A 72089-nucleotide genomic window follows, 5' to 3' on the forward strand; every position below is an offset into this window, starting at 1 on the left:
TGACAGATAGATGAGGCTAATTCAGGCAATGCAGTACATTCAGAAGAGTAGGTGAAAATCCTCTTTCTCCTTAGTTTCCTGCCTCGGAAAACAATAATTCATTGGAAAAGTGAGAAGAATAAAAGCTTTTCTAGAATGGAAACCTGAGAGAAAAGCCATGCAGGAGAGGCAAATTTCAATCATTGGTTTAAAGTAATAATGTTGACTGTATTACCCTTTGATCAAGGTGTTTGGGAATCCATACTAAATAATCCTAAGTGGGGGAGATGTTGTATACTAATCATCATAGCATTAGACAGGGAAAAAATTCAAAAGCAAACAAGAAAGAAAACTGTTCAAAAGTAGGAGATATTTTTAAATAATTTATGGTGTATATCTCTTTGACTATTATATAACTAAAAATATCATGTTTATAAAACCTCTAGAATTCTTTGGGAAAATCCTTATACTGTTAAATAACAACAGCAGAAATATGTTAAATGTAATATGTAAAATGTTAAATGAAGAGTGTGATTATAAAAGAAAAAGAAAAATACAAAGCATAGAAAAAAGGTTGGGTTTTGGTGTTGAGACAAAAAGTAATTTCTTTTTATTCTTTTAGTTTTTCTGTATTTTCAAATTACTATTAAGCAAACTGTTTTATTTTAAAACATAAGTGATGATGTCATGATCTGGAAGTTTAAGAATTGGAATTTCTACCAATATCCACCACATTTTAAAAATCAGTCAATACGGGTTTCCACTAAGTATACCATTATTGGCTAACCCTGTGGTATTTTTAAATCATCTTTTAATCAAACTTTCCTGATTTTACATAACTTAAAGTACATTAAAGTGTGGACAGTTTATGAATTTTGACAAGCAGACACACCCATCTAACCACATCATCATCAAAATACAGAACATGTCCATTATTCCAAAAAGTTTTATGTCCTTTGCCAGTCAAATCCTTCCATACTTCTAAAAATAGGCAACCGCGATCTGTTTCCTATCACTATAGATTAGTTTTTCCTGTTCCAGAATTTCACATAAGTGGAATCATACATTTTGTACTCTTTTGTATGTCTTCTTTCATTCAGCATAATGTTTAAGATTAATCCATATTATTGTCTGTATCAGTAGTTTGTTCGCTTTTTATTGCTATTGTATATATAGAATACACACACACACACACACACACACACACACACACACATATCACATTTTTATCCATTCACCTGATGGTGGTCATTTGAGTTGTTTCCATTTGGGGATATTATGAATAAAGATGTTATAAACATTTGTGTTCAAATATTTCTATGAACACATGTTTTCATTTTTCTTGGGTAAATACCAACTAATGGAATTCCTGGGTATGGAAAGTGTATATTTAACTTTATAAAAGTTAAACCACCTTCCACGTGGTTTTCCAAAGTGGTTTTAACCATAAAGCTTCTAGGAGAAAATATTTTCAATCTTAGACTAAGCAAAAAATTCTTAGATAGGACACAAAAAGCATAGACCATAAAAGAAAAAAAATTATATATAGGACTCCCTCAAAGTTAAAACTTTCTGTTCTTCTAAAGGCAGCACTAAGGAAATGAAAAGGCAAGCAACAGACTGGAAGAAAATATTTACAATACATGTATGGGGAAAAGAACTTGCATCAGAATATATAACTTTTATAACTCGATGATAAGAATTCAAACACCCAATAAAAACATGGGCAAAAGATTTGAACAGACATTTCTACAAAGAAGATAAACAGATGGCAAAAAAAGCACATGAATAAATGTTCAGTATCATTAGTCATCAGGGAAATGCAAATTAAAACCCTGATGAAATGCCATTACACTTCTACCAGAGTGTCTAAAATTAGGAAGATTGACAATACCAAATGTTGGTGGGGATGTGGAGCAACCAGAACTCTCAAATACTGTGTTGCTATTCTTTGTTTGTTTGTTTGTTTAGTGGAATGATTCATCGTACATTGATATATTAAATAAGTAAAGGATTATTCATTTGAGGCAGGCCTGAGATTTAATTAATGTTCATACTTTGTCTCATTATGACCTGGGACTTTGCTAATTTCCATGGCTGGCTTATAGTATATAGCATAATTAAATATAAAATACTCACTACATCAGGACAAAAACAATTATTATTGGTCTAATAAGTTATTTTAGGACATGACCTCTAATATACTATCACTTCTTACATTCAATATCTCATTGCAACTTCTATTTCAATAGTCATAAATTATTTTAGAGTCCATACTATGTCTCCTTTATACAATGTAAATCTTATAATATCTTTGGCCAAAAGTAATAAAATTCAGATCCGAAACAAAAGTAGCAAATTCTTGGGTTATCTTTCAGTTTATATGTCAATTTCAAAAGCTAAATTTCCCTTTGACTCAAGTCAAGCTTTATGGAATCAATTTGAATGTTAACTGTGCTAGGTTGTAGAGTTTGAACTATGAGGATGGGAAATTCAAACAGAGTTTCATTTACTCTAGACTTTTAATTTTCCATAATGGTCTCACAATCTATGATAAGACATTTTTATTGGTCTCTCTAAAGTGAAAACAGGATCACTCCTGAATTTTACTAATTGCACTTCCATACAAGCCTTATTTACTCTATTTTTGTATTATTCTGACTTTCCAAACCCCAAACCAGATATTTATGGGCAGCCAAGAGGAAAACAATCTGAGATATGTTATTTCTATGCCAGAAGAATGAAATTTCTACAATATTTTGATGATTTATGGAAACAATGGAACAGATATTTTAAATACAATTTTTCCTAGATCATCAGATCATACATTTAGTGAAACTATAGCAATATCCAACATTCCCATCACACCATAGCAGAAATATGTTTTGATGATGTAACATTGAGACTTCCAAGTTTAGATTTCAGATGTATTTCATGGTTTTCTAAATTTTCTATAGATTCTGTCCCCTCTTCAGTATCAGTATTGATGGGTTTCACTTCATTATTCATTTCTTCCTAAATTTGTTTAAAATGCAGACACGTACAGATTATATCACATGGCAGAATTGTTCATGGTACAACCTGTGCCTTCTGGGACAAACATATTTAATTAATTAAGAAAAAATAATATCATTCTGCAAGAATAGCAAAAATGCATGATCAAAACTCCAGCTACACCCTTTAAGCTATTGCGAGTGACCTCTAAACCACAAACAATGCTAAATTTCTTGGGAAAACTTTAACTGGCACTCACAATACATATAAATTCAGAAGCAGAACTCTGCCAAAAATTTACACCAATCACTCTTTGTTAATGTGAAAAGAAAATTAACTCATGAGCAAGAGGAAAATCATTTTTGGTGTCAACCTTTCTGTGAACTTCTCCTCAGCGACTACAGTTTTCTTTGCTGCTTTTTGCAGAGGTGTGATGGACAGAGGGAAAGGTATACCTGTAGTGAATAGTGCACCTGCTTGTTGTTGCAGGCTGCAACCATTTCAGGTACAAATGTGTTCATTGTCTGTGATTTCTAATTTACAGAGCCCCTTAAAATCACTGCAAAAGAAGCAAGTTTTGCAGAGATCCCCAATTCTGGCTGCACATTGGACTCATTAGAGTTTTTTTGGGGAAAAAAAAAACCTCTCCAATGCCTGATTTCTTCTCCAAGTTTACTGAATAAGAATCTCTGGGCATGGGGCATGGGCATCAGCATTCCCTAATAACCCCTGGAGATTCTGATGCAAAGTTAGGTCTGAAAACTGTTTTAAAACAAACGTTAGAAGTTGTGTCCAACCCAGACTTCTAAGATGGTAGTGGAGGTAGGGACGGGATTGAAGGTTATAGACCTATTTCCAATTTATCAAAAAGTCCAAGAGAAACCATACATGCAACCTACAATATCCAAGCTTTTGATTTGTTTGTTTGTTGTTTTTTGTTTTCTTTTCTTTTGTTTTGACTGTAATTATATTGGCTCAGTATATTGTCATGAAAGAAAGATTAATTTACTTGAGGAATAGGAAATGAAAAATGAATTATTACATAGGAAAGCATTTTTTAGTAGACAAATATATTCAACTATGGGCTTCCTTTGGGAAAAACAAAAAAGAGGATCACTAGTAGATTGGTGTGGCTTTTGCCTATAAAGCGTTCATTCTCTTTCTTTTGGGTATAATGCTGTAATTTTGTACTGGGGAAAGATCCCTCCCCCAGTGTGAATCTGAGTTTTATTGAGCCCACCACCTGGTTCTGGGATGAGCATGTGACTCAGACCTAGATAATGCCAATATCATATCCCCTCATCCAGAATGATTGGTTCAGATCCTTGAAGATGACCTTAGTCGGGCTATTAGAGTGATCAAGTGTCAGCCCAAGTCTGGGCCTTTTCTAGAGGGATAAGAAGGAAACCTGAGCCCCCAGGACCACCATGAGAGAAAGTCTGTGTTAACAGGAAGGCATTGCAGAGGAAAGCAGAGACTAGCAAAGAAAACAGAACCAGTTAACATCATTAGACACCCTGGATACAGATGTGCGTCAAATCAGCAAGATCTTGGACTTGTCAGGTATGTGACTGGATAAATTTAATTTTATTAAATTCATTTATTCAGTCATCCATTTTGTGAAAGCCAATTTGAATAAAGGTTCTGTTACTAAAAGCCAAGTAAGTCTGATGAATGGGAGATTCTTGTTAGCAAAAGTATCAGAACCATTAAGAAATCTAGAGCTGCTTCACTATTCTACAGTTTTTTGTTTGTTTGCTGTTTGTTTGTTTGTTTGTTTTGTTAGGTAAACTAAAGCTTTAATTTCCCAGAATCAGAACCTCAAGGAAATTTCTGATCAATCACCCAATCCATCAACAAGTATTAAATCAGGTCCCTTTCTGGGCCTATTAATCTACTAGGCATGACAGGAAAATCAAAGTATGTAGAAGTAGTGGCTTCAATAAGCTTACAACCCACTCAGAGAGATGAGGCAAATGTATTAGAAATAACTTGGGAGAACAAAGCACATCAATTTCAGTGGAAACATGTGTTAATTGGCATACCTTCAACACTTTCTGTGTTGTAGAGGACCTAAGAAATAAATAGTACAACCACTGCCCTCAAGGAGCATATAGTCAAGAACATAAAACACAGATTCCAGAGATTATTTCTGTGCATTACAAAGCAGCATGCATAATTTAATAACAAAAATGATACGTTAGTACTAAGGCCTTACTAAGTAGTATGGTAATTACTTTATTAACGTATTCTAAAAGCTTAGAGACTTTTTTTCCTATGGCTCCCAAAAGTCACCAACCTCCATCTCAGAGCCTAATCTCACCTAACCATTGGATCTCTAGAGTTCGGGGTCTTCTCCAAACTGAACCACAGATCCCATGGTCTGTGCTGAAATATGCCGGTCCCTGAAAAATAAAACAAAAGCCCCCTCTGCTCCCCAATCCTCCATCATTCTCCAACTTTTCATTATTCTGCAACTTCTTGTCACCCTTCAACTCCCAATCATTCTCTAATTCTCCACCACTTCTCCAACTCTCCAAACTATTTACAGCTCAGTTTCCAGAGTTGTCCAAATGTAGCATCATCTAGTTCTCATGGTAAAGATAGAGGAGGAGGAGATGGAAGGATGGACACAAGAGAGCAAACATGGGATCCATGTTGATACAAATCTATTTTTTTTCTTTTCTTCTGGTTTTCTTCTTCCTTTTAACCTCTAAATACTCCTTTGGAAACAAAACTTCTATTAAGTAAAGAGTTGCTCCTGTACTCCAAAAGAGGAGTTTGTTCATCCAAATAACTGCAGTATATGTGTGTCTGTCTGTTTGTCTCTCTCTCTCTCTCTCTCTCTCTCTCTCTCTCTCTCTCTCTCTCTGTGTTGAATGTTTCAGAGCTTTGGAAGAAGGGGAGGCCAGGGGAGGGTTGAGAATGAAGTTTGCCAAATAAAGATCCTTATTTATTTGATGCACTCTTTTATCATTTCTTCAGCCGGTGTGGGGATAGATTAGATTAGTACTGCAAATATTCACATACCAAGAACACAAAGAATACCTCAGTAACAGAATGAGAGAAAAATCCAAGAATTAGAGGTTCTCTAGTAACTATTCTGCTACTTTACTACCTTAATTTTCCCTTTGAATTCTTACCAACCTTTCTGTTAATGCATGGAGAATATGAGGCATTGAAATGGAAATTACACAATTTGAGGACCACTTAGAACTCCTATTTTTAAATAAAAAATTGACATTTAATTGAGTTATGAAATATCAATCTTAGAATATTAGCCAGCATGATCCCAACCACGCACCCCTAGTGGTCTCTTAGCACATGTTTGGCTTTCCACTGTTCAGTCAGCTAAACTGTTCCCATCTAATTGTTTCAGAGAAGGAATGTGACAGCAGAAATCAAAGAAAAGAGTAGTTGTTTCTTGACTTTTGGATTCAAAATACTAAACAATGTGGTATAGGAGTAGAAAGGAATCATATTCTAGCAAAAGATACAGGATAAAATATCATGGCAAAGCACACAGTTTCCCTAGGTCCCCATGGTCAATTTAGAAGACATTCCCTGAATCTTGATAGAAGTAGGAGCAAAGGAAATGCAATGCAAACACAGGCTTCAGTGTCTTCCCAATGGAGGGTCACTGCCTGTGCTCCTCAGCTAAGCCCAAGTCAGGGGACAAAACCCCCTAAGAAGTTGATGGAATCTAGGTTTAATCAAAGAAGACAAAACGAGGTGAAGCCTTACACAATATCAGAATTTCAGGCAGGTAGAGCCTTACACAATATCAGAATTTCCCGGTCTGCAGTGTGGCAGAGGAGAAGGAAGATGATTGACTTTGGTCAAGTGTGCTTCAGAGGTAGCAGGAGAACCAACAGACCTGAAGTGAACAGTGATCAAGCATACTGGAAGAAAGCATATCTCCGTGGTGACCTGAGTGGCCTAACAGCTAGGATCCAGATGAGACAATGAATGTCACCACCATTGTGGACAGAGACCATTGAGCATCAGATAAGGCAATGGATGTCTTCAAAAGTGCCTGTGTAAGTAAAGGACATTGAGTACCAGACTTTGCCTACACCTGTTGCCTGTTCATGCATAGTCACCCATAATGCAAGATCTTTAACATTAAACAACGCAATATCTGTTAAGCTCTATAAAAATCTGACAGTTAAGTAATAAAAACCCATTAACGAACTGAATGATAACATTCAAGTAACTGCTCTTAATTCAAAAACGTATTTTTCATATTAATGATCACAAAATTCTGTAAGTGCTCTCTTACTAAAATGAAGCTGATCAAAATTTTACAACTGACAAATATGATCAACAGTTCTCACATAACCTTAGAGTACCAAAAGCTGAAACAGTCACACTTAAACCTCCTGAGAACAAACACACAACTGAAATATTTGCGAGCCAACAGGCACCAAAGGCACCGGTTCAAACAATGCTTCATAATAGTGCCATTTTCTGGTTCCCAGAGCAATGAGTGGGTGGCTTAGGACCAGAGCAGAGGAATCCTCTGAGCTTTTATGCTGGGGGTAAATTAAAATGTATTATAATGTCACTCATTTGATGCCTCCACAATCATGTATCATTTACATCATATTGTGATATGCTGCCTTTAAATGCCTTGGGCATTTCCAGGGTTTATGCTTTGTGCCATCAACAAAAGCTCTCTGAGGAAGGGCATTATGTCAAATCCAATGGACACCTCTTAATTTTGTTAGACCTTTCTCCTGTATTTGACATTGCTGCCCATTTATTCTTCCTAAAGCTCTCTTTCCATTTTTCTCCTTGACTTAAAACATTTGATCATTCAATAAATATTAATAGTTATTGACCATTTGCTATGTGGCAAGTACTATCCCAGGTCCTAGGAATACTTATATAAGCAAGAAAGGTTTTCATTGAGTCAATATTCCAGTGCAGAAAAAAGGGGCAATAAAAATAGAAATATACGAATTAAATGACTTCAGATTTGGATAGGTGCTAGAAAGAAAATAAAGCAGAATACCACGATAGGATAATATGGAAAGGGTATTTTTATTGGAGGTTATCAGGAAAGACTTCTCTGAAGAGGTGACTTATGAGCTGAGACTTGAATGACTGAAATGAATTAGGCTTGCAAAGATCTAGGAGGCAAAGGGAATAACAAGTGCAAAGGCTCAGAGACAGGATCCATCAGGCCTCTTGGCAAGAAGACTGTGTGTCAAGCTGAGCCATCCGGAAGGAGTGATAAGGTCTGGAAAGGCCGGCTGGGCCCAGCTCTTGTTGGGCCTGTGGGCCATGTCACCACCCTCCACGATTTCCCTCTTCTCTTTCTGATCATTTTATCTTAATCTCTGTCATTGGCTCTTCCTACTTTGCCAGATGCTCACATGGAGGAGTTCCCCAGATTTCAATGTTGCCTTCATCCTTCCTTCCCCTTCTAAGCTTTTCCTAGGTTATCACCACTACCAACCATTTGATGGAAACTCCAGAATCATTATATCCAGTTGTAGAATGTATTAATTATGACTTTTAAGCCCCAGTGATACCACATAATCATATCAGTGCCAACATTGGAGAGTTGTCTAGAGTTGTGTGTCTATGTAACATATAGCCAAATGAGTGGGGTAGCAGAGTCAACATATATGGGAATTATATTAGGGTGGTGCAAAAGTAATTGAGGTAAAAAAAGGTTACAAACAATTGCAAAAAACCACAATTACTTTTGCACCAACCTAATATATAGCATCAACTTGTAAGAGTTGTATATAGTACAATATAACAAGCCTAGAAATAATATCACCTATGGGGAAACCAGTCATGAGATAAGAAATTTCCTAATATGGAGCTGTTACACCTCTGTGGCACTTCTCCTATGGCAGGGTTTATACTGTCTTATCTCTTTCCTAACTTGCTTGAAGGTCAAGCTTCCAGGGAACGAGAGAACATCCATCCCTATACAATGTCTAATGGTCTATTGTAGGCACTCACGCAGTGGTTAAGGTAACAAGTCTCTATACCCACACCCCAAGGGAACATGAACATTTAGTCTAGATAGAATAATTTTATACTGGAATATTTTTGTAGTGTTGAGTAGTCTTACAACAATTATAAGTAGTTTAGAAAGGCTAATACTGGTCATTTCCACTTTCCACATAGAAGAAGCCAAAAGAGCAAATCTTACACTGCTGGCTATAAGTCTTAGACCTCCATTGCTGTGATGTCAGCCCTGAAATTTCCTCTGAGTTTCAAGTTCATATATTCAACTTCCTAGGTCTATCCACTTTGATATGATTAAGAAATGCAGACTCAGTAGATTCAAAACTGAACTGATCGCTCTCCTCCACAGACTTAGTTCTATACTCCTCCTGTATTTCTGACTTATTTAATGCCAGAATCTAGGAGTCAATTTGGACCCTTCTATCTCCCTCATCCCTTATATCCAATTAACTAGCAGATACTTTGTATTTTATACCTCTTAAATATTTACCCAATTTTATTCCTTTTTCACAGTTTCATAACCTCTGTTCAAGTTCGGTCACATCACCTTTCACTAGACCAATATGATGGCCTTCTAACTAGCTTCTTTACATCTAGTTTAGTTTTATTGTTCCTGAGTCCCATCTACACACTGTCAGAAAGATTCATTGAAAACCACCATCTGCATATACCATTCTTTTCAATGAGTCCCCATTTCCAACGAAATGTCCAAGCCTCCTATTCTGCAAACAAAGCTCTCAGTGACTGGCCTCTATTCATTTTTCTAGCATAATTCCAGTATAACTCTGCCTCACCCTTTGCTAACAACACATTTTTTTCCTTCATTCCCTCACACCACATACTGTTTTTTATCTCTTTGGAATTAGCTTTGACACTTCTCTTCAATTCATACCACCATATCCAATTCATCAGGAAGTCATATCAGCTCTTGCTTTGGAATTTATCTGGGGTCTTTTCACTTTACACCCCCTTCAATGAAATCATTCTATTTCAAAACTTTGTCGTCTCTCACCTGGATTATTGTGATGGCCTTCTAATTGTGTCCATGCTCCCGCCTTGGTCCCTGCAGTCTAGTTTCCCCCCAAGAAGCCAGAGTAACACTTTTTAAATGTCAGTCATATCATATCTTTTATTTAATGTTTTCCCATTTTGCTTAAGTATAATCCAGATTCTTTATAATGGTTCATAATGTCTTATATGATGTTAACCTGAACTCATTGCTTCTCAGATCTCCTCTCCTCTCACTCTTCCCTTTGTACATTCCTTTCCAGCCACACTAGCCTCCCTACTCTTCCTTGAACATGTAAAGCACGCACTTGCTCATGGCTTTTTTGCGTGCTGTTCCATCTGCCTTGGAGGTTCTTCCTCTCAATAGCCACATGGCTTATTCTCTATCTTCCTTCAGAGACATGGCAAAAGAGTCCTTCTATGAAAACCCTTCATAAACTAAAAGACCAACCTCCTCCATCACTTCCTATGGCCCATACTCTGCTTTATTCTTCCTTTATTACCTTTATTTCTCCCTTATCAGCACTGTTTCTCTATTTAAGTAGGGTTTTTTTTTACATTATCTGTCTCCCCCACTAGAATATAAGCTCTGTGAAGACAGAGTGTTTTCTGTCTCACTCATCTTCAGTCCTTTGCCTCTATAACAGCGCCTAGCACATAATAGCTGTGCAGTAAATATTCCTTAAATGAAGGAGTGAATCTCCTTGCCCCTGCATAGGCTGGTTTTTCTGCTTGGCGTATTTTACCTTTTCTCTTCTGTTTTGTTTATATTCATTTTTCTCAGCACGGACATCATCCCCTCCATAAAGCCTTTCCAGAAACTCCAGTTTGTGCTAATTGCTCCTCTTCACTACATCCATAGCACTGAATGTGTTATTATCTAGCAATTATTTGTCTATTAAAATGACATGAATCTATGCCTTCCTCTTGCACTAGATTTCAATATCCATCATGAGAGAGAATATGTCTTCATTCGACACATTCAATAAGCATGTGTTAAGCATATAGTGGTAGGCACTAGGAATACAACATTGAACAGACAGGCAAACCCTCATTTTCATAATGCTTGTAGTCAAATGTCTTACTCTTTGATGTACTCCCAACACTTAACATGACTTGGCACATCTTGGCACATTAATCAACTTGGATGATTAATGAGTGTCTTTATTTGGACCTATTATCTTATATATTACATTTTAAAGAGGGTTTTGTCTCATATTACCTCTGTCTTTCATCAGAATAAAGGGTCCAAAATTGAAGATATTAACTTAGGTTTTCCTTTGTAGTTTTGCAATGTTGCTCCCATTCCAAAAGTTAAAGGCATTCATGCATTTTCCAAAGAGAATCAAAGAAAATAAGGAAATAAATTGAGCCTCTAATTTGTTTACTTTTAAATTAACTATGTTGTACAATTGACGTGCACTAAAATGTATCCATTTTAAGTTATATTTTGATGAGTTTGGGCTAATTTATTAACCCTTGCAACCACCATCAGAATAAAGATGTAGAACATTTTCATCACCCCCAAAAAGTTCCCAGGACTCCTTGCCAGCCAACCCTACCAATACTCCTAGCCCAAGGCAACCATTGGTCTGACTTCTGTCCATTTAAAGTTTATTTGTGTTTTCTAGTTTCACGTAAATGAAATCATTCTGTATGTAATTTTTTGGATCTGACTACTTTTGCACAACTTAGCGTTTTTAAGATTTATTTATACTGTTGTTTGTATAAATATTTCATTCCTTTTTATTGCTGAGTAGTATTCCATTGTATAGATATGCCACAATTTTGATCCATTCATCAGTGGATGGACATTTGAGTTATTTCCAATTTGCAGCAATTATGAATAAAGCTTCCATGAACACTTGCATACAAGTCTTTGGCAGATAACTATCTATTTCTCTTAGACAAATACTTATAAGTGGAAATGTTGAGTCATATGGTAAGTGTATATTTAATTTAATGAGACACTGCCAAACTCTTTTCCAATGTGACTGAACTATTTTACATTCCAACCAGCAACGTATTAGAATTCCAGTTTCTTTGCATCCTTACCAGCACTTGTCATTCTTTTTTATGTCAACCTATTTATGTCAATCTATTTCTTACACATTTCTAAGCAGAGTAGTGTCTTGATATCTAGCGCAGAGCTGGGGAATAATTAAGCCTTGTAGAATAACAAGAACTGATCTGCCTATGTGTTCTTATAGGCAACTTGATGAAGCTCTATATATCTGAGGCTGGTACCAAGAAAGTAGTCAAGATTTTCTGAGTCCCAGGAGCTGAAAGGGGCAACAACACTGAAAGAACTTTAGGGTTCAGAAGATAAGGATGCAGAGGATACGAAGACAGAGATCATAGTTGGATCACAAGTTTTAGTAGAGGAAAAAGAGGGTTAGATACCTGCAAGTCTCTGGTCGCATTTTCATCAATCAATACATAACCGTGTTTTATGTCTGTTTCTGTTTAAAGACATCTTAGTTAATATATATTGTTGATTCATAACATTGAACTTACAGCCAACAGCATTATAACTCATGCCTGAATGAAGTTATTTAACGCACATAATTTTCTTCGTAAGGCCCATCACAGCCTTCGTGTTCTTAGGAACACTAGCCATCACTTCAGTGCTTCAGCACTGTGTTTGGGCACCATTTCAAACAGCAAACTCACCAAAAGCACAAAATTGAAAAAAATCTGGCACTAACTAGACCACAAAAGGACACTTGTTTACCCTCTGAGAGTGAAACAAGAAGGCAGAGTGTTGCCTCGTTTAACCTGACCTGGGAATGTGCACATCTGGTGACAAGACATTTCATGTCCACGAATGACTGTGAAAGTGCCATGAGTACTGATATGGGAATTACAGAAAACTTTTAGCAAGTAGGCAAATTTGCAAACATAGAATCTGCAAATAGTGAATTTCAACTGTGTGTGTGTGTTTGTGTGTGTTTGCGTGCGTGCTAAGTGGATAGTATACAGCATTGAAAATATAAATATTGCTGATATTGCTGATACACCTCTAAAGGAAAATGAACACTCTGTGGATACTCAACACATATTGAATAATCAGTAATTCTTGATGCAACATTAGTCAATTAAAGGAATTTAACTAAGGCTCTGTTTCTCTCCAGAGGTGTTAATAAATTATAATCACTTAACCTTAGACATTCCCTAGACTAACTAAAATGCTTTGCATAGGTGATGCTTAACTTTGTGAAATAACAATTTTATCCAAAATGCTAACATCCCAAAGTTCAGAAACCAGTCATCTCGTTGCTGGAAATCCAGTATGCCAGGCTTAGAAACTTTATTGTTTGGAGTTGGGTCTTTGTGGCCCAACCTGAGAATTTAGGTCTTTGTGCAATCATAGTTACTTAGCACCCACACTTTCCCCTTTCATTTCTAACCCCTCACCAACCCTTTCTAGAAGGAGCCAATACAATACCCGCCATATTTTAAACAAACTGATGTCACCCCATACCAAATGTAGATTGCTCTTTCTATCGTTTTAATATTTTTTGTTATTGACTCAGGGAAGATGTATAATAATCAGCTATTCATTCACTTATTTTTAAAAAGCATTTAAGAAATGATGATCGAGTGAGTATTATATCCTAGATCACCATCCTGCTCTGTGTAAGGAATCCATCATCTACTTGAATGTCATCCAGCCAGTTCTCAGCTAGGTCTAATAATCTTGATTCATAATTCCCAAACTTTCAATCATCTTCATTTTTTGCTTCTATTATCATTTTTCTTGTTCTGAAGGTCTTCCTTTGGTTCAAAAGCCCAGAACTGAATCAAATAAATATCTGACCTAGTGCAAGTAAAACCAACAAACATCAACAAAAAGAATCTCTGGATTTGAGACAGAGGAAGCTTAAATTTTTGTAATTATAAAACTAATGGTCTCTATAGTCCCAAAACATTTGAAATAATTAGTAAACTTACATGAAAGACAATAATGTAAAATAATAAAAATCATCTCTAATCCCAGCACCTCTTTACAATTTGTTGTATTTCTCGTCTATGTATATTGTTTTAAATAGTTCAAATGGACAATTTATACATTTTCTTGCCTCTTCTGTCCCATAATTTAAATTACTTATAAATATAATAATATTCTCTTTCATAATGACAACATAATGTAATTAGTAATTCCTATGCTGGGGATTGCAGAAACATAGATTTTTTTGCAACTAAATAACATTGCAAAGGATTAGTTTGCTATCCAAGGGAAGCTCTAGTCATTTTTGCCATGGTTAAATATGGACTGTTATTTCTAACTGGTATACATAGTGTTAAATTTATTCTTGGAGAACACAATACTCTGTTTTTTTACTTCATTTTGTGTTTACCAAGGTCACTTGAAATCTATTCCTACTAAAGGTGTGAATTTAGCAATGAAATTTTAAGTGGCTTTATTATAAATAAGTGACACTTGGACAGAAAATACATGGAAGGACATCTCTGCTATGAACAAAACAAACAAAAATATTATTTTTTAAACAAAGAATGTTAGAATAATGCCAAAATTTAGCATGGAGTTTATCTATGTTAAGGTTTAAACTGGGCAGTAAAGATAATAACATAGCCTACTTAGGATAGTCCATTTCACAATAAATTATATATTTTACATCAAGCAGGTAACTGGAAAAACAAAACAGCTCTTATTACTCGGAGCTTGTTAAACAAGATCCACTTTTTCAAATGTAAGCATTTACTTTATAATTTTAATCATGGCAACTGTTCTCACCACTTAATATTTATTGAGCCCCCCTCCACTCACCGCAGGGAATATGGCAATGTACCAATTTGCTTTATATTTGCTGAAAATGGCAATTAAAAAGTCAAGAGAATTTTTATTTTAAAGCAAATTATTAACTGCTAATAGGTAAAAGCTACTCTCTTTATATCCCTAAGGTGAAGAAATCAATAGAACCTCAACTATGATCACCTAAGAGTAGTAGAATTCACTTGAACTGTAATTATTTGCTTATATGGTAACAGGAGTAAGAAAATAACTAAGTGGCAGCTTGACTGTGGGCAGCCTCTCTCGCTGGCTCTCTCTCTCTCTCTCTCTCTCTCTCTCTCTCTCTCTCTCTCTCAATTGTGGGTATGGAGTGAGAGGAAGAATGTGTTCTGGGAAGCAATTTGTGGGCAAATTACGTCTATGATATAGATGTAAAAACCAGTCCTCAACAGAAGGGAGGCCAAACTGGGATGCTGAAAAATATGTAAATGTTGGTGATTTTACATGGAAATAAATCCCATCCAGCATTCCCCAGAATATGCACACAGTAAGATTGCACTTCCCTGCCTCTTTGACGTGAGAGGTGCTCACGTGACTTACATGGGCCAATGAAACATAAGGAGGTGCATCGCTTGCAGGTGACAGCTTAAAGAACCATTGCACAATTTGCCATGACTTCTTCTACTGTGATTGTGGATTCACATTTTGAGATATAACCTCCATCTCCCTGGGTTCCTGAATAACTATAATGAACAGAGTCCCATTACTAATTTGCTTTGGAAATGCAGCATGCACAAGAAATAAGTTTTTATCATTTTAAGTCACTGGAATTTTTGAGTTGTTACTATAGTGTAACCCTAATTTAACATAACCGATAACCACCCCTGTGAAAAAAATCTTCAGTAACAAATCATAAAATGTTTCTTTTTTCAGAATAACTTCATCTACAAAGAACCAAGTAGAACTGTGGTAGGAATTGTGGTCTTGTGACTTTAATCTTGAAAGCCTATAGAATTGGTGATATTTGAAATTTGCCTCTAGTAGACCTCGAAGACTTGCTGAAAATTCCTTAATCTATGAGGTAAAATCTCCTTCTTAATTCATTTTATTTTTTTCCTTTTTTCATATTCATTCACTCCACAAACATTCATTATTACCTAATATGAGCAAATCGATAGGGAGGTCATCTTCACAGATGACATTAACCTTATACTTGACGACCTAAGGATGGGGATAAACTATTTCCTAGAATTAGCATATAAAATAAGAAGTGAATTTCCCTCTCATGACTCAATACTTTGGAAACAATTATTTAACTTGCTGCATAGCTTTCAGGATTTTGATGCACATAAAAATAGTCTGTTTTTTACATAAAGGGAAATGAACTCTATGTGATTTTCTGGAACCTGATTTTTTTTTTTTCTCCCACTTCTGGAGCACCTTTCCATATGAATAAACCATAAAACTCATTATTTTTTAACAGCTGTTTTGCATTACATTTAGAAATATCTCGGTTTACATAACCAACCCCCCCATTACTTTTCTGAGTTACTTAGAAATCACTTTAAATGTATGCAAAACTAACTCATATTTTCTTCTCTTTCTTTAATGCCACTTTTTCATTTAAGTCATTGATCGATTTAAAATATCGTTAGTCTTGGAATTTGGTAGTCATTAGTCATTTGTTTCTCTCTTCTTCTAGATACACGGTAGATGGCATGTACACATCTCATGGTGGATTGGGGCCATGTAACTGGTTCTGGGTGGAAGTGGCACAGGTCACTATAGGGCAGACTACTTAATTACTAATACGAGGCCTCATTCTCCCTTTTGATAACAGCATCATCTGTGTTTGAGATAGTAGCTGTTCCACCAGCCTGGGTCTTTGAGTTCATACAATCCACAGAGGTCCCCCGACAACTGTGAGTGAAAAATAAACTTTTCTGGCATTGAGCCACTAATGCTTGGTTGCTTTTTAACTGCAGCATAGCCAACTCTATCCCAATGGACACAGAAATCAAGTGTTATTTTTGAATTTTTTAATAGACACTATTTGTCCTGAATTTTCATCTTTTCTCTTGGCACAGTTGTAGCACATGGTATTACTTCCCTGTTACACTTGTTTGCAATTGGTCCAACTTCTAACTCCCAGCACCAGCAATTCTTAGTTGAAGGTGTCCTCTCACTGACGGAACTCACTTTGCCACTTGTTCAACAGGTTGGAAGTTTCTAGAATTCATGCTTCTGGGAGCAATTCTCAAGAAATATCTGAGCAATGTTGGGGTATAAGTAATGTAGCTCCCTTACGCCTTGGGTGGGTAACTCTAACGTAGAATAACTTACATGGGTTGCCAGAGCGTCCTTAGTATGATCAGTTGCTCCCTGGAACTGGAAGCAGGCTTGACAATTTCATCTTCTAGAATAAACTTTCCTTTCTTGTTTCACGTATCCATCCTCCTGCCTTTACCTTCTAACAAACTACGTGAGCTTAAAATGTATCTCAGCATCTGAATCTCAGGGAACCCAAAATAAGTCAAACTTAAACAACCAAAATTTTAGAACAGAGAACGTCAGGGGGATAAAGCAGGATGAGAATAGGTTTAGAGGTAGAAAATAAAAAAATGAAACACTTGAAGAATAGTAAGTCATTTGGTTTGTGTGGATTAAACAACATGCAAAGGAAAATAATGTGGGATATAGCTGGGAAAATACATCATAAAGGATCTGGAATGATAAAGTGTTTGGGCTTTTAAATACAAGTATGTGGATTCCTAGTCTATTATGATGCCTTCCCTTCATTCTCAGGTATTTTCTCTCATGATTTTTTAAAACCTCTCCCATACGAACAACAAAAAAAAATGTTGTATACCTGTTAAGTACAGCAAAGTGAAGAAAAGCAGAAAGTAATTTTCTCAATCATTTACTCACTTGATAATAATAAACTATAAAAGACTTGGACCATAGCAGCTCTGTATTCCTAATATATATGACCTATATCATCTTACCTTTCTGCTGGAAATGTATAGGCATTGTTTCTGAACAGAGTCATTAATAAAATTTCATACTCAGAAACAAACTCACGTAAAACTTGAAAGACATATGGCTATTATCTGTCCAATAAGATAAGCAAGCACAAACACATGAAATGAAAACAAATAACTATGCATTTCTTAGTTTGCTGTATCAAAGGGCCCAAATTGTCTCTCTCTGGAGATCACAGAACTTTAAAAGGCAGCATATGCTAGTATGGTAAGAACACTGGGTACAACTCAAGGGATACAGGATTTTGCCTTCTGTGTAATCTTAACCAACTCACTTCTCCTCTTTGGGACTCAGTTTTTATATCTCGAAAATGATGGGATAGGGCTAGAAGAATACCTAGGAAATTTCTCCCTCAAATATTCTAGGCTTTTAAATATTTTTAATTTGTATATGCTTTATTGGTAAGCAGAACAAACATATCAAACATTCCTATACCTTTAGCTGGTTCTGCAATTCCAAATTTTTGTGACAGGTACATGCATGCTTATTACTACTACTCTGAAATCACCTTCCTCCTCTGGTGGCTTTCCTTTCCTTTACACTTCTAGAAAGTTAATATGCAAATATTTCCTCTATCCTCTGGGAAGAGTTTGACGAGGAAGTTGTCCCTTCTCTCAAGAAAATGGAAATTAATTTTTTGGTTGTAAATGACTAGGTCTTAGGGTTTAATAAGCCCTCAGGCTCTACTGGGACAGAACAGAGGGTAAAGCTTTGAGGGGAGAATACCTCGGAAGAGGGAGGGCTGAATGATTGAGAGGATTCTCAGCTGAAGCTCCAGGAGTTTAAAAGTTGCTGAGAGTGCGGAGCACCCCTTAGCCCTAGAAGGGCTGTGTAACAAGATCTAGAAAATCTCCATTATTTGGCTACACAGGAGTCCCATGGAAAGAGGGGGGTGGAGTCACTTAAGCCACCATTGCCAATATCCAAGAACCATGCCATTGTTTCTTCCTATTAACAAATACAAAAGAACTAATTGGTCAACCTCTATGACTATCTGGTAGAAAGGATACTTAGCCACACAATGGCATAATACTTTGCTCAGTATTTTTCTGATTACAACTCTAGTAATCCCATTTTCACCACAAATCACAGTCCAAAGAAGATATGGAGGAAGGAACTTGACATCAGCCATTAAAGCTTAATGTAAATAATTACCTGGAAGCTCTAAGTCTCAGAAGATAGAAATGGTTTCCAAAAATGTAATAAGCCAGTCAATTATCCCATGCTATTCACATTTAGCATTTATACTTAACTGTTTTTTGTTGTTAAATTTGAAATCTTATTTGAAATTCTCTTTTAACAAAGATCTCTCAATTTTGAACTGAATGGTTGGATTTTGATAAAAGGTATAGTTCTTAAATTTAGAACAACTCATATATGGGTGACCAGAAAATCGTGACTATAATTCAGAGATAATATAGTAATTCTTGTGATATCATTAATGTAATTAAACTTTTAAATATAATTTTATTGATGATAAATTTCAAGTGAGAAGAATAATTTTTGAATGAAAGAGAATGAACTGGTATCCAAAGGATTAAATAGTTATTTACCTCAATTAATTCAAAGGCCATCTAATATCTCCCATGAGAAGGGAATTTCAGGAATGTAGAAGTCTGAGTTGTGAAATTAATACCTTTCCACCATGAATTAATCAGTATCCTCAGAGTTGAACAGGTGTCAGATGAGAAAGTTCAGGCTTTACTGACCTAAGGCAGCAGGAAACCAACCAAGTGAAGACCCGATAATCTATTATCAGACTGCAAAACAAAATTCAAAACTCTATTTCAAATTATAGTTTTAATATTTTATCAAAAGCCAATATTGCTCTGTATTAGAGAAAAAGAGATTTGAGGAACTCAGAGAGAAAAACCCACTTTTGTAATTTACATGAGATTATGGCTGTGGGAGGAATTTTTCTACTACTGGCAAACCCGGAAAAAAAAATCTTTGTTTTTTGTTTTTTGCAGAATTTGCAAAAACAATAACTTTAAATCAGCCCTCCCGATCTACCACAGGCTCTGGGTAATTATCCCCAATAGGTCCCTTTAGTGAGTCAGTTTCTATTTTTTTCTTCAAAAGTAGTTTCTTTTTGACATTTTTATGTAGTCTTTCTGTTTGCTAAAATAACAGAAGTCTCCTATTACAAAAACATCAACAACTGTCAGGGATTTTGTTTCTCCAGAGCTCAGCACTCAAGCCTCCTGACACAGTGGCTAACATGGCAATCAGTGAATTTCATGCAAATCCCTCTTTTTCCTTAGCAGATTAATGAAACTAAAATTGAGATGGGCTCACTACTCTATTTAATTATCAAACACCTATGCTGTATACCTGCAGTCTCTTTGAGTTTCTGCAAGACTCTTTTTTTTATTATTCTGATCTTAACGAATTCAGTGTAAGCCAAAAAAGAAAATCAAATAATGAGAACTTCTGCTTCTGGCTGGGATAGAGAAAAGGCACCAACTTACTCTCCCACTTGAAGCAACAAAAAATTAGACAAAAATATGTGAAGCAATGGTTTTTAAGACCTTAGATCATCAGGCGATGAAGGACCCTGATTTCTGAGATATTAGAAACAAATGAAGAGAACCCCAATGTTGCGCCACCTTACTACCTTAAATGAGTTTCCAGGCCACAACCAGAGAGAGCCCAGGTAGAGTGCAGCTGACTCCTTGAGTTGAGGAGATAATGGTGAGGGTCTAAGGAGACCAAAGTAGCTCTAGTTCATAGTACAAAGTACCAGAGAAGAAAGACCTGCACGGAGATCACTGCAGATATCTACAGAGTGCCTCTCTTTAGTATTCAGCTGATTACAGATCAGCGCATGTATGTGGGGAAACTATCTAAGGCCAGAGAAAAAAATCACCCCACAGGATTAGAGATACCAGTGCCCAGTGAACACTCAGGGGTAAGAACAGTGCCTGTACCCATCCAGCAGACTGGAAACTTCAAGATTTACAGGGCATCGAGTACAATACTCAGAAGGGTCTTTCCTCAGTAGTTAGGAATAATTAGCCCATGACCAAGCACTACACTGGTTCTATCTAACAATTAAAAGATAGGACCAAACTGTTTCCAAGTAACTTAACTGTGTCCTAGAAAAAAGCTCAAGAGTATTTATAGGAGCACAAAAACATTCAGCATCCCATAAGGTATAATTTACAATATCTGGCATCCAATCAAAAAGTTTCAGACCTACAAAGAAACAGGAAAATATGATCCATAATGAGGAGATAAATCAATCAATTGAATCTGATTAAGAACTAACCACAGATGTTAGAGTTAGCAGAGGACATTAAAATGGTTATTATAACTGTATTCCATATGTTCAAAAAGTTAAGGAAAAACATGGAAGATATAAAAAAATTCAAATCAAACTTCTAGTGATGAAAACTACAATGTGTGAGATGAAAACTATACTTTCTAGGATTAATAGTAGTTTAGATATTACAGAGGAAAAGATTAGTGAACTTGAAGGCATATCAACAACAATCCACAATGAAACAGAGAGAACTTTACAAAATTGGACACAGTACCAGAGATGTGAGATAATTTCAAGCAGTCTAATATATGAGTAATTGGAGTCACCATAAGGAAGTGGGCAAAAAATATGTGAAGAAATTTAGGATAAAAAATTCCCAAAGTTTCTAAAAACTATAAATATACACATATGACAAGCTAAAGAAAATGATATTAAATTACAGCATTATCAAATTTATCAAAACCAGTAATAAAACCTTAAAAGCAATCAGAGAAAAAGATATGTACAGAAGAACAAAGAAAAGAATAACAGTAGATTTCTTATTGCAAACAATGCAAGAAAAAAAAGCAGTGGAGCAACATTTTTAAGTATATGAAAGACAAATATCTGTCATTCCAGAATTCTATACCTAGTGAAAAGATCTTTCAAACATGAAAGCAAAATAAAGACTTTTTCAACATACAGAAGTTGAAAGAATGTATAACCTTTTTTGATTTATCAAGTAAAATTGATAAATCTCTAGACTAATCGGGGGAAATAATACAAATTGTTGACATCAGAAATGAGAGAAGTGATATCACTACAGAACACCCCAACCTTCAGCAACTACCACTCTGATCAGTAAGCAGCCATCAACATCAAGGAGTGGAGTGGCTGTGCAATTTCTCAAAATAAGACAACAATGAAGTATACCATGTCAATTGACTCTTCCTTTCGTGAATGATTTTTCTGTAGCACATGATGCTGTTTGATAGCACTTTACCCAAAGTAGAACTACTTTCAAAATTGGAATCAATCCTCTTATGCCCTGAAACTTCTTTATCAACTAAATTCATGTAAAATTCTAAATCCTTCTTGTCATTTCAGCAATTTTCACAGCATCTTCACCAAGAGTAAATACCATCTCAAGAGATCACTTTCTTTGCCTATTATAAGAAGCAATTTCTCATCCATTTAAGTTTTATCATGAGATTGTAGAAATTCAATCACATCTTCAGGCTCTACTTCTAATTCTAGTTCTCTTGCTATTTCCATCACATCTGCAGTCTTGAACCCCTCCAAGTCATCCATGAGGGTTGGAATCAACTTCTTCCAAACTCTTTTTCAGAAAGTTTTCAATTACCTTTCCCAGATCTGTCAGAGGAATCATTATTGCAACTATAGCTTTACAAAATGTATTTCTTAAATAGTAAGACTTGAAAGTTGAAATGATTTCTTGATCCATGGGCTGCAGAAAAGTTGTTGTGTTAGCAGGCATGAAAACAACATTAATCTTATTGTACGTCTCCATCAGAGCCCTTGGGTGACCAGGTGCATTATCAATGAGTGGTAATATTTTGAAAGGAATCTTTTTTTTTTTTTTTCTTTCTGAACAGTATTCTCAACAGTGGGCTTAAAATATTCAGCAAACCACGTTGTAAACAGATGTGCTGTCATCCAGGCTTTGTTATTCCATTTATAGAGTACAGGCAGGGTAGATGTAGGACAATACTTACGGGCCCTGGGATTTTCAGAATGGTAAATGAGCACTGGCTTCTCCTTAAAGTTGCCAGCTGCATCAGCCCCTAACAAGAGAGTCAGCCCATCCTTTGAAGTTTGAAACCAGGCATTGACTTCTCCTCTCTAGCTGTGAAAGTCCTACATGACATCTTCTTCCAATATAAGGCTGTTTTGTCTACATTAAAAATCTGTTGTTTAGTGTAGCCACCATCATTAATTAGCTTACCTAGATCTTTTGGATAAGTTGATGTAGCTTCTACATCAGCATTTGCTGCCTCGCCTTGCACTTTTATGTTATGGAGACGGCTTCTCTCTTTAAACCTCATGAACCAACCTCTGCCAGCTTCAATCTTTTCTTCTGCAGCTTCCTCACCTCTCTCAGCCTTCATAGAATTGAAGAGAGTTAGGGCCTTTCTCTGTATTAGGTTTTGTCTTAAGGAAACGTTGTGTCTGATTTGATCTTCTATCCAGACAACTAAAACTTTCTCCATATCAGCAATAAGGCTTTCTGCTTCCTTATCATTTGTGTGTTCACTGGAGTTGCACTAATTTCCTTCAAGAACTTTTCTTTTGCATTCCTAATGCGACTAACTGTTTGGCACAACAGGCCTAGCTTGTGGCCTACCTCAGCTTTTGACATGCCTTCCTCACTAAGCTAAATCATTTCTAGCTTTTGATTTAAAGTGGGAGATGTGCAGCTCTTCCTTTCACTTGATCACTTAGAGGCTGCTATAGGTTTATTAATTGGTATAATTTCAATATTGTTTTGTCTCAGGAAATAGGGAGGCCCATGGAGAGGGAAAAAGATGGGGGAATGGCCAGTCAGTGAAGTAGTCAAAACACACAACATTTATTGATGAAGTTCACATTCTTACATGGGCATGGTTCAACAGCATTACAATAGTAACACCAAAGATCACTCATCATAGATCAACATAGCAAATACAATAATAATGGAAAAGTTTGATATACTGCAAGAATTATCAAAATGTAGTACAGAGACATACAGTGAGCAAATGCTGTTAGAAAAAGTGACACTGATAGACTTGCTGGACACAAGTTTGCCACAAAACTTCAATCTGTGAAAAAGGCAATAACTGTGAAGAAGCATAATAAAGCAGAGCACAATAAAATGAGGAATGCCTGTATATAGTTTTTTATGGTACAAGATTTGGAGATATATACATATACATGTGTATGTATGCGTATATATGTATGTATATATCTATGATCCACACCTTGTGTGATAAAATTTACTCAGCATGGATCATAGACGTAAATGTTAAACTTAAACCTATAAAACTTCTAGGAGAAAACTTTTTTGACTTTGAGTTAGGCAAAGTTGGCTTAGATATGATGCCAAAACACAATCTGTAAAAGAAAATATTGACAAATTGAACATCATAAAACTTTAAAACTTCTGCTTTTTGAAATACACTGTTAACAGAATGAAAAGAGAAGCTACAGACTTGGAAAAATATTTGCAAATTATATATCTGGTTAAGGACTTGTGTCCAAAATATATGTAGTTGTAAAAACTCTTAAAACTCAATACTATGAAAAGAAACCACGAGCAAAAGATTTGAACAGACCCTTCAACAAAGAAGATATAGAAATGGCAAATAAGCTCATGAAAAATCCTCAACAGTATTAAATTAAACCTACAATGAAATAGCATTACAGACCTATTAGAATGCCTAAAAAAAAAATTTGTTTTTAACTATATTTGATGTTACCAAGGATTCCAAGCAACTGGAACTGCCAAACGCTGCTGGTGTGAGTATAAAATGTTTCAACGACTTTATAAAACCATTTTAAAGTTTTCTTAAAAAGTGAAACATATCCTTATATATAATCCAGGCAATCCTTTTCCAGATATTTACCCAAGAAAATTAAAGTGTATGTCAACACAACGACTTGTACACAAATGTTCGTAGTACATTCATTTGTAATAGCCATAAACTAGAAGCAGCCCAAATATTCAGCGCAGGAGGTTGGATATAACTGTGGTTTAGCAACACAATGGAATACTACTCAGCAATAAAAACGAATGAACCATTGATACAAGCAATAGCATGTGTGGATCTCAGAATAATGATGCTGAGTGAAAGAAGCCAGACCAAAAAACAAAAAATGGTGCATACTGTTTGATTCTAAATAAATTTCTAGAAAATGCAAACTAACCTATCAAGGCAGAAAACAGTCAGTGGTTGACTGGAGATGGGAGGGGGCCATGAGGAGAGGTGGTACGAAGAGATTTAAAAGGCATATGAAGAAATCTTTGGGTGTGATGGACATTTTTATTATCTCGATTATGTTAACAGTTTCATGGGTGTCAAAACTTACCAAATTGTACACTTTAAGTAAATATGCACTGCTTCTTTTATGTCAATTATTCCTTAATGAAGCAGATAAAAAAAATTAATATGAAATAAGTAGACTTGATCTTTCCTTTTATACAAGAATCCAGAAGCCCTTTAATGAAGACTTGAGGTGATACTTATGGTGACCCCACAAACAGTTATCAGACTATAACCTTGGAAGGCATCAGGGTTCATCTAGAGGTTGACATAATTCCTTTTTACCTAAAGCTTGAAGAGGCCAAACCAAGGTCAGATCCAGTGTTTGGGGCCTAAAAAATCTTAATTTTAGGACATTAATTTTTAAGAAAAGAAATAAAAAAATTAAAATATTAAATTAAGTTTGGAAGTCATTATTAATACAGAATAAGAAACCAGAAAATCTTTCTAATTTTAGAAGCTGACAAACACCACAAATTGGACAAGATTTATAAAAATGAAATATATTATTTATTAATTCACCGCTTGCACACTACTTAATGTTTTCTTGTGAAAAATCTTTGTTCGTCTTTTTCATGATGATTTTGCAACAGTGTCTGTAAGAAACTCAAAAGATAATTCAGTCCTTCCTCTACAGACATGCATATAGCATTAGTAATTAGATATGCAGCATTATTTATTATATTCCTGACAGGAGCAAACTTTCTGTTTAACTTCATGTTGGTGAGCACTGAATCCTCCACTGGCAATTTTACATTTTTGATAATTGGAAGAATTTCCCTAGACTACCTTCTGTCTGTGTACATTTCAACCCAGGTTTCTCCTCACCACCTATATACTTCTGCTGCTGGACACCTCAGCACCCAATTCGTATCATAATAAAACCTCTGATCCTCCAGATTCTTATCGCAATACCAGGTGAATTGGCACACTCGACAGAATGAGCGTTCCTGGACCGCAAGCCTACACTGGGTGGCTAGCAATCCCTTAACTAAATGTGAACGTGATTATGACCCACATAAATATGTACATCCCTGTTGAAGTGTATTCCCAATAGAACTTTCCCTTGGCTAGATCCCTAAAATTTCTGTGGTCACTCCAGTACTACCCTATGCAGTAGAATATAACGAGGCAGAGAGGATTAGAGGGGAGGAAAGATAGTCATCTTAACCAATTGCACATATTAGAAAATGCCTAGATTTTGATATTTTGGGAAAATCTTACACCCATCTGAACACACTGTTAGAGTTCCTCTCACTGCCTTAGAAGGAGAAGTGAGGGAAACTTATGCTTCAACTTCATTAGTTTCCCAGTGAAATGGCCTTTGAAATGAGCCATGATTACTTCTTCCTACACCTTCCCATTTTCTCTGTACTATTTGCTACTCCATTCATAGCCATTCCTCAGTTTCTCTCGGTTTCTTAACTTAGGGTTAAAAATAGGCATTTGACTTAATATGTGATCCATACAATACCTTGAACATTATAGCCATATTTTCTTACCACATATAGGAAGAGGGACTGAAGATAGTTTCAACAAAAGAAGGAATTATCAAGATAAAGGGAAATAACTGCTTAAGATATATTAACATATTGCCTCAGATGAGAAACCAATGTGCACATACATATTTTTAATTAAACATATATAAATAATTTGAAAAGTTTTCTCCTCAAACATATTGCAGACCCCAGTTTTTATTGTTCCTATGGAATCAAAATTTCAGTTAACTAGAATTATCAGAGAATGGCATCCTTTAATTGTTTTTCTTGGCTAACTTAAAATCATTAAACAAAACATTCTTTCTTTTCATTCTGTGTTGTTCAGAATTTGGAAATTTTAAGTGGACAACTTTTCTTTCTCAGTGAGGATAGCCTGAATGGAATTGAATGTGATTAATTACGTGGCTGAATGATTTCAGAAATGTGACTCTGGAAGTCAACTCTCATCATTCCAGAAGTTTGGAAAATAAAGGGTTCTTAATGAAGGTACATTTCCTGGGGAGTGCCTGTGTCACTTATAACTCCTTGTGGTGAAAGTGGCACAAAACCTATAAAATTATTCAAACTACAAATAGTAGTCTGAGCAAAGTAAGTTTGCAATTAAGTCCAGAAGCAGCCTTACTTCAGGTAAGGTTTGCTCCAGGGGTTCAATGGTTGTCGGCATGAACCTGCATTTCCTCTGTCTCTGACTTCTGTGTTCTGCCCCAGAGGCTTCAAAATCAAGCTCCACATAGTGGTTACCCCAGCAGAGCCATGCTTTCTCCTATAGGTAAGAAAATGCTGCCATCATGTCATAACTCACATTCTTATACAACACGGTTAAGGAAGGGAGCTTCTCATTCCCAAAAGACCAGCAAAAATCTCACCCTATTTTATTAGCTCTGATGGAGTTACCTACTCATTCATCTCTGAACCAGGCAATATGGCAGGTGGGATTGGAGGAGATGAATAGAATATAGCGGTTGGCTTAAGTGAATTTGGGCTCACTCCAGCAGGTGGTAGAGTCAATTTCACAGAAACTAAATGACTGTGGTGTGATGTGGTGTGGTGTAGGGGATAGGTAGTGAGAGCTAAATTTTCCAAAAGGGAATAATGCTAAGAGAGAATGGATTTCAAGAACGCAACCAACAAGTGTTCACCACAACATCCGTTGGATGATTAGGCTTTAGAGTTAGACCGTGTGGAGCTCTAAGTCCATCTGATTCGATCAGGTTCTATAATTTATCATTTATAGCATGTCAGGCAAGATGACTCTTTTGTCAGTTTCCTCTTTTGTAAAATGACAATAATACCTACATCTCAAATTTATTATGAAGGCTATATGAGGTAATATACATAAAGTGAATGACAATGTCTGAGACATAGTAGGTGTTCAATAATAATAACATTTGTAAATTTTGTACAAATTCTTCAGTCCTATGAATGGCTGCTCTTGAAATGGAAGGCAGGGGAATTCTCTCCTACAGAGAACACATCACCACTCTGGCTGGAGGAAGAGCAGCCGTGGACTTCTGTGGGGTAATTAACTTTTCACTCTTGACCTCACCCAATGTGTAGAAAATCCCCTACAAGCCTCCACTGAGAGGTATATTAGGATGGAAATATTCCTGGGATCCCAAATTCAAATTGGAATTCATTTTTCCAGAGAAATAATGATCTGAATGGTGATCGAGTTCCAATGCTAGTTCAGAATTATAAATTTAGTCCACAGTGTAGCCAAAAAAATCATGCCTTCACAAGTACATTTGGTGTTATTGCAATCGTGTTCTGCCCCAAATCATAATCTGTCTATGCCAGCATTTCTATAGGGAAGGTATATTCAGAAATGACTTCTACATGAATTTTCAGTACACACCCCATTATAAAATAATGAGATAGATGAGTCTGGCTGCAGTACACACCACACACATGCATCCCATGTGTATTTTTTTAATATTTACAAACTCTAAATAGAATCATCTTACACAGAAAATCTCTGAGGGCAGGAGCAATAGATGGGCAGAGAACAACAAAACAACAAGTTATTCAAAGGTATGCAACACTTCTCCAGGTGAGCTGCCAAATTCCATTCCATCTGCTATCTGGGCGTTGGCCCTATGCCACATTGTGGCACCAACAAGTGTTATTTCTGTGTATTTCTCTATAAAATGCTCTACTACACATATATAGTAACATTTGAGATAAATCGTCAGAGGAGAAAAAACAAAAGTGAAAAAGAGTTCTCACTGAGAATCAAACTACCAGAGCAGACTAGTTTGATTCTTTTCCACGGCACAAACAATATGATAGTTTTTGGAGGGCCATCGGGATTCCAAGCATCCTCACATCTCCTTAATAAATCATTGGTACACAAATGCTCACCTCAGGATCTGCCTCTGGGGTCCTGACCTGAGACAGTTACCAATAGAATTATCATCCTCACTTCCTCAGAGTGTAAGTTGCTCGAATACCTCAGTTTAAGAAAGATAGCACTGAGTTTTGCTCAGGTAGACACACATTCAGAAAAAATTTCCAAACAGGGCAACTTCCTTAACGCATCACACTATAGACAAACTGTAGCATATAGTCAATAACTTAGGTAATTAAGGAATCACCAGAAGTAAAGGTGGTTTCAAACAGGTGGCATGGGCATTTCTAAAATAATTCAATATTTTTGCCTTGCCATTTCTCACCTTTTTCCTGTACTACAGAGCCCATAACAAATGAAATATGCCCCAGCCTGTGGATACAGTTCTACTCTAATCTCCGCTCTTTCCTTCCGAGAGAGCTAGGACTAGACACAAGGTCTTTTTTTATTTTACTAAATTTATTGAAGTCATTGGTTAATAAAATTATACAGGTTTCAAGTGTACAATTCTATGATATATCATCTGTATATTCCACAACCCAAAGTCACATTTCCTTCATTCATCATATATTTGACCCCCTTTACTTTTATCTACCTCCCCCGCCCCACCCCCCTTACCCTCTGGTACCACCTCACTATTATCTGTGTCTATGAGTCTTTGTCTTCTTTGTTCCTTTGTTCCTTTCAGTTTTATATCCCATGTATGAGTGAAATCATGATTCTTGACTTTTTCTGTCTGACTTATTTTACTTCGCATGATAATTTCAAGTTGAGAAGTTGGAACAAGTCCTCTTACCCACATCACCCTGGAAAAGGAGACATGAGAATCAAGCACTTGAGAGACAAGTACAAACACACACTGGAATTGGAGAGGAAAGAGAAGAGTTTGAGGTATAGGCAAGAACAATGAAGAACACTCAAAAAGCACCTAGGGTAATTACCAGCCAGTTCTCTGGGTCACCGAATTTGAGGGGTGGGAGTATGTCAGGCTGGTTTAAAAGTCCAGAGGCATAGATTTTAGAGCTGAAGATGACCAAGGATGGGAGTTTATTGTATCTCACTGTCAAGCCACAACTCCTGAGGGGGCATTTAAAGGACTTCAATTAAGTAATTTGGGCCATCTCTTATTTTTGTTTCTATTTTCCTCATTGCACCCAACTCCTGGATTGGTCAACAATTAGTCAGCACATCTGCTGTCCCTAATTTAAGAGGAAATTGGATAACCAACAGTGATCAGTATGTTTATTGTTTGGCCCACCCTGTGGGGCAGTACCATGCCTGCACTATACTGCAGAAGCTTTGTGACGTCTTTCTCTTAAGAGGATATATTTCAGTAAGTTGTGGCTGCCAAAATGCATTCCCAAATACGTGAAGCAATACCATCATTATTGTTTACATGCATCTGCCTTTCATGAGGCAAAGGTGTACATTTTTTTCAACTTTGAAATTAATCTGATCACTCCCCTCGATCGCTCTCCCCTTTTATCAATTCTCACTTCGTTTAAACTGAGTTTGAGGCCTTCTAAAAACCAAAAGGATAGCTTTTGTTTTAGCCAAGATTACCCTCCACGCTGTAGCATAATTAGACTTCCTACCAAATCCACCCACAACTGCAACTTGGGCCGCTCTTTCTCTCAACCCATCCATTTTTTAATTGGATTTTTACATTTAAATCAATAACTATAGAAAGGATTTCTAACCACTTACATTAGACCAGTTTTTTCTTTTCTTTTCTTTTTTTCTTTTTTTTTCTTTTGTTTCCAAAGGATGAAGCATTTTTGCTCTTGCCAAGGCCACAGCATGATAAATACATTGAGAAAGCAGAGTGTGCACACACATACACAAATTCCCTACAAGGCCTCTTTCCCCGTTGTCATGGTTTCTATTGAAGCCCATTACCTAGGGTAATCCTATTTGGATGATGTTCTGTTTGTTTGCTTCTTTTTCTGTTTATTTTAAAAATCACATCCCTTCAATACCTTAGATTATAGGATGGTGCCGATAAAGAATTTAGAACTCTCTTCCTCAGTATCTTGTTTCCTCACTCCAGCCTGCTTTTAAGCAAGTTGTTTACAACTGAACTCATTTTCTTACTTAACCCACAGAGGTTAATGAGGTATCTTGAATTATTAGACCTTGAACCCAACAGAATTAAGTTCTTCTCAAAGTCACAGATGAACTCTATAATGTTAAGTGCAATACTAAGTCCCATCCGATGATTCTCATCTTATTAGATCTTTCAGCAACATTTGACACAACTGATGGCTATTTTTGCCTTGAAACATTTCCTTCACTTGGTTTCCAGGACATCATATTCTTTTTGACCATTGCTTCTCAGCTTCATTGGCTTATTTCTTCTGAACCCCAGTATTCAATCAACAGATCTCTTCTCTAAGAAGTGATCTAAGTGATCTCATCCAATCTTATGGCTTTAAGCACCATCTACATGCTGATAATCCTCAAATTTTATCTTCAAGTTGGGCCTCACTCTCCCTCAACTCCAGACTCATATCCAAGTGCTTACTTGATAACTCCACTTGGATATCTAATAGACATATCACTTTTAACATGTCCCAAATCAGGATTTTTACACACACACACACACACACACACACACACACACACACCATCCTTCTCCAATCTTCTCCATCTTTATTAACTGAATCTCTATTCTACCAGTTACTCAAATCAGTATCTTGGTGGCATCCATAACTCTACTTTTACCTTAAGAACCATCATCACATTCTATTGTCTCTACCTTTGACATATATCCAGAACTTGACACTACCACCACCATGATCCAGTCCGGTCTGTATAATTTCAGTAGCCTCTTGTGTAATCTCCATCTATGCTGGCCACTCTTCCATATATTCTCAGTCAATATAACATCCAAAGTGATCCTGTTAAAAGGTAAATATGATCCTCTCAGTCTTTGGCACAAAAATGCTCCAATGGCTTCTAATGGGACTCAAAGCAAAAACCAACGCACTTTTTATGATTTACACAGATCTACGTGGTCTGGTCTTCCTTATCTCTGTGGTGTCATCTCCTATAATTCTCTTCCTCATTTACTCCATTCTAGTAATCCCAGACTCTTTGCTTTCTTCCCACAAAAATGCCAGGTATGCCCTAGCTCCATGGCCTTTGCACTTCTGTTCCCTCTGCCTGAATTGTTCACCCTCCAGAAATCTACATGCCTACTTCTCCCATTTTCTTCAGATCGTCACTTAAAATCACCTTCTCAGTGAGGCTAACTTTGCATACTCTATCTAGAACTTCTCCTCTTCCCCTCCTCTATTATTTGCCTGTATCACTATCAAATATGTCATCTACTTTATATATTTTGTTTATTATCTGTCTTGCTCACTACAATGTGAGATTCATGAAGGCAGTTTTTCTTTTTCTGTTTTATTCCCTAGTGAATCCCCAGCTCCCAGTGCCAGAATCATAATAAGTGCTCAATGGATATTTGTTGAATGAATGTATAATGGTCAATAAACACAGAGATAATTTTATCTAACCCATCTCACCTATCCCAAATACACAGAAGATAGGCAGAGTAAGAGCTATACTGGGAATGAGTATAAGAATGGACACAGGAGGACCACGCCCAGTCATTACTAAAGCAATACAAGATGTCAGACTTGAACTTATAACCTTCCACCTTTAACTTTGCTCCCATATGCATTAGCACTGGATGTACCTAGTGAAGAACTGGATTTCACCCAAATCGTCAGGCATGTGAAGTTGCTAAAAACAAATTTTGTTCTAGATTACCTGCTGAAGCTTTATCAAGCCCTCAACTTACTTCCATGTAGTGGGCTTACCAAATTCACTATCCAGTAGTGCTGGTTTTATTAGGACCTAAATCTTGGTCCTCTTCTTTGAAGTGTATGTAAACGTGATGCTGCTTGGCCTTGATATATCAAAAGATAATTATGTTAAGTTTTGTTTAAAAAATGGGATTCTCATAAATTGATGACAAATAGGTACCACAATTTAGAGATTCAAATCCCTCTGCCTGATCCTCCTGTCCTTTGTTTTGCTGATTTTTTACAGTTCTCTTCTGTGCCAACTCTTTTGTTGCCTTCTTTTTTGTTGTTGTTATTATTATTATTATTTTAATTTGAAGATACATAACAGGGATTTAAATCGTTTGCCTGAAAGCAACAGAAAATTAGTCAAGGAGTGAAGAAATACCTGCCATTTTATTACTCCATGGAGACCATTTGAGACTTTTCAAATATGTGGCAAGTTTTCCAATTTTGTTTGTTTGTTTGTTTGTTTGTTTGTTTATCTTTGTGTGTCTCTGATTCCATCATACCAAAGACCAGGGGGACCTTCCCTTCCTATATTATATCACCTGCAGGCATGAAAATACCTATAGGCACTTGTGTGCATTGTCTATTCATTTGAGGATTTAGAATATTACTATTAGGGTGTGGAAGATTTGTTTCATACAGGGAGTTATGTAGCATCTTCAGGGGATCTGAGACCTAGAAAACAGCAGTCCTATTCAAGGAAGACCATGCTACCAGGGAGTCCAGTTATCAATCAATGTACCACAAAAATTAAACCGTCTCTTATAACAGCAGTTGAAGCACTGTGGGCAATGAATTCTTAGGGGGTGGCAAAACAGATGAAATCCAGTCATCACATTTTACAACAGATCTGCTGCTTGATAAAGTACAACTGGAGAGCAGACTGTTAGCAATAAGGCCATTTCTAAGAATAAAATGAGAGTTTGTAAAAGATCAGTTTGAATTATTAACTCCAAAAAGTGGCTGGAGAAGAAAATGGTTGCTGGTATCACTGGCTTTTCTCCTCACGTGTATGATTAGAACAAAGGGAGGCACAGAAGACCAGGGGAAAGAAGTGAAAGCAAATTTCCCTCTGACATAAGGAGGCACATTTTCACACAGCGCCTCATAGATACATGGAGAGGCCACCTACCAGGTAAAGAAAAACACTGCGGCCATTGTGAAAGCAAGCAGATGCCGAAGCAGGGGAAAACGACATTCATTTTTACCGAACACTGTCTTTTTGCTTGCAAAAGCATTCCTTTAATACCAAGTGGACACATCTAGCCTTTACTTTACTTTGCCCCCTGTGGGGTTCCACTCCTCACTCCCAAACACGCCAGTCCAGATTCAATAAAAATTCGAGCCATGTTGGAGGTCAAAAAGAAACAGCCAAGGTGACCATTAATACCTTCTCTCTTATTCTGACTTTACAAACAAAGGATGAATCAATATGTAAAAATATTAGTTTTTCCAATTTACTATTTTTCACCACATTAATGATGAGATTTGAAATCTTTCATCCAAAACGAAGCAGAACAACATTGTAAACAGGTCACAGTGGTCAATGTTCTCCTTTGATTTTGCGAGCATGTTTTCTCCATGTTGTATGGAGACACACAGATACATTCTGACTCCAGAAAATAAAGATGCTTTGTTATGGAATCTAGTCCACGGAAGTATCACTAGTACTGAAGATCCTGGGATATCATTTAGCCTTTTGCACTTCAGGATGTTGTTCTCAGGACCCTTCCTTTTCAAATCCTTTTAGTAGAAAATCCCAAAGTTCTCCTTAAAGAATGTACAACATGACCTTTCAGAACAGGTAGTTTCCATCGACCATAAGTACTGTTAATAAATAATGTCAATGTTTCCTGTTTACTTCATTGTTAAAGATGCATTCCTTTGTTACATAAAGCAATTGAATGAATGTAAGTTTAATATTTAGAACCATTAAAAAAAATTAATTGTCCTTCTATTTAAAAGACAGGGGGAATAGTGTTTATACCTCAAGTATTATGGGTCTGATCAGGGCACTTCAAGAAAGACAGTAAAAAACCCAAGATAAAAAAGATGTTAGAACATGCTTAGTCTAAAAATGTAAAGGATGAAAGAAAGGCATATGTTAAAATGTTACAAAAATCACCATGTGTACGTAAACTTGCTCACCAAATTCTGGAATAACAGGACTACAGTACTTGAAAGAAGTAGTGTAGAGTCAAATTATTGCAATTCTTTGTTGTTGGATTTTTTTTTTTTTCAGTAAATTTTGCATATCACAGGGAGGATATAGAATTAGAAAGCCGATTTCTTCTATGAGGTTGTATATATGATCCAAAAGATTTGGGTAAATTTTATATCTATGTATTCACTTTGTTCAAGGTGCTCTCCGAAGCACTTTTGAAAAATTAACTCATTAAGCCCCACAAAAGTTCAGTAAGGTAGGTATTCTTATCCTCATTTTTCAGATGGAAAATGGGGCTCAGAGAGAGTAAGTAACCTTCTTGGCATTACAAAGCTGATAGGTGGTAGAATCTGGCCTGAGGGGTCTATGCTTATAGCTACTCCATCACCTGTCATTCAATCACACATTCAATAAATGTTCAGTGAGCATCTACCAGGTACAAGGAGCTGTGCTAAGGTAAATTAAATATTATTCTTTCTCTACAGATTAAGAAGAGAACTGGACACAAACGCTTATATCTTAAGGAAGCATGTGACAGGCTACCTAATGGAAACCTAAAATATATGAAACAATTCCATCATCCCTACAGATGGTTCAAATTGCATAGGATGTAGAAAAGTAGGAGAAGAAAAGGATTTAGGAGAAGGGGACCAACAATCAGGATGGGGATAGTTAAAAAGTGAGTCTATAGTAAATACCATTCAAATGTGGAGAAAAGAGAGTTCTCAGGAGAGAAAAATCAATTCTTACAAAATGCTGAGGATTTGCCAATTTCAATGTGTGTAGACACAGTGAAGCCAGGTTTGTTGGAGCAAAACTTGGCTCTGGCCTTTTTTCCCACTTGGACATCAAAGAAACTCACTAAGTATTTATATATTTTAAAAATATAATTTAGCCACTATATACCCATGAGAATGACTGAAATTTAAAAAAGAAAAAGAACTGACAATGCCAAGGGTTGTTAAGAATAAGGAATAATGAGACTCTCGTAAATTATAGGTAGAAATGTAAAATGGTGCAACCTCTTTGGAAAATGTCGACCAGTTTCTTATAAAACTAAATACACACCTATTCAATAAGTCAGCAATTTTATCCCTAGGTATTCACCCAAAAGAGAAAAAAACAGATGTTCACAGAAAGGCTTGTACAAGAAATACAACAACATAGATAAATCTCAAAAACATTATGCTGAGTGAACGTAGACAAACACAAAAGACTACATGGTGTATGATTGCTTTTATATGAAGTTCTAGACTTGAAAAAACAATTATTTGGTGGAATCAAATCAGAACAATGGTTGGCTCTGGGAGGATAGTTTAGGGATTACTGGGAAGGAGGACGAGAGAACTTCCTGGATGGTGGTGATGTTCTATATCTTGATAGGAGTTTGGGTGACAAAGATATACAATTAACTTCGCAAATTCATCCTAGAAAAAGTGCTACATATCTCATTGCAGAATATCACTACAGTTACCTTCAAAGTACTTCCCTTGGGAAGCTATGCACTAACGCTAGTGCCCAGTACAGCCTTCAAAGCAATTTTGAAACTCTTTTTCTGGAATGGCCATCAGAGCTGTCATTGTATTACCCTTGATGTCCTGAATGTCATCAAAATGTCTTCCTTTCCTTTCAATATGTCCTTTATCTTCAGGTAAAGAAAGAAGTCATTGGGGGTCAGATCAGGTTAGTAGGGAGGGTGTTTCAGTACAGTTATTTGTTTACTGGCTAAAAACTCCCTCACAGACAGTGCCGTGTGAGCTGGTGCATCGTCGTGATGCAAGAGCCATGAATTGTTGGCAAAAAGTTCAGGTCGTCTAACTTTCATGCAGCCTTTTCAGCACTTCCAAATAGTAAACTTGGTTAACTGTTTGTCCAGTTGGTACAAATTCACAATGAATAATCCCACTGATATCAAAAAAGGTTAGCAATATCGCTGCAACAAGTTTGCGAACTTAATTGTCACACCTCGTATGCATTTGTCAAAACTAGTTGAATGATCACTTAAGATTTATATATTCCATTGCATATAAATTTTACCATGAAAGATAAGAAGTCAAAGATATGGAATTCTAGTTAAAGATATGCATGATGTAGCATTCAGAAGTGAAATGTCCTTATGTCTGCTCCTTACTTGAAATGTATCAAAAAAATAAGATGGATTGATGCATGGATAAATAGATATGTGATAAAGTATATTAAATGTTAATTATAGAATTTAATTGGTAGATCTAAGAGTGTTCACTTTAATAGTCTTTCAACTCTTCTGTGTTTGAAATTTTTCATAATAAAATGTTGGAAAAATACAACTCAAGAATATAGTAATACATATTTTTTTCTTTTTTTAAAAGGGCTTGAAGATTTGAATTCCCTACAAATTGAAGGTACTTTACAGTGAGGAAAGATTAGGGTTTTATTTCTAAACTATCCTCCTTTCTTGAAGTAGAGAAGGAAATGATCAGAGAAGTAATACCAACACACAACATGAGTGAAAGGCTCCAGTTTTATGACACAAGACATATGTCTTATGTGTTTTAGATAATTTGACTGTAGACTTCAGATAGACTTAATTAAAAAAACCTCGAGGGATAAACCAAGGATATTGGAATATAAGTACTGTCCATGGAGCCCTGAGAATTTGTTAAAGACATTTTTTGCTTGTTGTTCAAAAAATCTGGAAAAGCTCATAAGTGCACAGTGAAGAGGGAAGAAACTATATAATAATCCTACCACCAAAAGAAAATTGCTGTTAATAGTTTGAGAAATTTATTTTCAATAATTTTTCTTTCCACATTTTTAATAGAGTTTAATAGTAAATATAATATTTCCATAGTGTAAATATGTTTCATGTGAATAAACATTTTTCCATAAGTAATTTTATAAATGATGTGATTTTTTTCAAATTTGGGTATGCCATATTTTGCTATGAAAACGTGGGCATATAGGTTGTTTTAATTTTATTTTGCTATAATAAATAATGTTGAAAAAACATCTGGGCAAAAAGTTCTTTACTTATTTATTATTTTAGAACAAAGAATTTCTGGAAATGTATATTTAACAGAGCATCTTAGCTGGCCTATGGGTTGAGAATAGTCTCCAGATGCTCTTGACAGAGTACCCTATTGCTACAGAAAGCTAAGTGATATCAAAAGACACGTTTAACCTCATCCCATAGTTTGTCAGCATTCCAGCAGCCCATGGAAAAAGTCTTGAACCCTGAGTACACCTACAGTTCATGCAAACACAGACCTATGCACTAGACAAAGGTGGGATGGGAGATAGGAGATGATGAACTCAGTTTGAAAGTGTTCCATTCTTCTCCAGAAAGGGGGGAATGAAAATAATCTTGAGTGAGGCAGGAATCTAGCCCTGGAAGATGCATAAGAGAGTAAAGGGAAGAGTTGCTCTTCTCAACTGTGAGGTTGTGCTTGAACCCCTCCCAGGCTGAAGCACCTGATGGGTTTTCCTGCAAAGAGCAGCTTCCGCATTGTAAAAGGATGACAAAACTGTATCACATCAACAGGTGAATGGACAAACAAACCACTGTGCGGAAGAGGCCCTCTTTAAAAGCAGTGAATATGAGATGATAAGATATTTTCATTCCACAGAAGAAAAAGGTGTGAGCCACAGAGAGACACTCAGAAATAGAGACTCATAGCAAAAGAACTTAAACTCGGTGTATCCTGTAGGCAAGAGGACCTGGTGCAAGGTGAGAAAAGATTTATATCTCTCTCAAATCTCAGCAAATGACTCATACCTAGTGGTGTACTAGAGCCAGCAGACACCAACTCGAGAGGGCCAATTGGTAAATATTCAGGAATTTTGCAAAGCTGTTTGGTAACTTGAAACTGGCCATGATGGGAGTATTTATAGCACAGAAATCAGCAAATGCCATATATCAGAGCTTTTTTTTTTTTGAGATCTGGTTTACCAGTTCACCACAGCTCAAATCCAAAGCTCCTTTTTTGATTTCGCTCCCAAATTCCAGACCCATTATTCCCAACTATATCAGTACACCTCTCCTCAAATTCATTAGGTTGAAAGAACTCATCATACTGTCTCCCAGGTATGATGACTAATGTGTCCTGTACTTCTGTTAACAATTTACCATCTTCCCAAACACCATAACTCAAAACCTCCCAATTATATTTGACACTTTGCTCAAAAACATGAAGAAGAAAAAAGGAGTAGGAGAATTATTTAAGTGGCGTTATTTTCTTAACACATTATGTCAACCCTTTTGATAAACTCTTTCCAAACATCCTCACAACATCTCTTGGAAGAAGGTATTATTTCAGTTCTGCAAAGGGAAAACTGAAGTTCAGGAAAGTTATGTTACTCACTCAAAATTTCACAACTAATAAGTTTCAGAACTGTGATTTGAATCCAGGGCCCTCCAAGTACAAAATTAACTCTTAAACCCATATGTCGATTTTCTAATCAGTGGCTAACTTCAGCCCTTTAGGACTTTTCATTGTTTTTATGGATAAATTATTTTCATACAATTAAATGCACAAATCTTAAATATATATTTACTGTGTTGGCAAATGCATACACTTGTAAAAATTAACACTCCTAGCAAAATATAGGCCATTCCCATCATCCCTGAGAATTTCCTCCTTCCTTGTTCCAGTGAATCCCCCCTGGAAAGCAACTACTGCTTTGATTTATTTCATCACAAAGGAGTTTTATCTCTTCTAGAACTTCATATAAAAGAAATCATACAGCATGCACTTGGAAAACTTCTTTAACTCAGCATTTTGAGAATAAGCTGTATTGTTTGTGTCTATCAGTATTTTGTGTCTGTATTACTGAGTAACATTCTATTGTATGTATAAATCAATGTTTGTTTACCCACTCTTTTATTGATGACCATGCGAATGATGCTATCAACACTCTTTTACAAGTATTTTTGTTGACATATGTCCTCATTTCTTTTGGGTAAAACCTAAAAGTATAAGAGCTTACCCATAGCTTAGCTGTATGTTTACCTATATGAGAAACTGTCAGCGTGATTTTCAAAGTGATTTTGTCATTTTATATTTCAACAAGCAGTATATGATAACTCCATTTGCTCCACATCCTTGTCAACACTTAGCATTACCAGTCTTTTTAATTTTAGCAATCCTAGTGAGTATGCAGTGATAACATATTGGCTTTAGTTTGCATTTCCCTAATGACTTAAGAGGTAGACCGACACATCAAAGAAAACACAGAGGATCAGGAGTGTGTCTTCATGACTTTAGAGTAGGCCAAAATTCCTTTGACAAGACTCAGGAAGCATTAACTTTAAAAGAAAAAAAATTACATATATATATATATATATATATATATATATATATATATATATATATATATAAAATTAAAACCTTAAGAAAATGAATACACAAGGCATATATAAACATACAAAAGGCTTATACCCAGACTATATAAACAACTCTTTCAACTCAACAACTCTCAAAAAAAAAAAAAATCCAATGGCATATTATGGGCAAAAGATACGAACAGGCACTTCACAAAGGAAGACATACCAGTGGCCAAAATGTATGTGAGAAAATTATTTGTAGCACTTTATTTTTACCTTTTTTTAGGAGCCAATCATGTTTTGTTTTGTACTATAGTTTGTGTATGTACAACTCCCAACCCAAATTGTAAACCACTTGAAAGCAGAATGAACATTTGAGGCATCTTTCTACCCTCAGGGTATATACATAGATGAGGAGATAGGTTAGGCTTACAAATATTTTAAAATGATTGACCAAATGAATTAACAATGTATATCTTAAGACATTTTAGCTGGCCATTAATATTGTAAGCAACATGAAGCAGTAATATTAGCGCAGTGCCAAGAAAGAAAAAAAGAAAACACATAACAAGAGGAACATGCCTCAGAGGTGAAAAAAAAAATTCCCACAAGACAGACGAAATGACATTTTAAGTATTACTGTAAAATATAAGAGGAAATAGCATTAGTAGAATAAAACAACAAAGATATTGTGAAACAAAGCTTTCCAAAAATAAGACATCTACTCTTTTGCATGGGCAACCCATCTCTGTGTGGGTAACTTTGCATCTATGAAAGCCCAGGGGAAGCTATCAGACCAAAACAGGAAGCTATGCATGTACTCTCAGACGGAAGTCACCAAGACATGCCTCTTCTGTACTCTGATGTGCATCCTGCTTGCCAGAAAACTCAGATTCCTTGTCAAAAATTAGACTCAGACAATGCAGATGGCATCATTGGTACCTCACAACAGTGTTTTCATATTCAGGTGACACCTTGGAATTGCCACCTCACCATAATTTTAAGTCCTATAGGGCAAGCCCCCCAAAATAAAATTTGTTCACTGAGGCACTTGTGAATGACTTGTTCATTTCTATGATTCATGACTATTGTTCAATATTTACAATAACTCTGAAAGGAATTTTCTAGAACTATAGGCTTAATCAGACAATCATCATAAGTATTTTAAAATAATAATGCACTCTCTGTTTCAAATGATGACCTCAAGAGCCAGGCCTTTTCAAGAAAACAAAATCACTGAATGTTTTCCAATGATCAATCTTATTTCTATCCCAAATTTCAAACTAATTTGTATAAAACATTCAATTCCCAGATAAAAGAAATATTTTTGTCTTTCCTGATTAGAGCTTTGACATGTGAAAATTCTGAACAACAGAAAATAATTTTCATGGGTTTTCCTTTTTGAGATTCTCAGGAGGGAAAAAAAGCAGCAGTACTGAATAAATTAAATTATATTTCATGCCTAGAGCAGTAAACAAGAGGGTTAGGGGGACACTGGGTGGGCTCATCTAGGTCCTAGGAAAAGAAGGAAAAACAGAAGCTTAAAAAAGTGAGAGAAGAGTTAAAGGATTTGGAGGACCCTAAAAATTGACATCCCAGACCTCTAAAACGTTTGTGTGTGTGTTTATGGAGGTGGAGGGAAGAGGTGTATGAAGTTAGAGAAAAGAAAACCTTAAATGAAAGTTAAGTTTTGTCAGGAAACCTTGGACGATAAACGTATTTATCTCTATTCAAGCAAAGCTCAGATAATTAGCACAAGTCCTTAAATAATATGAGTTCACCCAAGATGCCACTTCAGAAGCATTATTCTCCACCTAATACACACACACACACACACACACACACACACACGCGCACACACACACACACACACACACACACACACACACACACACACACCACATCACATTTAACACCAGACCTGAAACCATAGTAAGAGATATAAAAGAAGAAGGTGTCGAACAGCAAAACTGAGAGTACTCTGAAATATGTTGGCTGGAATACTTACAACCTTCAAGCCACTCTGTTGAAGACTCACGTCTTTCTCAAGTTTTCTCAATGAAATAATAAAATAAAATAAAAGAAAGAAAGATAGGTGCTTGTGGCTGGGGTTAGAAGACAACAAAAAGTAAACGGTCCAAAGTTCTAAAATGACATCACGGTAAAGGCAAATTCATTCCAGGTATTACATTCTATGTCCTTTCCAACTTATAAATAGACAGAGAATACCTGCTCAAGCCTCCTCTGCTTTCCTAACTGCTCTTTCACTCAGGGCCACGTTGGCTTAGATTTTTTTTCAACAAATTTGATGCATTTCTGTAAAAGATATATGTATATCATTTTTTAGATCTGTCATATTTTTTAAATACTCAACGAGAGCCTATTATTTAAAGCGTTCCCAATAGTTTCTATATGTCTAAGTTCCAATTTGGCATTTTGGACGTTTATAAAATGTGGCATATCAGAATAGGATTCCATTTCAGAATCAGTGAATGGGTTTGCCATACCAGAATGTCAGGCTTCAGCGTGTTATTTTTGAATTTTAATTCAGATCCTTTATGTGACTATCTATCCATTTCTAATTTGAATTTTGCTGGGTGGTTTAAAGCTTTTAAGTTCTTTCACATCTATTCTTTAAGATGCTTAGTTTAGCATCTTACATTTTCCCGCCAGGGTTTTCTTTGTGCATAATTTTTTGGCACCCCGGGCGGCAGGCTCTGAAACAGTTGTTGGGCTTTCTGTGGCCCCCAAACGCTCCCAAGGAATATGGGCAACATGGGAGCGTCCTGAAGGATTTGGTGCCTGGGGTAATGTGTGCTGTTTGTTTAGTGAATTAGCACCTCAGACAAAGATCATAAAGAAGGTGTTCCTGATGGCTTGAAACGCAAAAAAAAAAAGGAAGCGTAGTGGATGTGTTTCAGCACTATTCCGTGCTCTGTCAGCACTATCCAACTTTTAGACTCCGGTTTAAAATTGAGAACCTCAATGTTTTTATCCAGGATTTACAATGTTGGAAGATACCAGTTAGAAGCTGTCAGCTGGAGTCCATGATCTCAGAGGCACTTTTCATGAGAATGTGGTTTATTTGGTCACTGATGATTCTAACGCTTGTCTTGTTCTTTTGTGCTGTCTTGCGGGAATATGGAGCAAATTTTCCAGGGACTTCTGTTCTGGTGAGGGTTTTTGTAATTCTGTGCTTTAGCAATAAATCTATAATGACTATTTTAAGATCTAAACATATGAAACATAAATGGTGAGAAGGACACCTGTATTATGGCAGTTCCAATAATAGCTACCAGTTATGTGGTGCTAACTAGGGCACAACCACAAGACTAATCTATTTATATACATTTAATCTATGTAATGATGCTACGCCTTAGGTACTACTATTAATATTTAACAGATAAAAGACTGAGCCTTTACATAGCTAAAAAATGTATGTCCCCTTGACTCCAAAGCCTACGTTTTTGACCATTACCCTATACCGCCTCTCTCTGTAATGCACTGAAGTGCACTTTGCAGCGGTATAACACTCTATGCATGTCAGGTGGTATTATCATGGCTGCTGGAAGAGTCTTACTCTTGCACGATTCTTATTGCTACTATCTAAAGGAAGAAATACCTTAAAGTGGTTTAAATAGTACAGCTCTCCTTGGGAACTAGGTGCAGGAATACTTAAAAACTAGTGTTTTACAATTTCAAGAACTCATGATATGGGCCAATGTCATCAGAAGCTACTGCTATCTACTTCTGAGTGTGGAGGACAAACGTCGGCAAAAAATAGCAAACAAAACAACTACTTCAAGGCTGACAAAGCCTGCCTTGGATGCCTACATTTTTCTGCTGCAGTTGCAAAGAAAACATTTGCATTCGAAAAGCACTTCAAAATGAGTTCATTTATCTGCTACTTAGAAGACACCTACATGTTAAGGTCTCCAAGGAAAAGAGCTTGTTTCTTGACACCACAAGTTAAACACATCTGTTTGCATTATCCATCGCTATTATTATGAAATGAGATATTAATGGAAAGTCAAAGGTCAAGAGTCCTGAAGCAGAAAATTCAAGACAGAGAGTTTAGTACAGTCATATGCTGCATAGCGATGTTTCAGTCAATGCTGGACCGCATATACCTTGATGGTCCCCTAAAATTATAATGGAGCTGAAAAATTCCTAGTGCTTAGTGACGTTAAAGCCGTGCTAATGTCACAGCACAACGCACTACTCAAACGTTTGTAGTGACGCTGCGCTGTCAGTCATGTAAAATGTAGCACATAGAAATACAGTAACGGACTATGCCATCTAGGTTTGTGCAAGTACATTCTATATTTGCACAACCACGAAATCACTTAACAATGCATTTTTCAGATTGTATCCCCATCATTAGGCAGCACATAGCTGTACTTCGGTAATACTCCTCTAACTTATGCAGATATGACATCACACAGTTTAAGCGTTGTTATTTTCTGATATATCTTTATGAAAAAAATATTACTTATCAGACTTCCCTGAAAAAGTACACATCACTATTGAGACATGAGACTTCTTTGGCTAAAAAGTTGATAATTTGGGCACCAATAAGCAATTTCAAGTTATCAATAACTGCTTTGTTAAATGAACAGATTTCAGCAATTTCTCTCCAGTAAAATATTGCTTTCATGACATCAATCTTTTAGCTGAAAAAAAGAATTAATCTGTTGTTGAGGCACTAAAGTGATCTTAACTACAGCTGTGAGTTTTCTCTCATCCATAGATTAGGGGAACTATTTTATTGACCTCAATGGATTCTTGAATTTGTAAGAATTGTCTTCTCTCTCTCTCCCTCCTCTCTCTGTCTCTGTCTCTGTCTCTGTCTCTCTTTCTCTCTCTCCCCACCCCTCCTGTCAATTTTACAAGAATCCTTAGGCCTGAACTACTGTAATAAATATCTATTAAGGCATTCAAATATCTACCATCACCATATCAGTAAGCACTGCTTTGGAGCAGGCACAACTGTAACAGTCTCTGCCAGTTGAGAGGGAATGTCAATACATCCTTCTTGATAAGGTGAGATACCTGTGATCACACACCGTCAGAAGGGAGAAGATGGAGTGTGTCTGGGTGAGAAAGGTGAATAAGCAAACTCGGTGACCATCCAAGCCAAGAGTAGCTCAAGAACTGGAATTGGAAAAATACAACAGAGCTACAATGTATGACTGATTTCTACTTGTTTTTGTTTCTTAAATTCTTACTTAAAAATTTAACGGAGAAACTGTCCATGGTATCCCTTTTCAGCATTTTTATTTTGCTCTGCCCTAAGTAATTGTCTAATTTATTGTTGTATACAATTCCAACTTGTTTTGTGTTATTACCAATTTATCTCATTTTGTTTTAAATTGTGCTCTGCTTTGTTATGGACGGGAAACCTTGAAAATGTAAATGACAATGTAGTGGAGAACCTGTGGTCAGTTTTGTAATTTCTATCAGCCTATATCTACAGATACAGTTTGAAAAATCAGAGCATTCTATGCAAATTGTTATTCTGAATTAATGAGAAAAGGGCTTTGTCCAATTAATGCATGCTTCTTAGACTTTAAAACAATGTGGGAAAATCCTTAAAAGATTTCTGACAGAAATAGCTAAAACATGGTGTGTTTGTGTGTGTGTGTGTGTGTGTGTGTGTGTGTGTGTGTGTGTGTGTGTGTGCATACATACATACATGCACATTCCTTAGGTTTGGGTTAGAAGCCACAATGAAAGTTGAAAATTAAAACTAATAGGCACTCAAAAGTCTAAGTATTGTTTCCAGTTTGAATCTTAAAGAAGGGTTTGAGTGGTTCATATTCTAAATGGTTTGTTCATAAATAATGAATGTTAGAAAGGCAGAATGCCTGAAGTCCCTTTACATCCAAAAGGAAATTTATGATCCCTTCGAAATTTTAAATCATTTCAGACGGTATAAAAAAAGAATACCTTTAGGTATTCTTTACCTAAGTTCTACTCTGGCAACTTGCTAGAATTATATTCTATACCAGGCAGATTTAATCAGCTTCAGTACTATTGATATTTTGGACCAGATAATTCCTTGTTATTAGGTGCTATCCTCTGACTGATAGCATGTTTAGCGATATTCCTAGCCTCTGCCCACTAGATTCTAGCAGCAACTCCCACCATTAGTTGTGAGAATAAAAAATGTCCCAGACATTGCCAAATGTCCTTTGAAAAAGATGAAGACAAAATCATGCCTGTTTGAGACTTACTAATATAACAGTAACTATGTAGTGAGTGTGAGTGTGTGGGCGGTGGTAGGGGGAGGGTTGTTCTTACTAAAGGAACAAACTGTAAGACAATTTTACCTTTAATTTGGTATTTTACATTGAAAAACCTGGCTACAACATTTGACACCTCCTCTCACAAGAGGTGGAGTCTATTTCCCCTCCTTTTGAATCTGCCCTTGCCTTGTAAAGAGCTATGACAAAGAGAATGTGCGTAAGTGGTATATTGTGACAACTGAAGCTAGGCCTTAAGAGACCTTGCAGCTCCCAATTTGCTGTATTGGAGTGCTGTCCTGGGACTACCAAGTAAGGGAGCCGGTCCAGCCTCCTAGAAGATGAGAGGGCACATGAAAGTCACAAGGTTCTCCAACCAATAACAAGCACCGATTGCCAGATATATGAGTGACCCCATCTTGGACTTTGCAGGCCATCTGACCCTCCAACTAATTCGGTCTCATGAGTGAACCTGGGTCAAACCAGCAGAGGAAATATAGAGCCAATCTATAGAAGAAAGAGAAAAAAGGAATTGTTCTTGTTTTAAGCCTCTAAATTTGGGGGTGGTTTCTTATGCAACAAAGACTAACATGGTTCCCTGGCTTGGATCCAAAGTATGCTTGCAGCTTTCAAGAGCCTCCTACATGAAATGTCGTAGGACAGATGCAGAGAGGTGAATGACTTACGGGTTGGGTCATGAAGACATGGTTCCTAGTATCCTTGGAGACTTCATACAGCTTCTCAAGGGCACACGTGTAGATAATGAAGTAGGAATATTTTTCTGTGAGTTCCCAAATGATGTAAATGATGTTGGATCTGCCGGCAGTTTTTGGGTGTGGGCCTGGATCGTGTCTTGTGAAGCCAAAGAATGGACACACAGACCAGGGAGGGGCAAAAGTTGTAAAGGAAGATAGTTTGTTAGAGGCAGGAGAAGAGGCTGCAGCTCCCGAGCGGGAGGGGGTCCCGAATGGGGGTGCCCAGTGACTGAGTCAAAAGTTCTTACTTCTATACCTTCCCTTGCCTGTTTGGGGAAGGGGGCTGGAGACTTCTAATGGAATTCATCTATCAGGTTTGTCCTGTTTGGCCATCCTGAAGGGAGAGATTAACGAAATAACCCATTTCTATCTATCAGATCTGCTTTTTTGTCCAGCCAAAAGGGATTTGAGATTATCTATTAACCTCAAGGCATATTCTCCTGTCTCTATTCTGGAGTGAAGGAGACATTCCAGGACCTGGAGTTTCAGGATATGGCTGCTTTGGTGTTTATTTCATCCCTGTCTACCTAGCAATATGCTAACTAACCTGTCTCAATAAGATAACTAACTTCAGAACCTCACTCAATTCAATTAGGAAAAGGTGTTTTTGTACTGTATCAACAATGTGTAAAGTACACAAGAGGATGAAAGGGAGGCTATAGTTTTCCACCTGTTTTAAAGTAGGTTAAAACAAAAGCTTAGCTATTATTGTGTCAAGCAATAAAACATGATGCCCCGGAACAAACAAAAATATATGCCTAAAATAAATAATGATTGCATAGGTATTGTATTAGTAACTTGTCACTTGGCTATGCTGGAAGAAATTTCACAGAATCTCCTTCCATTTATGGTTTGAGTTGACCAAAAAAGAAATTCACATGAGTGTTTTGAAAGGTAGAGGTGAAGCTATAGTCATTATGCTCTGAAGGTTTTCATGGTTAAATGCAGTGAGAGATGCGTGCAGAGATGCCAATAGATTCCAGCGTGTCCTTGTTCTACACCCCACCCTGTGTCTGGTTCTTTTTTCCAACTGGTGGTCCTGCTGACCAGCAGCTACTCCAGACCCACCACCTGACGCAGAGGTGACAGCTTTCATGGACTCTGCCAGCTTTTCTTCCTAAACAACTTCAGCATTTGGATGTGCTTAGCTTCCAAGACTTTCCTGTAGCCCATCATTTGTTCTTTTGTACCAGTGTGTCAGATGGATTGATTAGTGGTTTTGTTCTGACCCTTCAACGTTTCCTTTTGGACTTCTCTCCAACTTCTCCCATATTTGTGTAAGGTCTTCCTATAATGGAATTTTTATATCATGATGCTCAGAGTGGTTTTTACTTCCTAATTAAATCCTGGCAGATGGGGTAACACAACAGTTCAGAAAGAAGAAATGCTAAGGATTAGATTTTGGTTTGACATTCCACATATTCTTACTTAATTTTGAGGATCCTATGTATTTGCTTGATTTCCTAGCATCAATGATACTGGAAAATGCCCTTTTATTATCTTGTACACACAGTCCATTCATTCTTCCCCTAGTCATGGAGAGGCAGAGGATAGGAGAAAACATTAAAAATCACTCTTGTCCCTTAGTTGTTTCAGTTATGAATCCAGGAAGTCTCAAGGGGTATTTTCACTACATAGAAAATAGGATTAGCACACTGTCTGTAGAGGTAAAAATCTCTTGGGCAAAAACTGTATTGAGGAACAATAATCAGGGGCCTTTTTTTTTTTTTTTTTTTTTAAATCAGAAGTAGAGAAAAAGTAACACTAGACATTTTGGTGAGACAAGAAAATGTTTATGGCATTTGAAGGAAGATGTTTCTCAGAAATAATTTAAAAAGGCTTCAGTGCCCATCATAAATACCAAAATACCAAAAGAAAAATCTGTAGGCAAATGTAACACTAAGAGATATAACTCAGTGAAGAATAAAAAAAATTCTCTATAAGACAAATCGAAAGGTGTCAGGGAGAAATAAATGCCGTAAGCTCCATACTTGATAAAATTGAACTTTGGATTTCTGAAAGTATTATATGTGTAAACAGTTATGATGCTCATGGTATATTACATAATGGTTAGAAGGAATTTTGAAATTACAAAAAGGATACTGCAAGACTACAATTCTGAACTGTAGCTAATTTTTTATGCTCAATGGATTAAGTCAAACATATGCTACTGGGTTTTATTTACTTTTGCCCCTAAATGGTAACCCTTGGGCCAAAGTGGAGGCAAGGTCCTCACTGGTGGTTCACAAACTCTAAGGTGCATCAAAAACCTCACGGGAGCTTGCCGAAAATATGCCTGAGTGTTAGCTGCATGTATACAAAAAAAAAAAAAAAAATTGGTCATTAGTTCCAACATGTGTAACTACATCAACAAAAGCAAACATAATAATATATTACACACCCTCAGTAGCAAACCAGTACATTAACAAATAACTAAAGAGTAGTATGCCATGCTGTTTAAATGCTACAAAGTTACAATGTGATTAGAATTTACACTGCAACACACACATAAACAAAGACAATGAAGTTTTCTGACCGTTTTGTTTACCTGGCACAGCACCTCGCCCAGAGCTGAGCAAACAGTCATCTTTTTATTTCCTTTGGTCTGACTAACAGGAACTAGTATTATTCTTTGAGGTAAGTGTACAAATTCTCCTTACCAAAAATAAAAACACAAATATATGATTTTTCAAAGAAAAACAAAAAGCATACAATTATTTCCTTTTATTGATTGATTGATTTAAAACACAAGCCCATCACTTAATTAATCTTGCTTCTTTGGGTACAATTTTACATTTGTTTTTACTGTTCAAATTTTTTTTTTTTTAAAGTACAGATTGCTTATTTGTTTTATATTATTTTCTCCCACTGCAAGTTAAGCTGTGCAGCTCCAACCAAACTGTGATTAAGAAAATGAGTTTTGCTTTTAATCAATTAAATGAAAAAGTTGGCACATGAACCTTGTAACTCCTTAAAATAATGACTAAATAAAGAAGAGATAGTTTAATATTTAGCATAGTGAGACAATAATCAGAAAGTAATAAAAACAGACATCTTTAAATAGATAAAAGTGGCAAACCTATATAATGCATAGAGCTGATTCCAATAACATCCAAAATTAATACCTCATGGAAGAAAGTGTGCAAATCACCGCACCTTATTCAGTGTTCAGATTGAACCTGCTGTCTGACTATAAAGCTATCATTGCAGAGGTATTTATATCCTCAGCAAACAAAGATTATTCAGGTGTGAAGATGAACACACATGAAAAAAAGCAAACATGTCCATATTTCACATGAAAAAGTATTTATTGAATCAAAAAAAAAGAGGAGTTCAAATATTTTGAGCCCTACGGTCACTGAAAAATCTCTATCTCATTTCAGATCATTCTTAAAAATCATGAAGCTTTATGATTTCAAATATAGTCTACCTTGAGAGATGAATGAAGACGCATTTTGGAGGTACAATTTTTTTTTTAAAAGAGGGATACCTACTTATTAGATTCTGAGACAGGCATGAACTAATATGTTGATATAAATTATTCTAAAAGAAATAGTTAGACATTGATATGGAAGGAACTTCAGTGTATTTTAGGGAATATGCTAGGGTAATGTGAACTTGGGGTTGTGATGAATCAAAATGATTTTCCAATTTACGAAAAGATAGTTCTTAATTTCCCTTTGAAAACAAAACCAAATTTCCCTTTGTAGAATACTTAGAGCAATAGTCCATAAACCCTATCTACTGTTTCACCTCCTTCATGTCTTGGCTCAAACGTTTTGTTGATTAATGAGGTCCACCTCAAAGACCTATTTAAAATTGAAATATTATATTCACACTGTTGATACCCTTTACTTTGCTTTTTGTTCACTGTTTTCATAGTACTTCCTATTTAATTTCTATACTATCTTTATTATTTAATCTGTCTCCCCACACAAGACTCTAAACTCCCTGAAAGAGGTATTTTATCTGCTTTGCTCAGTGTTATGTCCAAACTCCTAGAATAGTAGCTGCTACAGGGTGGGGCATACAATAAACATCAGTTGATTTTCAGTGAATTTGTGTACAGTCTGAAAAGGTAAAATGTATGTTTAATAAAACCCATTTTTCCAATGTATAGTAGTTGAACTTAAGTATTATTTGGCATAAATTCATGGAATAAATTTTAAGCAATTTTTACATTGTACTCCAATATTCAGAATATTGTTTTCAAATGTATTTTTACTAATATAAATATATCTGAGACTTCTGTACATCAGCGTGTAGAAACTATTTTTTGCCAGTTTACAGATTTGCATCTATGGAGAAACTCATTTTTACAAGAAAGTCTGAACAAAACACAGAGTCTGACAAAACTGGGTTCGTTTTCAGTCAAAAAATTAAATCTGAAAACTCTGCCTTAAGTTTAGCATTAGAAAACTTTTGAAAGAAAACAATCGAAAGGTATTTTTATAATACATTGTTATACGACTATTTCCTTGATGATCCCATCCATCTCCATTACTGATCTCTCGCCTCTGTTCTACTTACTCATCCATTTAAATTTCAACACCTGCTCCACATCTGCCTTGTCAGGATGACCTCAGTGCTTCGTCATACATAGGACTATGAGTAGAGTAAGTACTTTTATCACTACACTTTGATTAAATTTTCCCAGTGCCTAATTTTCTAGTCAGAAAAGTCTGACCTTGTCTGTAAATTCTACTACTATAGTAATTGGATTATCCTTGACATAAGAATTCCCCTACTCGACCAGGGAACATTGTCTTCTCCAACTACCCAGCATATATTTGAGGAGGAACTTTAGAATCCACCATGGAACTTAGGAATGAATTGTCTCACCCACTCAATATCACATCTGGCTACTTGGGTTCACAATTGGCAACTGATCATGATTCCTTTCCACTAATATTCAAATATCTACACAATCCTAATATAGCTTCATCTTCTAGTTGCCCCATAATCCACCCATTACATGTGAACTATGTCAACTGAATCCATGCAGCATACTACAGTGAAATTGTAGAAATTCACTGAGAGTGCTCTTTCTGACGACAGTGTGGATAAGAAAAAAATCCACAAAATACAAAAAAGTGACCATGGTGGTTGTTGGTTAATGGTGTTGATCTTTATGCAGGATCTCATTCCATTTTCAAATAAAAGTTCATATAGGGAAGGTACTGGGTCAGGGGAATCACACTCCTCTTCCTGTCGATGCCACTGCAGAAGTCCGAGTGATAGTGCTTCTTCTGCACTACAGCAATGAACTCCTGAATGGCTTCTGCTTTCCAGTTTTGCCCCTTTTCTTTTCATCCTCCATACTATTGACAAAATTACCTTCCTAAACACTTTTAACTTTTGCTAACTCTTTATTGCATACAAAATAAAATCCAAAAACTCCTTCGAAAAGTGTATAGAAAAGAGCCTTAATGATGTGACCCCAACTTCTTATTCAGACTACTCCTCACTCCACTGTCTCCTGCTTTTTCATGTGTCTGTACCTCAGAGGAAAACGCTTGTGTTAAGATGTTCATGATTTTCCACTTGTCCGACACAAAAGCTCTATGTGTCGGCTTTGTCCATCCAGTGATTAACATGGTACCTGACACATACTAGACACTAAAAAACGAGATTCCACATTCAAGATATGTGATGAAAACTTTCAACATCCCTCCATTCCAAATCACAGGGAGAAAAAAAAAATAAAGGTAAAAATAAGTCCGTGGCAGCACTGGAAACACAGGAAGAGTGCAACCGGCAATTGAGCTCAGTCAGCTATTTGAGGAAGATACTATAAACATTGGTGCATAAAATTCAATACAGCTGAAGAGTCTGTGACTCAATATGTTAAAAGAAAAGCTCCTATAAATTTTCATGATTTTCAATTATTTAAGAAAATCTTTTTTAGCATGGATAAAACTGATGAACAAATTAGTGACCTGGAAGATCAATTAAAGTGATTCTCTCATAATTCACTGAAAGGCTGAAGATGTGGAAAGCGTGAGGAAACTGTTAGGGAAGATAAAAGAAAAATTCAGAAGTTTCCATTTCTATTTAATAGGAATTCCAGCAAGAGGGAATGAAGAACATGCAAGGTTGAATAATTAAAAAATAATAAAAGAAAATTCCCCTAGCTAGAAAAAAAAAAAAAGATGCAAATCTTTCATTTGAAAAAGGGTATCAACTGCCAAGCTGGAATGTTCTCTATTTAGTGAAAATTCAGCTTCAAAGATAAAGAGAAAATCATGAAAACTGAAATCACAAAAACATGAAAAGAGTTTCTTCCAGCTTCAAAGGAATGGAGATAGAATGAGAATACAGATATATTATCTGCAAATCTTGGTGCTAGAATGGAAAATTTTTTCTCAGATTCTGAGATTAAATTATTTTGAACTTATAATTCTATATGCAGAAAAATTATTAATCAAGTATAAAAGCAAAACTTTTAGGGGCATAGGAAAACTCAGACTGCTTAAAATCCACAAACTCTTTCTATATGAATTACTCAATGTAATACTCAAACAAAGTAAAAAATAATGTATATCACAAAGAGAAAAGCATAAGATAAAAGAAAACGTAGCAAAAAAGAAAGCAGTTGAAACTCTTGATATAGTTTAAGCAATCATTATTGACTAAGATATTTTTAAAAGTGCTGCAATTTTCATACCCTAGAAATTCCTAAAATCCTAAGTGAAATAGCAACAAAGCAAAAATTTAAAAATAGCAAATGAAAAAACACAAAATAAAAGAATACTATATTATGTACTTCTTTATATCAACATTTTGGTAAATCTAGAAATCTAGACTCTAGAACCCTGTAGTCTAGAGTCCCATAGGTCCATAATCTTGGATGGTAAAATAAATTATATCTTTATCTCCCCTACTCTCTAATTGAAATTTAGCATGACCTTTAATTATTACTCTTGGCAATAAACCTAATGGTATTAGTAATTCCTTTGACTTTCACCAGTACATATCACAGAAATGTTTAAATTACTTTTCAATTGGTGCACATATGTGAAAATATCATTTATGATAGTCATTAGATCAGCCTGTACATTGCACACACTCTCCCAGTTCCTGTCTATAGATGCTCCTGCAAATGAGCTGACCACTCCCTTAGGCACTCTTGCTTCGGTGATTCCTCCACCCATTTTACTTTCTAATATTCTTATCTACCTCTGTGTATCAGTATTTGAAAAAAGGTGAGTTTTTTCCTTTACTTGTTAAAGGCTTGTGACACTGGACAGCTGAAATGAGGATTTTTAGCTCTCCATAAGACAGTAGGGTGCTTTGTAATACAGATAACTGAGTGAGCTACAAGTATAAGCCTTGCAAGTTCAAACAAATCACATGATTGAGATAAATGTTGAAGTATTATTTAAAGTAACTTATTAGTATTCAAAGATTGTGCAGTGATACAGGCCATGCATGTTACAAGTTCTGAGTAGCAGAGATTCTTTTCTTTATTTGGTTTCTTCTTCAATTCCTGTTTTGTACACCGTGTTATAACGTACAGGCAAGCACGCATAGTATATTACACAAGCAGGTTTTGTGCATTTTTATTCCATAAGAATATTGAGCATATGGAAAATAACATTGTGAGAACACCATAAACATAATCAGGGAAGAAAAAGAAACCCACACACATTGTTTGCAGAAAGGCACAGAAAGTCATGTGACTCCACTCACAATAAGAGTCAAATTCCTGGAAGGACATTAAAAAAAAAATAATTCTAAGAAGTGGTCCAATAGACTTCATTAATTGTCAAAGGGGTCCATGAATTGAAAAAAATAAAATAAAAAAGCAAAGAATCCCTGATCTAGATCAAGTAGATGTTTTCTAAGATAAAAATTATCAGAACTAATTCAGAAAGTGGGAAAAACTGGAATAGACCAATGATTATAAGTAAAACTGAAGGGCAATCAAAGATTTAAAGACACATATACCTCATCACCCTTACCACTATCAAAGACTTGTGTCAAAAATGCTCCTACCAAACTTTGAAAGAACAGATCATTTCTTTTATTTAAATCCTTGAACACTTAGAAAAAGGAAAACAAACAAACAAACAAAAGCAAGTGCCCTAATCAATTCTACAAATCAAGTAAAATAACCCTGATATGAAGACTAAGAAAACTATACAAGGAAAACCATTCAAGCAATATTACTTATAAATATATACAAAATTCCTAAATCAAATAATAGCAAAGCAAATAAATTTTCTCCAGTGCAGCAAGGAAGAAGAAAAGATACGCCATTGAGGAGGTACGTAAATTGGTATGTGTAAGTTGAAACTTCAATTTTCCCTGTTAGGAGACACCACCAAGCTCTGAGAAGAAAGCTGGAGGAGACGTGGAGACTCTGACATCAGAAGGAAATGGAGGGAGTTTAAAATAATTGTGGCAGAAAGTGGGAGGATGATTTTTCAACCAGAGAAATTACTGGAATTGCTAGGTAGTGCTGTGCATCTATTTGAGAGGGGATATCGCTGTCCTCTGGCAAAATTTTCTTCAGCAGAGTTTGTCTGCTTGGTTACAGGGCATGGAGAGTTGTGGTTTTGCAGATAGGAGCAAAAAAAAGAGAAAGAGCCTAATGAAATGATAACTAAGCTGAAAAGGTGAAAAGCGAAGAGCAGAGCAAATCAGTCCATTATCTAGTCATCCTGCTGATGGAACAGAATGGTCAGGTTGAGAGTAATTGATAAGGAAAATTATTACATATTTTTATCATGGACTACTATACAGCAATTTGAAAGGATGAAGTAGATTCACATCTATTAAAATGTAAAACTCCCGAAGATATACTTTCGAATATGCTGAATAAAACTAAGACATGTAAGTTGTGTGTGTGTGTATCTGTGTGTTTGTGTGTGTGTGTTCTACCAGATGATGCAATTGCAAGGAGTAAGGCTTACAATTCTTTCCCCCCTATGGTTTGAGTTTTCTACACCTAATATACATTTTAATAGAAAAAAATTTTTTTAAATAAAGCTATTTCCATTTGGAAAAAAATGGTGTGCATAATTCCATCATGTAGAGATACTGCTGTTAACATTTCTGTTTGTTTTCATCCAATATTTTTATGGAAATACCTTTTTTTTAACAGAAGGGAATCATATTGTACATACTGTTTTTAATCAGTTTTTTCCACCTTTTCCATGGCGTTAAATATTTCTCTAGTATTATTTTTAGTGACTAAAGAAAGCCTGTTAAACATTTATGTTTTATTCCCTTCTTGTTTCTACCAAAAACACTTCCATAAAAATCTTGTAGCTATAATTTTGTGAACACCTATGACTATCTTCTTAGCATGAATCCCCCAAAGTAAAAATGCTGGTTTAAAGACTTTATGCAAAATTATGAGCAATTCAATACAAATGGCCAAACTGTTTTCCAGAAAGATTTTTAAAATTTACACCCTCACCAATAGCATATGACAATGCCTTTTGCCATGCCATTTTGCCAACACTGAGATTATGATTTTTTTTTAAATCTAGCTTTTAATATCAGTTCCCTAAAACCAGATTTATCACAAAATTAAAGATTTTCCCATTCTAACTCTATAATAAATTGTATTTTCAAACTCAAATAGCATAGTGATAATGACCTGGAAGCAGTTTGATTCTGTGGCATACAGAAATCAAGACAATTATTTATGTACCTCTTACAGACTGTTTCTTCCTAAGCTTCCCTTCTTTACCAATCAGTTACATGAAAAGATTGAGGACTAAGTTTTGAGAGTCTGATTCTAATTGACTCCAGTGAGTAAAATTAAAATTTAAATATAACTTTAAAAACTGTGCACTGGACCTTTGTGCCATTGAAAAAGGTCAAGTTCAAGCCCCTTATTTAAAAACCTCTCCCTGAGAGATCACAAAAAGAAGCCTATTAACATTACATCTTTCTCTTTTCTTTTCCTCTTTGTTCATTTTAAAACAAAGCGAATGCTGACTGAAAGCTAAAATTGGAGAAAACAGTCACGACTTACGCTACATTGATGCGATGCGGCATCAAAATTGAGTATGCTCCCACGGAAATCATGGGACACAATTCCTAGTGGAAATTCTTGGTGAATTATCCCCGTAAACAAAGCCTGGCCTAGCTATTTTGTTTTCTAAACAATACCGTAAAGGACTCATTGCAATTCGCCAACTTAGGCATTTTGTGGTTTTATTTTCAAACAAGAAATTCAGTTTGGTATGGTTGGAGTTTGGTTACTAACCATTTTGTTATTCCTATAAAAGATAGTGATAAGTTTTCCAACAGAAATGCTGTTTGAAATGTTTCAACACTAAACTTCAAGACTGTGAAATAGTCTAAAATTTAAAAATGATTTATTTTGGAAAGGAAAGAAGACATTTGCTTGCTGTTGCTGCAGTTGCTGTATACAAGCAAATAAAATAATAATCTACTGAGAAAAAGATGAAGATGGTTGTAAATGATTTTATTGTGTAGACACAGCCATATTCTTCAAATTAATTATAATGACAGTAACTTTTGTTGTTCATTCTCATATAAAAATTGCAAAAATGCTACAATGCTGAAAAAAAGCATTGATCAAAGAAGATCACAAACAGTTGAAACCTCTGGTATCTTAACAATTATCAAAGGAAATCCCACAGCTCTCAAGACATCCAATATTTATTTATTTCATTAAAAAACATACAGTTGAAGTAAAAAAAAAAAAGATACCATAGTAAAGTACTATTATTTTTCTCTGCAGTTTTACTGAGGATCTCTTCAGATATGTGAAGGCCTACATACCTTATATACAAAATATTAACAAACCCTATAACTAACCTTTTGATGTATCTATTGTTTTCCTAACCACTGACCTATTTCTTTCATTGCCAAGCTCCAGTTATAAAAGGTCCACATTAACCATGTCTATTTCATTTATTCCCAGAATAACTTTTTGTAATATAATGTCATGGAGGGTCTCTGATCCCACCCACCCCCACAAGAATGCAGGATATGGTGAGGCCAAAAAGGAACACCAACGGAGCCACGGATAGGGGGTTCATACCATTATAGTCTCGCTGGTGGCTGGGTTGGAGACACAGGAAGCAGGAGCCACACGATCCGCAATCTGCTGTCCATTTCTCTGCCAACCAACCAACCAACCAACCAACCAACCAACCAACCAACCAACCAACCAACCAACCAACCTAGCCACGGCAGTTACATAAGTGGCTAATGGCTAACTGGTTACAGCTGATGGCCAACTAGTCATAGCTGATGGCCATATACTACCCGAGCCAGCACCTTTCCACATGAGGTCAAGAGCCTGGAAACTGCTCCCTGAGACTCTGTCCCCACATATATCATCTCTATCTAAATATTAAATTGGTAGTTTCAATTGAGTTACCACATTAGAGTAGCACCATGTGACAAAGGCGGTATTAGACCATATGAAAATTTACAAAAGAGATGTGCTAAAACTTGGTTAGAAATTTCCTGGAACCCCTCATTCACCTCAAGTTTATAAAGGGCTCAGGTTTGGGAGATGAAAGAGGAATTTGTTAGGGGAATAATTTTAAAGAGAACTGCTCTTGAGTCCGGTCCACAGCAGACAGAGAGACACACCACCAGTACACCCTGCCCCAAACTTAATGAGAGGGGCTTCAGTAAGACTCCTTAGGCTGCTCCCTGACATGTGTTCCTTGCAGGTGGGGGACACAGAAGACCTTTGCTTATCTCCTAGATGAGAAAGCTAAAGTTGCTTGGGCAGTGCAAAGTGAGGGTACATTGCTGTTCTGGGAGGTACTGTGTTTCCCCAAAAATAAGACCTAACCGGAAAATAAGCCCTAGCATGATTTTTCAGGATGACATCCCCTGAACATAAGCCCTAGAGCGTCTTTTGGAGCAAAAATTAATATAAGACCCGGTTTTATTTTCAGGGAAACACTGTAATTGCATTTCCTTCTGACAACAGGTAAAAAGGTGCATAAATCCCAGAGTAGCTGAGTCATATCAGAGAAAAATTCTTCCCAAGAGGACCCCAGAGAGTCTGTGTGAAGGGCACTGTCAGAGAACCAGGGGCTGCAGTGGGGGAGGGGGTGCCACCGAAGGAGACATTACCACATCAAGAGAGTTTCAGTCAGAGAGGCTCAGCAGAGGAAACTCTAAAGAACCTCCCAAAATGTCTGTAAGAGAAAGTGTAGGGTTGTAAATGTCTGCCAGGCACAAGGAGGGTATCAGCATCTGAAAATGGTAGCAGCTGAGTGGGTTTTCTCTCTTTCTCCTCCTTCAGCCTCTTTGCTCCAACTCCTGGCACGGTCTAAATTGCAATTAGCAAGCTAGAAGAAAAGGAGTGGGGAAAGAAAGAAGAGTTAACTTTAAATTAACTGGATCCATATCAGAACCGGATACTCTAATTTCTGAGAGGAGATTGTGGCTAAAAGTGACATAGGAATTTTCTGTTATATGAGAATGACCAGAAGAATCAATGAGCCTCTCCAGAACTTCAACCAGGAGCAGAGAAAGGCTACCACCTGATCTGTTTAAAGGGTATATGGAAAACAAGCATCAATTGTTTATTGTGATTTTATCCTAAATGCTCTATTGCTCTTTGAAACCATTTTCTTAAAAATTGCCAATAATCTTACAAAGGCTATGTAATATGGTGACAAAATGAATGAATTTGTAGTCATGAGATCTGAAATCAAATTCTATTCATAGCTAAAGAGTTTAGAGGCCTTGTGTGGGGACAGAGCCCCAGAGAGCAGTTTCCAGGCTCTCAGTCTCAGCCTCACATTGGGGGGGGGGGGGGGGTGCTGACTTGGGTAGTTGGCCATGGGTTGTGGCTAGTTAGCCATCAGCTGTAGCCAGTTAGACAATTGGCCCCTGATATAGCTGCTGCGACTGTGCTGGTTGGTAAGTCAAGAGTTGAGTTGAGGGGAGTCGAAGAGAGTCGAGTCGAGGAGAGCTGTTGGTCAGTTGGCAGAAAAGCGGACAGCAGGTCGCACGTCGTGTGAATCCAGCCTCTAGTGAGACTACAGTGGTATGACTCCCCCTACCTATGGCTCCGTGGGTGTTCCTTTTTGGCCTCACCATATCCTGCGTTCTTGTGCGGGGAGCAGGACCAGAGACCCTGCATTACACCCAGGAAACCCAGTAGAGGAGCAGGAAAATGGAACAGGAAAGGAAGTCAATAAAGTGGGTGCTATCAAGCCAGTTACCACTGAGGGCAATAGGAGTTCAATCCGTCTGTGGGCCCCAGAGAGACTGTGTAGATTAGCACTATCCAATACAAATACAACACAAGCCAAACCCGTACTTTCAAATTTTCCAGTAGCCACATTAAAAAAGGTAAAAAGAAACAGATGATATAAATTTTAATAATTTATTCAACCCATTGAATCCAAACTCTTACAGTTCAACATGTAAAAATTATTCATTAGATATTTAAATTTTTTTGACTTACTCTTCAAAATCGGGTGATGTTTTATACTTATAGAACAACTCGATTTGGAGACTAAACTGTCGTCTTGATGTGTATTTAGATTTTGTAAAATTGACAGTTGGAAAAGTAGATTCACATACCCAAGTTTTTCCAAATACACTTAAAGGTTTTCCAATAACTGAAGAGTATATTTTTAAAGTTAATTAAAATCAAATCAAATGAAAAATTCGGTTCCTCAGTCACACTAGCCACATTCTATATGCTCAGTAGCCACATGTAGCTAGTGGCTATTGTATTAGACAGCAGAGAACGTGCCTCAGAGATATTCTACCTGAGAGGCAAAAAAGCTGGGGACTTTACCCATGTCATGGGCCATCATTGGTTAATGGCTGTTTTGGGGGCCGTTGGCAGCTGTGCTCAGGACTGAGCTTGCTTACCACTAGAACAAAGCTCCTTGCAGAGAGATGCAGGTGTTCACAGTAAGAAACCTTCTGCATGTAGAGGTGAATGGCAAGGGGATGTGGGCAGAGGCTGCTTGCACTATATAACCTCCATTTTGTCATATATTGTCATTTTAATCAAGTCTCTTCTTGATCTCTTGGAAGAATGTGACAAATCAATTATTTGTTTCCAATGTCTCTCGCAGTCAACTTTTTCCACCGCCATTAATGGTGTACTGTGTGTCAGAGGCCAAGATTACCTAACATAGTTGGCCATATTTGCAACAATTCCCTTATAGTTTGTGTGCAGTAATTCAGGCATGAAGGTGGATGCTGCCATATTTGGGGGGCTATTATCTTTATTATGTGGCTAGCCCCATCCTAGTCTCCAGAACCAAATCTGATTTTAGGTAGAAAGAACTTAAGATCCAACCTAATACTCTAGAACTTGGCATGTAAATATTGTTACATCTAATTCAGCTAAAAGTTTGATCCTAAGACCTTTGTACCCACGAGACCCATTCAAGCTTGTACCAAAGTTTGCATGTTTGATTCTCTGGTTTCTTCCTGTGAGCCCCAGCTGGCTAATGTCTCCATTTCCTAATCTCAGGCAGAATGCAGTGCAGCCAGCCAATCTCCCTGGTAACTGTGTCCTACCTGTTTGCCCCATAGGCCTCTAGAGGCCTTGTGGCTCTGTCTCCTCCCCCTTTATTCCTCAGTGTTCCTTGGTCTCTGTTGCTCAATGCTTTCTGGGTTGCATGAGGTTAAACCTTCTGGAAACTGCGTTCTGTCTGCCAGACTGGATCTCCTCCCACATTCTCCCTCCTAGCCTGTGCCACCTACCTGGCAGAATTTTATTCCAGGTCCCTGCCTCTACCACCCTATCCCACAACACTGTACCTAACCAGCTTACATAATATTACAGCCCCCAAACAGGATAACATCTGTCTTCAAGCCTAAATATAAGCTATTATCATTCCTCTTTCTTTCTAATCTATTCTGCACTATTAAGTCAGATTCATTTCTTAAAATTCTGTACTTGACATGCCAAGATTTGCTAAGGAAAATCCATAACTGTCCTAGATAAAATCAGGTGGTGGGAAGACAAAAGAAGTATGTCACAATGTTCCTGACTTCAAGTAGTTTTCAAGCAAATGTGAGAGGCAAGATTCATATGTATGACAGCAGAATTAGGAAATAGTGTAGAACAGAGATTGGCAAACTTCATCTGTTTTAAAGGGTCAGAAAATTAACATTTCAGTTCATTCATTGTGGGTCGCATGTTCTTTGTTGTAACTACTCAACTCCATCTTTGTTGCCTGATAACAGCCGTAGATAATATATAAATAAATGGGCATGGCTGTGTTCCAAAACAAATTTATTAAAAGGACACGGAAGGGGACATTATTATTTTTATTGCATAAATTTGTCATGCCATGAAATATTCATCTTTTGATTTTTTCCAACCATTCTTAGCTTATGAAAACATACAGTGTGGGCAGGATGTGTTTAGCTGTCATGGTTTCCCAACCCTTGGTGTAGAGCATAATTAAGTATTTAGTTAGGTAGTTCAGATTCAGTGATATAGAAATTTAAGGAAGAGAGAGAATCATTGAGATCCCTTTAGAAAAGTCAAAACTTACACTGAATCTAGAAGGTAGTAAAATAATTTGGACAATGAAGAAAGAAGACATTTCCAGTTAGCAAAGCATTATCCAAGGGGGATAAATTGAGGGTGGTACTAAATTACAAACTTCATTCAGATTTCCACAGTTTTCTTTTTACGTCCTTTCTCCATTCCAAGGTCCAATCCAGGATTCCACATGGTATTTAATTGTATCTCCTTCCGTGACAGTTCCCCAGTTTATCATTATCTTTTATGACATTGACACTCTGGTCAGGTATTTTGTAAAATATTCTCCAATTTGCATTTGTTTTGTGGTTTCTCAGGATCAGATTGAAGTTGCGCATTCATGGCAACATATCACAGTGGTGAAGTGCACTTCTCAGTGGGTGATATCAGGGATACGTGTCTTATTACTGGTGACGTTAACCTTGATCACTTGGTGAAGGTGTTATCTACCATGGTTTTCATTACTGTTACTCTTTTTCCTTTTGTAAATAATAAATATTTTGGAAGCAATACTTAGAGGCCATGAAAATAATTCATTTTAAACTTTTGCCCACTGATTTTAGCATTCATAGGTGGATACTTCCTATAGCAATTTTTATTAATGCTCTAACAATGATTTGTTATTTCCTTATTTCCTTTTACATTTATTAGTTGGAATGCATCTGGAAGAAGAATTTTCCTTTTTTATCATTTATTTATTTACTTAATCATTTATTTATATCAGCATGGCATTTTGAGTATTTATTTTGTTGTTTCATAATCTAATGTTTTATTTTGTTGCTGAAATTGTTCCAGCTTTGGCCATTGTGAGCTCCTTCAGGTTGGCCCTTTTGTCCTTTCAACCTGCCCTGTCCTTAGTACTTCCTTCCTTTTTGGTACTCCAAGACCTCCAGGCTCATCTTATATTATCCCTACCCAACCCTGGAATCCATCACTTCTCCAAGGACCTATCTCGATGTTTTAAACCATAGGGATGGATAGCTTAGAACCCTCTACTCACATCCAGGGAAAAAGAACCAAGTCAGAAAAGAAGCTGGAAAGACCTTGGAGAAGCTTCAGAGGTTGAGTAGAGAAAGGGGTAGGGAGCCAACAAAGGAGACAGAGAGGAACTGTCAGAGAAGTGGGAAGAAACTAGAGCACGGTGTCAGAGAAGCCAAGAAAAGAAGACATTCCTTAGTTTTAACTTTAGGGTCCTCCAGAAAGCATTCTACCTCCTCCCCACCACCTTATCTAGATATTGCCTCTTCAGAAAGGCAGGAATCTTCCAGCCAGATGTCCTTATTGCCCTGGGCTACCCAAATCCCTGACTCTGACCAAAATGCAGTAAACATAGCCACAACTAACAAATTCAGCCCTATAGATTTTAGACTTTCATCCCTCTAACTGAAATCCCAAATCCCACTCATCTTAAGTTAGGGCAAGTGGCATCTTTTCGTTGAATCTTTTCCCACACAGCCTACATTTATTGTTTGCTTTATATAAATACCATGCATGGTTCTTCTCCCTTCCGTTAATTTAATGTTTGAACTATATTCTTTAATTTTTTTCTATTTGTTTCATATTTGTTTCCCAACAATACTGTAGCTCCTTTAGGTCAGAGGCCAAACCTCATGCTCTGGTATGCTCAGTAGGTTAGTAATATCTAAATACCTAATAGACCTTTAATAAATGTATGTCAGTTTAGCACTCATATCAACAAATCAACCACTATAGTGAGTCATCAAAGAAATAGTTGAGCACTGAGAAGATTCCAGGACCTATCTTATCTATGCAGGAATGTTAAAAACTACTCCTTAAGATACAAAGTTAGGATAGCTATGCAAATTACTTATGGCTTTGATTGTATTCCAAGAAACTATAAACCTGAGCCAGGGCAATTTTCTTATTTCTCACCAGGAAATAATTCATAAGGATATTTCTGGCTTATTTATTAATAAAGTACGTCACTATAATCTTTTACATGACCCTTTCTAGCTTTGTTTTAGAACAACTATCTGATCTATTTCCATTTTTAAAATCAACTACCTAGAATTGTTAACATATAAAGCTATCAGATTTTCAAAGGAAAAATGGGAGAGTCAATAGAATTAATTGATATTTTAAAAAGATAAATATCATTGTTTTTTCTTATTAAAAACAATACATACTTGTTGGAAAATATAAACAAAAAGTAAATAGTCCCATAATCCCAACATCCAGAAACAGATACTGTTAACATAGTTTTCCAGCTTTATTGAGATATAATTGATTCATTAACACTTTATTGTATAACATACCATATGTATATATACATATATACATATATGGAAGCTATGTGTGTGTGATCATTTTATATAAATTGTTATCTAACTTTTTTCACTTAAAGTTTCATATTTCTCATATCATTAAATATGTTCTACATTATGTCTTTGTGACAGTAAATGGAATTTTATAGACTGGTGACTATGTTTGGACATTAGGGTGTTTCTAATTATTCCCCAATAAATGCCATGCCACAATGCTTAGTTGTGAACTTAAATTTCCTTAGCATAAATTTCTAAAAGTGAATATTTCTGTATGAATTGTTATACACAGTTTAAGTTTTTGTTTCTAGTTTTTAAAGGCCATTGCCCAACTATTGTACCAGTTTACTATCTCAGTCAGTGGTAGTTAAAACAACTTTCAAACAATCATTTTATATTTTTAAGGGAACCACGCTCACCTTTAGAGATGATGAAACAAAGCTACATTTTCTTCTTCTTTTTTTTTGATCAATTTTTAAAAATATTTTGCTTCCTGATATAAAAAAATGCAAAACAACACACATTATTTAGTGAGTTGCAAAGAAAGCACAAGGTCATTTACAATAAAAAAAGTCCAAGGGAACATAGCTGCTTCTAAGAAAAACAACAATGAAACTTATTAATTAGGCTCTTATTTTAAAATCGCTTGTCAAGAACAATTATTTTTTTAAGTATGTTCTCTTGCTTTCTTTGGTATTATCAGTATATTTGCATGCAAGATAATATTTTGCACTTTTATTTCAGATTCACCAGTTTTTCTTATTAAAAAAAAAAAAAGCAGGCTTAGCCAAAACTTGTGTGTGCACAAACAACTGAAAGATTGTTGTTACATGTAAAATAAGAAATTTCCCAGTAGAATTCTGATCATTAGTTATTTAAATGTACTTACTTATACACTCATTTCTGCTCAAAGAATTTATGAGTATGTTTATATTTTAATGACAAATATAACAAATAAAATAATATAATTAAAATTAAAAACAAGTCAATAGGGCCAAGAAAAAGGGAAATACAAATATATTAACAGCTCTCCTTGAACTTAAAATTTGGTTTCATGAATTGTTCTTTCCTGTTTAAGACATGTTTTTGTTGTTCATACACATATCAGGTTTATCTCATGTGAAACATTAAAATGACGATTCAATTATTTCTAATTATTAATACTCATTTCAAGACAAAAACGAATACAAGCACGTAAAGAAGTAGCTGATACATCCACTTTCCCATTTCTGAAGATAAAAATCAGAAGAGCAATGTAAGCTAAGATTACTTTCAAACAATCAAACAGTTTTAAAAAACAGGCCCTTTTCCCCTTCAAAGATCTAAAAGGCAGAGGATAAAATCAACCTACATTTTTTTCTACACACCTAACATCAATCAGGGTGGCTAAAATCTCTACCAAGTTGCTTTAAATGGAATAGTTCTTTAAGCTAATACTGTATTCTTGAAGTATTCTTAAATTAATATTGTATTCTTAAAGTATACAGGAGATGAAGTTGGTATGTCTGTTGATCCCCAAAGAGATATTAAGAAAGCCAAAGATCACATAAGCAGTCTGTTTGGCAGTGGCGATCGTGCAAAAAAAGCTATTCCTAAAGAGGACTGTCCCATCAGGATGCAGAAATCACACAGGATCTTATTTTGCTATTTGCAATATGATTCATGTTTTTTTGCAAATTGGATAATATGTATCAGTAAGACAAGCAACATTGCTTCTTAAACAAAGAAGTAGTGTGTTAAAGAACTGATAATTGATTAACAAAGTCAGGTCTATTTCAGTTAAGTATATCACAATATTTATAAATCACATATAAGATTGCCAGAGTGCCTACAGGACAACTGAGCAAGACTTCTAGAAAAATGCCTCACGGTTTAAATACTGAGAGTGGCTCTGTAAATGCATGTCATACCTTGAAAGCTTCTAATAATGTGGGGGCAAAAACACACACATACATATGCAGCATGCTTTATTCTCATTATAATGTCCCAAATTCTAAAAATGTATATTTTTCGACTGGCATGAGTTGTCTCTATGATACAAGCAAATTACCTGGTTTTCTAGCTTAAAATTTTGGAAGAGCTTTTTTGTAGGCTGAGAGTAAGCATTGAAAAAAATGACAGATTATTTTCCAGAAACCATAGTCGTTAGAAATTTTTGGAGGAGGAAAGAGATTCATGTAAATCAACACTATACAGCTCAGGAATTCTGAGAGCTTTAGTTCCTACTTAATAGAAAATGTTGATTTTTTCCTTTCTAGTGGAAGAGTATGACTAAACACAGTGACTCTTATTTGGGGCTTCAAGTTAAATTACAAAAACAGCTTCACTTAACGTCCAGTGAACGCCTGGATAGTCCATCTTTCACTCCATCTCATGTGTGCAATAATGTCATATTTTGATTAATGCATTTCGTCTTTGTTGAACTTGTTTATTATATTTCCTTTCTTACAAATGTATTGCTGCTTTTCCTATGTATTTTTAAGCCTCTGGCCAGTAAACACTTTTCTTATTTTTACTACGCCAAGGGAAGAGGAACTACTTCAGAAAGGGCTCTCCACGTTTGCTACTCAGAGACCAGCAGCGAGACGTCATCTGGGAACTTGTCAGAAAATCAAAATATGGGTCCCCACCCCAAACCTACTGAATCAGAATCTGCATTTTAACAAGATCCCCAAGAGATGCAAAGACAAATTAAAGTTTAAGAAGCGTTACCCTAGAGCACATTTTCCCTTCCTTATTCATGGATTCTACTCCCTGGCTATTCTTCCATTTAGAAAGAGACATAAGTATGTGAACAGTGGCTCATTTTCAGATAGGCATGAAATAAAGGTAATATTTTAAATTTATATTAATCTTCTTTGTATGTATATGACCTCTTTCATTGTCTAAAGACATTCACTTTCAGGGTAGGGGAATTAGTTTTGTTAAAGGAAAATTGTAAAGAAAAAGGAAAAGAAAGAATTAATGTTCAGCCTACGACATTCAAAATAAAAGTTTTTATTCTGCAAAAGATAAAAGACTTGAAAGCCAGGCTTTGTTAGGAGAAAAAGATTTTCTACCATCCCTATCTTTCCCCCTTTTATCATATTATGAAGCAGATGGATATAGATCATAAGTTTTTTTCCCCCCATAGAATAGAAAAAAAATATCTATTTCACTTATTACTTAGGCCATGAATTCTTTTCTTTCATTAGTTTTATTTTGAAATAATTGCATATTTACAGAAGAATTGCAAATATAGTTCAGAGAGCTTTTATATAGCCTCGCCTAGCTTCGCAGAATGTTAACATTTTACATAACCATGATACAATAATAGAAATTAAGAAATTAACATCGGTACAATTCTCAGACTTTATTTGGATATCCTCAGTTTTTCTACTACTTTTCTTTCTTTTCCAAGGTTCAATCCATGATACCCCATTGAATCTAGTGCATTAGTCTCCTCCAAGCTGTGGTATTTCTTGGTCTTTCCTTGTCTTTCATGATCTTGATATTTTTGAAGAGGAATGGAAAGATATTTTGTAGAACATTCCTCAATTTGAGTTTATCTCATGTTTTCTGATGATTAGACTAAATTTATAGGTTTGGGGAAAGAATATCAGAGGGTGGTATTAGGCCATGAATGTTTATCGTTACTGTATAAGGAAGGATAAGCTGTGGAGGAAATTAAAAGGCAGAGGATTGCTGCTTCTGGTCCCAAGAGATGGGAGAGAGAGAAGGGAGACAGAAGTAGGACAAGATGATAGTCAGGCTCTAGTGTTCAATCTACCACACATACCTTTGGAGGGCTAATACTCAGGGATAGGGAAGCTTTGTAACATCTAGATAAGTAAAGGGTGACCAGAGGCTCACTTGGGTTAGTGGCTCACTTTCCTAGATTTAGTCTCTAAGCAGTGGTGTGCTGATAAATGTTTAACAACTGGCCTTGGTGAGGTGGAGGTGAAGGAGGATGGAGCCCTGATTTATAAGGTTGGCTTATTTCCATGGTGTCAATATTCCTACCGTGGCTGACTCGAAGGTATCAACTGACATCACTGAACAGAGTTGGGAAGAGCTGTGCAGAAGTACACTGTTCTGTAGTATTTACTTCACACACATATAATCACATAGATAATAGTAACATGTAATAAAATAAATAGCAAGTGATGATTTGAGGTATTAATTGTATTTGTTTTTATAATCCATTTAAATGTATGTGTAAATTATTTTACTTCTAATAATAACTGTGTTTAACAACTTGCATGCAAAATTTCTGAAAAATTAACAATTGGTTAAGTTACGAGCTCCCTCTAGCACTCCACTGCTTCTAGGGGATTCTGACCGTTTGGCTCAGCAGCACCATAACCCATGTGACTCAGAAGCAATGGTACAGAGGCAGCAACAGAAGATGGGTAGATACAGAAGACTTAGAAAGCATTCCTGTCTCATCATGACCTATGTGTGGGAAGCAGGAGTCTCAGAGTTTCTTACTTCCCCAGTGGGACTGTTGGGGGACTAACTGAGGTCTTGGAGCAGCATGGAATGAGCCCATGGGTGTAGGGGAATTTTCGATACTAGGGGAAGTATTCAGAGTTGTGGCAGCAGTAGTGAAGGCCAGCAGACATCCCAAAAGATCAGATGGGACCTAGTAACATTTCAGTGGTCCCAATTCCAGAAAGAAGATGAATCCAGCCCCTCTAAAGGAGAGATCATTGAGTGTCCAGAAGACAGTGCATGATCCAAGGATGCCACAAGGATAAAATCACACACACACACACACACACGTGTGCGCCCTTATGACCTGATGCTATCTTGGGAAAGAGAAGGAAGAGGGAGGTAGAGACTCGTGGAAAGATCAAGTTATCTAAAACAATGTTACTCAAAATGTGGTCCCCAAGCCATTGAGAGTCCACAAACTATTACTGGTCTGAGGTGAGATAAATTGACATCCCTGTGACATCGTAGCATGTGATCAGTGGACTCGTCTTGTCAAACAGGATATAGACCAGTTTAGGTGTGTTGAACTGGCATGGTGAGTTACTTGGAACACAAGGTGCACACCGGTCATGTGCTGAAAGGCCATGTATTTGATCCATGTTTGATTGGGAAAATCGAACCATTTGAGACACATTAATCTAAGAGACTTTTGAAACCATCACATTTGGATGGAAATAAAATGCTGAATAATTTGAATCAGAAGTTGTCAAAGTGTGTTCCTTGGACCTTGATATCAGCATTCCCTGGAAACTCCTTGGAAATGCAAACTCTAAGTTCCCACGTGATTTCTGATTAATCCTGGGGGGGGGGGGGAGGGGACAGGGGCAGCACTCTGTGTTTCAACATGTCCCCTAGGTGACTGCTGCGTATTTGAGTTTAAGAACCACTGGTTAGAATATTTAAAGTGAAAAAATTACATTCAAGCTGAAAGAAAATGAAATACTACTAATTAAGTGCAAATTATCTCTGCTAGACTGCAGAGCTGGAGCCTGTGAAGGTGGACCAGGTACAGAAAAAGGAGAGAAACTAAACTTTCTTTGCATATCTCAGCGATATGCAAGTGAGTGAGGCCAAGATGCTCAAGTGAAATACTTTTAGTGGGCTTTACATCATTTTTCATGTTTCCCTACAAGCTCACCCATAGTGCTGTGGCTCCACATTTCCAAGCATAACTCATTTCCCAGCCCACATTAGCCTGTTTTTACCCAAACAGGGTCACAGTAATAGGATCAGAAAAGTATTTCTGTAGCTTTACTTTCACCACACAATTGCTGGATTTCTGGTTGTCCTCACATTCCCTACAACTACTACAACTAATACTAGTTCAGGGGGCACCACTTGGCTACTTTATGTCATTTGTCCTTTAATACATAATCTTCCCAGTGCTTCCGTTCCTTCCCAGGCAAGGTTGATATGGTTTTGGCTTAGAATCTGGTCGACCTGGTCATTAGCCATATCATAGCCAGAAATTCTCTCTGCTTTCCATCAGTGTTACATTTTCTTACTGAGGGATGCCACCCGGGGCTCACAGGATCTTCTAAGGCCGTCTTTCTCAATCTGATGTGTGGACAAATCAGCTGGGGTTCTTGTTCTCCTGCAGGTCCAGGGTGGCGCGACGAGTTATAGTTCTAACAAATTCCCAGGTGATGCTCATATCGCCAGTCTGCAGACAATATTTTGAGAATGTTTAGAGCAGTGATTTTTCTGCTTTCACCATGTCTTCTCCCCAGGTCTTGAACACAAGTCAGGGAGCATAGTCTTAGGGAGACCAACTGTTCTGCTTTGACAGGGATTGTCCTGAATATCCTGTTTTGGGGAAATTCAGCAGTGCTGGGCAAACCCAGATATTGGTCACCCCGGCAGTCCCAAACCACTCTGAACAGCCCTTATCCTGTTTCCCCCTAATCTATTCCCTACTGGCCCTGTGTCTTTGCTTCTTGACTCTTCTTTCTCTTAACATAAATGTTTTCCATTGAGGGTCTTTATTTCTCCTTCACACAATGCCCTCTCCTTTGGCAGACCTATTTCTACCAGCCCTTCAAGACAGCTAAATCTGCAGCCTGTGTAGATTAGCCCAGTTTTAGGAAAAGTTGACCATTTAACTAGCTTTGGAAGGTTCCATTTAATGTTTCCCCTCAGTTGGTCAGGACTAAGAGGCCTCTGAGATTGGGTGGGCCCATACTTGACAGTCACTCATGTACTTTCACATAAACGTGAGTGAACTGTCAAATCCCACCAGCTCTCTGCAGACCAAGCAGGTCTCCCCATACCTGGCAGCAATGCCTGCTCTGCTTTTCCTCTTAGTGGTAATGTGAATATTATCTGCAATTAGGAAAAACCAAAATCTTCAACTCTAGGGCTTGGCAAATACAATACGTTTTCCAGTATTTTCAATCATTCTTCCTATGTTAAAGCCACAAATTCTTGTAGGCAAAATTTCATGCCTTATCATCCTAAAAAGTATACCTCTCATTATGTCCATCCATAGCTAAAACCTTCATTAACAATAAATTTACAGCAAACAATTTCCAAATTCCCCATGTTAGTATGGAGTTATGGTTCTCAAAACTTGACTAGGCATCAGAATGTCCCAGAGGGATGGCTAAAACAGATTGCTGGCCCCACCCCTGCGTTTCAGATTCAGTAGGTGGGCAGGGGCCCCA

This window comes from Rhinolophus sinicus, chromosome 5 (assembly GCF_057876585.1).
Source record: "Rhinolophus sinicus isolate RSI-liver-muscle chromosome 5, RSI-T2T, whole genome shotgun sequence".
Taxonomy (NCBI): Eukaryota; Metazoa; Chordata; class Mammalia; order Chiroptera; family Rhinolophidae; genus Rhinolophus; species Rhinolophus sinicus.